The sequence below is a fragment of the Cricetulus griseus genome (assembly GCF_003668045.3).
Source record: "Cricetulus griseus strain 17A/GY chromosome 1 unlocalized genomic scaffold, alternate assembly CriGri-PICRH-1.0 chr1_1, whole genome shotgun sequence".
Classification (NCBI taxonomy): Eukaryota; Metazoa; Chordata; class Mammalia; order Rodentia; family Cricetidae; genus Cricetulus; species Cricetulus griseus.
In genome coordinates, this window is record NW_023276807.1 from 203,408,239 (window position 1) to 203,469,186 (window position 60,948).

The 60,948-nt window shown below is 42.7% G+C and overlaps 2 protein-coding genes and 1 long non-coding RNA gene across 3 annotated transcripts; 2 read left to right on the forward strand and 1 right to left on the reverse strand.

Moving 5' to 3' along the window:
• The first annotated feature begins 8,394 nt into the window (after positions 1-8,394).
• Positions 8,395-19,939, forward strand: Lgals3 (galectin 3). Its single transcript, XM_027386548.2, has 6 exons — positions 8,395-8,480; positions 15,951-15,972; positions 16,501-16,857; positions 17,985-18,073; positions 18,768-18,933; positions 19,644-19,939. The coding sequence occupies exons 2-6, from the start codon at positions 15,955-15,957 to the stop codon at positions 19,797-19,799; spliced, it is 786 nt and encodes a 261-aa protein (XP_027242349.1). The 5' UTR covers positions 8,395-8,480; positions 15,951-15,954; the 3' UTR covers positions 19,800-19,939.
• A 1,811-nt stretch (positions 19,940-21,750) lies between these two features.
• Dlgap5 (DLG associated protein 5) lies at positions 21,751-55,046 on the reverse strand. The gene is made up of 19 exons (XM_027386546.2): positions 54,925-55,046; positions 52,084-52,319; positions 49,339-49,532; positions 49,099-49,161; positions 47,712-47,796; positions 47,500-47,619; positions 46,069-46,139; positions 43,519-43,793; positions 41,580-41,707; positions 40,788-40,914; positions 37,668-37,753; positions 36,588-36,748; positions 34,241-34,333; positions 31,980-32,199; positions 29,728-29,914; positions 27,513-27,573; positions 26,189-26,423; positions 25,114-25,160; positions 21,751-22,331 (listed from the first exon to the last, which is right to left on the reverse strand). The coding sequence occupies exons 2-19, from the start codon at positions 52,316-52,318 to the stop codon at positions 22,191-22,193; spliced, it is 2,529 nt and encodes an 842-aa protein (XP_027242347.1). The 5' UTR covers position 52,319; positions 54,925-55,046; the 3' UTR covers positions 21,751-22,190.
• A 50-nt stretch (positions 55,047-55,096) lies between these two features.
• LOC113832199 lies at positions 55,097-60,543 on the forward strand. The gene is made up of 3 exons (XR_003479393.2): positions 55,097-55,179; positions 56,931-57,090; positions 60,406-60,543. It is a non-coding gene; the product is annotated as an uncharacterized LOC113832199 (long non-coding RNA).
• The last annotated feature ends 405 nt before the right edge of the window (positions 60,544-60,948 follow it).

A 60,948-nucleotide genomic window follows, 5' to 3' on the forward strand; every position in this document is an offset into this window, starting at 1 on the left:
CCACCCTTCAAACATGGCAGGAAGGTCATCCAGAGAGAGATGAGAAGTCATCTAACCTGTGTCTTCTGTCTTGTCTTTATGCTCAGCTCAGTGTTTTTGCTGCTCACCTCCTCCAGTCTTTCCAGGTGCCCTTCTCAGTGTTTACATCTCAGAATGAAGGAACCAGCTTCCTTTTGGCAGCCATAACAGCCGAACACGTGCTTGCTATAAACCTGCCTTGGTCACGTAGAGGTCAGATGCCTGTCTCGTGACAAGGAACCAATCAGAAGTTAGCTGGTGGTGCTATGCTTTACGACCCTGGGTGTGCTTTACAGACTAGCGCACAGCAATGACATAGAGAGCATAGCAACCACCCTGGGAGGGCCTATGGGCCATAACAACCAGTTGACCAATCAACACAGGGCAAGCCCTCCAAGCCTGGAGGCACACCAATCGTGAGCCTGTGCGTACCCCTAGACACTCCCCTTATGCTGCCCTATAAAGATCTATGCGCAGCAGCTTCAAGCCGTCTTTCTGGCCATCCACCATGGCGGGTGGGTGAAAGACCAGAGCTAACATGGGGTTAGCTCATTAAATTACAATAAAGCCTCATGCAGTTTGCATCAAGCTTTCGCCTCCATTCTATGTTTGGGGTGGCCGCCGTCCTGGGCTAAGATTCTGGAAGCCTCAGCTTTCTGAGGGTCTTACAAGATAACATCCTCTAAACTGCCAGTGACCATTTTAGCCAACAAGACAGTTACCCCCCTCCCCCGACACACACCGCCCCAGACCTTCCACAGTCCCATTTTATAGGCTAAACTCTATCCCTCCCTCATGCTGAAGACCTAACCCTCAGTACCTTTGGGGGTGACTTTATTTGGAAACCGGGCCTTTAAGGAGCTGAGGAAGTAGAAGTGGGGTCACTAGGGTGGGACCTCATCTGTTTGTATGACTGGTGTCCCCATATGAAGAGAAGGCTGGGACATGGAGATGTACAGGGAAGACCATTTGAAAACTCAGAAACAGCAGTCATTTCTAAGGCTAGGAGACTGGCCTCAGAAGAAACTTACTTTCATGTGTATGAAATTATCAAAGAATAAATAAAGGATATTCCATCACAAAAGGCTGTGGTGGTGCATGCCTTCAATCCCAGCACTTAGGAGGCAGAGGCAGGTGTATCTCTGTGAGTTCGAGACCAGCCTGGTCTACAAGAGCTAGTTCCAGGACAGCCTCCAAAGCCACAGAGAAAGCCTGTCTCGAAAAACAAAACAAAACTACAACAAAAACCAAAACAACAACAAAAGAGTCAGGCATGGTGGGCACTTGGGAGGCATTGGCAGGTGGCTCTCTCTGAGTTTAAGGACAGCCTGGTCTACATAACGTAAGAAGTTCCAGGACAGTCAGGGATACACAGGGAGAAGCTGTCTTAAAAAGAAGGAGGAAGAGGAGGAGAGGGAAACTAACTTGCTGTTCTTGGATTCCTGGCCCCTATATTTGCAAATAAGTAAATGTCTGTCATTGAAGCCACCCAGTCTGTAGTACTTCACCATAGTACCCATAGCTGTGGGGGACCGAATATCTGTTATGGAATATTTTGGGTCCCAGTCTCTAGCTGCTGTAAACAGGAAGCTCCGGGTCACCATTGCCACTAGGGCTGCTACTGTTTACCATGGCCTCAGGGTGATATGCCTCCTAATTTGCATCTCTGTAACTTAAGCCTTGAGTAGGCCCATAACTGGACTGAAGACTCTGCCTATGTGACCAAGAGTAGTTTAGGTAACAGAATCACTTAATGTTAGCAATATACATTATAATAGATGCTTCCTGAGGTTGTCCCTGCCCTTGGAGGACTATTTAAATGGACTTCTCAATAAACTGTGGCTGCTCAGCATCAGCTGGGAGCCCCCCTGAGAAGGTATGGTGTTTCCTGTGTCATCATTAGCGTTGTTGGGTAATTAAACTTCCCTATTCCACACACCTCCACTCAGAATCGGACCTGGGACTGTACAGCTGGCTCCGTCCACAGTCCTGAAGACAGCGGTCCGTAACAATTGGCGCCCGTGGGCTCCAGCCATACAGTCCCGGGTCAGATTCTGAGGAGAGGTGTGTGAGTAACTTGTGAGGACAGGAGGTGAGGAGTTAGGGGTAAGCGACCAGGAGACAGAGAGGGAACAAAGAGAGGAATGGTTTCCTCATGGTATTGGCAGGATGGTTAAGAAACACCAGAAAAGATGGCTAATAAAGAAATGACTCTAGTTCTACAACATGGAACTGAGAGCTCTCTAAAGATGACAAGATGCCTATGTTTGATCTTTATCGACGTTGGATTGCTAGGAGCTTCCAGGTCCACACCCCCCCACTCAAGCCGAACCTCATGGCTGTCGTGGGTTAAAGCTGAGACAAGCTGGGTCACGACACATAGCAAACTCTTTTATTCCATTCCTTTGCCTTGTTTTCTGTCTCTTCACAGGGGCAGCGGACGGAAGTATCAAGTACTTAGTCCTGGTGTTAGACCCCCGGAAAACTCAGGTATCCGGGGTCCCAGGCCACGACCGAGGTCACCCCAATCACCAGGCAGATTTGAGAGCTTGATGCAAACTGCATGAGGCTTTATTGTAATTTAACGAGCTAACCCCATGTTAGCTCGGGTCTTTCACCCACCCGCCATGGCGGATGGCTAGAAAAGACAGCTCCTAGGGCCTCCCAAGAGATCTTATAGGACAGCGTAAGGGGAGTGTCTAGGGGTACGCACAGGTTCGGGAATGGTGTGCCTCCAGGCTTGGAGGGCTTGCCCTGTGTTGATTGGTCAACTGGTTGTTATGGTCCATAGGCCCTCCCAGGGTGGTTGCTATGCTTTGTGCGTCATTGCTGTGCACTTGTCCGTAAAGCACACCCAGAGTCATAAAGCATAGCACCACCAGCTAACTTCTGATTGGTTCCTTGTCACGAGGCAGGCATCTGACTTTCTAGTGTCTAGGACAAGGTCATAGAAGCACGTGTTCTGTCGTTATGGCTGCCAAAAGGGAAGCTTGTCCCTTCGCTGGAAGCATGCTCTGTCAGGTGCAGCTACAAGGTGGCAGGTGAGCTAGCTGATGGGCATGCTGAAGCCCCAGCTCTCAGGAGAGGTTCTGGCAGGAGTGTCTGGTTTGTGACAGCTAGAGCTAGCAGCCAGCTTGGGATAGGCTTGTGGCAGAAAAAGGACAGATGTTGGCTAGAGCTGAGGCAGCCAGGGAAAGAGCTTTCCAATCTGACAGTGGATATCTCTAATTCCCTCCTTCTGCTTGATTTTCTCTACCCTGGTTCATTAGGGTTGCCAATGCATTCTTAAGAGGGCTTGGGCTGCAGCCTGGGCAGAGAGCTTGTGTAAACCAGCAAGTGGTACATCACTGCCACTGACCCCATTTTATGTGTTGGTGAAAGGCCAGGATAAAGAAGACCCTCTCAGCAGACAAAACAAGGCCTAGGATATAGGGTGGCTAGCTGGTTCAGCAACTCTGTTCCAGGAAAAGGCTAGCCATAAAAAGTTAGATTAGAATCTTACAATCTTAAGGAATAGGGAGTTTCCCCTTGTGATTTCCCTCGGGACCCTTCACTGGTATTCTTGGTATTTTGGGTTGGGGTTTCTTCCCTTCACTGGTATTCTTGGTATTTTGGGTTGGGGTTTCTTCCCTCACTGGTATTCTTGGTTGTGGTTTCTTTCTTTAAAAACCCCTATTCCCAGCCATTCGGGGTCGAAACTCCTCTACCCCTACATGGGATATGAGTCTCGGCCCCAGTGCGCTGGCTCCTGTCAATAAAACTTGTGCGATTGCAGCAAGGACAGTCTCTCGTGAGTTCTTGGGGGGATTGCGTCATCCCGAGACTTGAGTGAGGATCTTCCCTTTGGGGGGGGGCTTACATTGGCTAGCTTTTTATGAACTTGTATATTGAGTGAGTTGGAAGTAATGGGTTTGCAAACTGTCTGAGGTATACATTAGGTACCTGTTAAGCACACTGGAAAGAAGGACCAACTGCAGACACCTGAGATGTTAGCAGCAGAGAGACACAATCTTTTGGCTCCAGAACTGGAAAGCCTTCTGTATTCAAGGCATCCGTTTTGTCTCCATGACACACTAAGCCTCACCTTCTGTCCCAGAGTTCTGGGTTCCCAACTCTGAAGCCACATGCAAGCATCAGAGACACCACGTGTCCTCGGGTGAGCTCCACTTCTCACTTGTCACCTAGACGTACTGACAAGGTTCAGACACAGGCACAAGTGGCAAACTTGCTGTGGACCAAATGTGACAAGTGGGAAGATCTGTTTGCTTTTCTTTGTCCTGGTTGATCAACTCTCTGTTCTCTATGAGAGTTACCATCCATGTGTTTCTGTTTATATTTCCCTAGGGCTTCAAGTTTTGTGGGGCATCTTTCCTTATTTGGCACACCATAGCTAGTTTCTCGGAAATTTCTTTCTGGCTTTAGTTCATATTTCTTCATGCTTTAATTTTTATTACATTTAGTCATTTGTGTGTGAGAGAGGACATGTGCATGGCATGGCACATGGATGGAGGACAGAGGACAACTTGAAGGAGTCAGTTTCCCCTTCCACCATGTGAGCCCAGGGGCTTGAACCCAGGCCATGAGGGTAGGTGGCAGACAGCTTTACCTGCTGAGCCATCTTTATGCTCCCCGCCACACACATGTTTTTTATGTGTCCATAATTTTCCTATTCTTCTAGCCTTCTTCCCCAATTCTGATTTTCCTATTTAAAAAGTGACTAATTAGCCGGGCAGTGGTGGCGCATGCCTTTATAATAGCAGCACTCGGGAGGCAGAGGTGAGTTTGAGACCAGCCTGGTCTACAAGAGCTAGTTCCAGGACAGCCTCCAAAGCCACAGAGAAACCCTGTCTCAAAAAACCAAAAAAAAAAAAAAAAAAAAAAAAAAAAGTGACCAATTGGTCCTCCCTCCCCCCTTACTCAATCGCTCTTTGTTTTTTTTTTTCTCTAGCCTCTTTCATTCTCTCCTCTTTCTCTACCTGAAGTTCCTTCCTTCAGACTTGATCTGGACCTTCCAGCAGCTTCCTCCAAGTTCCTCATTGAACTGTGGGAATGGAGTTGCCCTGAGGGCCTTTGCTTGACTTTTTATCCTTTGTTCATTAAATCAGAGTCCTACCATCTCTGTATCAGGAGAAACCAAATGGACTGTGGCTGAGGGTCAAGGATAGGCTTGTCCCTTCTTTCAAACAGCACAGTCATCAGAATCTAGCAGTCATTCGGTGATACTTTATGAGACTGCCTCGTACATTTATTCTGAATGAGTTTATATAGGCATTGGGTTGGGTTCTAAAGAGTCATTCACCGCACATTTACAGTTTATAAACTGCAAGCACTTCCTGATATAGCAAGACCCTGTTGCTAGTTTTATTTGACATGAAATGGGCAGAGAAGTGTTCTCTAGAATGGGGCAGTGAAAAAGAAGTCTGAGCTTATGGTTCAGTTTAGCATAGTGAGCCATCTAAGTATCAAAGATTTAAGCTTTATCTACCCCCTGAAAAAAAAGATAAAAGATTACCAGAGGTCAAGAGTGTGACTCATCTCTTATCTCCATAGCAACCTGTTTGACTGTCCACTTCGGGCTAGCCCTCAGAGAGAGTGTCCCGGTGACTCAACATCTTAAGGCTTGAAGTGTTTTCTTAAGGGACAAAAGACAGCCCTGTGGCCCATCCTGTTCAATCCTCACATGCTAATCATCTCCAGATGACTCATTCAAACACTTGGTTGCCAAGATACCTGTACAGAGGAGAGTTCACGGTGTCAGAATTCATCTGTAGCCACACAGTGACTTCCATGTGTAAGCTTGGAGGGGGCAGCAATGCTTTGACAGTGGCAGGCCCTATAGACCTTGTAGATCTAGCCTAGAGAACAGTAGGCTTCCTCAGTGCCGCCAATGAGTGTGTGCACATTTCCCAGGCCATTTATTAATACACTAATATTATTTTAGAGACTTTAGAGATTTAGGAATTCTGGGGTCAGGTGACATCTGGACTGCTTCATGGTTTACGTAAGGCAGTATCTACAATGATTGTTTGGGATTTTTGTTTTTGAGACAGGGTCTTACTATGTGTCCCTGCTGGCCTCAATTCCTATACAGACTAGGCTGGCCATAGACTGAAAGGGATCTGCCTGTCTCTGCATCCCAAGTGCTGGGATTAAAGGTGGGAGCTACCACACCTACCTACATTTCTTTTCTTTATTCTTTGTGTGTGTGTGTGTGTGTGTGTGTGTGTGTGTGTGTGTGTGTTTGAGACAGGGTTTCTCTGTGGCTTTGAAGCCCGGCCTGGAACTCCTCTGTAGACCAGGCTGGTCTTGAACTCACAGAGATCTGCCTGCCTCTGCCTCCCCAGTGCTGGGATTAAAGGTGTGCGCCAAAGCCCAGCAGTGATTTCTATTTTTAATGCTTACATTCATTTATTTCTAAAATATTATTTACCTATTTTAATATTTTAAAATACATTTCTTTTTGCATGTATGCATGTGAGCATGTGGGGGGGGTGGTTGGAGGACAACATTCAAGAGTTGGTTCTCTCCTTTCCTCGTGAGTTACAGGGATCAAACTTAGACTGTTGGGCTTTGTAGCAAGCTCCCTTACCTGATCACCTACAGTGATTCTCTTCACCAGGGGTTTGTTGTTGTTTTACAGTCAATATAAAAGTTAGTACTTCTGGATTCTGCTCTTCCAGTGGAAGGACCTTGGAGAATCAAATTGCTTGCCCAGTGTCTGAGCGCATTTCGTCTTCTATACAAAAAGAATCAGTGACCAGGTGGCTTGTAAACAGCAGGTGCTTACCTTTTATCATTCTGGAGGCTGGGTCCCAGCACCAAGGCAGCCTCTGTGTTTGCTTTAGAGGGTGACTTTCCACTGTGTTCTCACAAGATGAACAATGGTTCATTCCTCTTGGACCTCACTGGACAGTGGAGGAGCAGAGCTGCCCCTCCAGACGGTTGCAGCACAGGACCAGAGCTTCCTGTCTGACTCAGGTTCTTCAGGGGCCACCTCCCTTAGAGCTGTCTGACAGCTAGCTGACTTTGGGGTTTTAGTTAGAGCAGGAAGACATGTAGTGCCAGAGGGACAATTTCTCAAACTCTTGGACTCTAACATACTTTCACCTTTATCATGATTATGTTTAATTCTTTATACCTACATTTTCTCATGTCTAGAATGGCATTTGTAAGCAAGGGCACAGAAAAACTACCAAACTGGACTGACTGCTCCATGGGTAGAAAGGAAGGTTTATTGGGGCTCAAACTGCCAAGGTAACACTCCATCCCAGGTGGGGGGAGAAATGCTAATGGATTTTATATGACAGTCAGCAGAACTGGGGAGGGGGGCTTTGAACTGATACATCCTGTTGGAATTGACCAGGAACTAGATGCCTTTGTCCTAGGTAGTTGACATTTAGGGGCAGATTAAGAGAGATTCCTGGTCAACAGAAACTACCTTTAAGTTTCTGGTTACCCAGCCAGAGTCCTTCTGTTTAGTAAATTGTCACCAGCCATTGTGTGTGTGTGTGTGTGTGTGTGTGTGTGTGTGTGTGTGTGTGTGTGTGTGTGTTTGTGTGTGGTGCTTTAGAACTAACAGGATTAAAACAATACCAACTCCATAAATGCATGTAAAGTCTTAGACACAGTACAGGGTGCATACTCGTTTGGTGGATATTACCTGATGTTATCATCTGAAGCCGGAAAAGAAAAACCATCTTGAATATCCTTAACCACTAATCACTCAGCTTTTATCTAAATAAATGTCTCCAAACTAGTTATCAGCCTTCTTGCAAAGGTGGCTGTTCCTTGTAACAACTTCTCATACAGACAGAGCTTCGCCCTGTTCTTTTGACTTCACTATCCCTTGCCACGCAGTACTCTCCTCTAATCATTAAGCAAACATCTTTCTAGGAAGCAGTTTACTCACTCACTTATTCATTCATCCACTCTCATTCATTCATTCTTTAATCAATAAATTCCCACTGAGGAAAAACCTACTATTCTGAGTAGATCAAAACACCAAAACTTGGGGTATACAGACACAGCAAAATTCAGCAGGAATGAATGCAAACGGGGTTGCCTTTTACAGCTCGGTCACGTCAGGGATACCTGCTCCTACCTCTCCTCACCCGCATAAGTCACTTCCCACTTTTTGGGAAGGCTTTGGGTGAAGGAAATGGAGGCAGGATGAGACCGTGAGAGGCAACTTCAGACTCGGGAACCGGTGAGTCTGAGAGTGTCTGGGTGCGAGGATCAGGGCCCACTTTCCGGGCACAGGTGAGGGACACAGGTTGGCGGGAGTGTCCCTGTTGCAGCTTGGGGAAGCTCTGGGGTCCGCGGGGCGCGGTCCAGGCAGGCGCCTGCTGGCCTGGAGATGCTGCCCCGCCCCGGGAGGGCGGGCCGGGCTGGGGAGAAGTGTACAAAAAGCGCCCAGCCGCCGCCCAGCAGCTAGCGGAGCAGCGGGCGGAGCACTGACCAAGGTGAGCTGCGCGGAGCAGAGCGAGGGGGACCGGTGCTGCTCTGTGCACCAAGAAAGGGCTTGACTGGCGGGAGGAGACCTTTAGGGTCCCTGGCACGGGTCCACGGCCGTGACTCACCCGCGGGTAACACTCCGAGAAAGTTAGTCGAGACCTATTTACTGAGCATCGTTGGGGCAGCGGGATGCCTGCGGGCCCTGGGCAGGCATCGGAAGCTCTTGGCTCAAGTGAACCCAAGAGCCACCTTGCAGTTGGCTCCAAGCGGTTGCCCCTAGCTTAAAACACAGGAATCAGGTCCCCCTCCCGGTACGCTGGGGGGCTGCTTGGGCACCCTCTTGACAGCTTCTGGGATCCCTGCCTTAGCCAGCAGGCTCCTTTGGTACACCTGCTGAGATTTTCACTAGAGATCTTTGCTGTGTGTTGCCAGTGAGCTCTACCAGCCTTTCACTAGAGATCTTGCCCTGTGGTGCCAGTGAGCTCCACCAGGTCCAGCAGCGACAGGGGTTACAGCCACTCCCTGCGTGCTGACCGCACAGAAGTGTTGCCCAGGCTCTAGTGCGCATGTTCCCAGATGAGGAACGACGGTAATCTCTAAACTTTTGCAAGCCAAGTGACTCATCAGTGCCCAAATGTGATTTGTGCAATAACCTCTAGATCTGGGCTGGGGAAGTCTTGGGTGTGGTGATGTTTTTCCCAGAGTGTAGAGCCTTAGTTGGAGGCTTTTAAAAGTTGGATTTGTTCTGCTGTCTGTTGCTCAAACACGAATGCAGGGAACCAAGATGCATGGATTGAATATTTGGGGAGTTGGGTTTCTAGATAATGAGGACCTCAGGACCTAGTGACCCAGCTTATTTTGAAGAAAACAATTGCAATCACAGTGTTTATATGACTAATTTCTGAAATTCCAAGTTGTTTGCTTCAAGTTTATGTATTTCCATATTTTTATTTATTTGTTTTTTGGGGGAGGGCCAGGCGGGGTCTCACTGCAGCCTAGGCAGGTCTGGAACTCACTATGTAGCCCAGGCTGGCTTTCACTTTTCAATCCTGTCTCAGTATCCCCCAGTGCTAAGATTACAGGTGTGAGCTGCCTCCCCCAACTATTTCCATAAAAATTGAAGTTTCATAACAAAAGCTTGCTTTTCTACCACAATAGTCTTTGGGAGGGGTGATTATGGAATTTGAGATTGGAAGTGTTTTGTTGTTTTTGATTGAGACAAGGTCTTCCTATGTGGTCTAGGGTGGTTTTGAACTTGTGATTTTCCAGGCTAGAACAAACACACTTAGCAATTGTCTCCTTCTTGGTCACTGGTATTTTTTGCTTTGCTTTGCTTTTGTTTCTTGAGATAGGGTCTTACAATATAGCCTTGGCCGGCCTCATACTTATTACATATCCCAGGCTGACCTTGAACTCATGGCACTCCTTCTACCATAGTCTCCTGGGTGCTAGGATTACAGTGTATTGACTATCATGCTAGACTGTGCACATTGATTCTGAATACTTTTCAAATAGGTCCCTTTTCCCTATGGTAGTCATATTTATCCTTGATGGGGGTTAGCTTCCTAAATTCACAATGTTTAAGAGTTTAAAATCTGTACTTATTTCCCATTCTGGGGAAGACTTTCATGGGGGTCTTTCAGGTTTAAGCTTAGAAGTGTTTAAGGGATAGCTCACTAAATTGTAAACAAGGCAGAAGGAATGGAGAACTGCTTGATGCATTGACCAAAAGAATTGATCACGTTTATGTAAAATGACTAACTCTCTTCAGGGCTTCTTAATCAATGATATATTTCACTGGATCAAAAATAAGTACAGTGGCTTTATTGGTTTATTTGTTATTTTTCAAGTTGGGGGTCTCATGCGTAGCACTGGCTGGAACTCGGTACATAGAAACAGATGCTTTCCAAAGAACTGTTCCTTAGGTGGGTGTGGGAGTCAGTGCCTGTAATTCTAACACCCAGGAGGCAGAGCCTCCTGAGAATCTCAAGTTTAAGACCAGCACAGGCTACATGGAGAATTCTAAGCCAACCTGGGCCACAGAGTGAGACCGGTCTCAAAGTAAATATATTAAAAATATAAGCTTTTTACTTCCTGCCAGTAAGCTCAAGTGGCCTAGAATTGGTCTTATTTATGATTTAGGTGCTGTGTGCCTAGCACCCTTGGTAGCCAGAGTCTAAATCTCCATTGCAACAGACACAGCTTGGTGTTAACAAGGGGTCATGCATTCTTCCTTGACTGATACTCGGCTTTTCCAAAGGGGAAAAGTCAGTGACTGAGACAGAAGCACAGAGTAATTTTATCTTCCTTGATGTGAGGAACTGGGAAGAGAGAGAAACCCTAGGAGATGGCCAGTGTCCTTTCACTGATTGCTGCTTTGGAATGTGGACTTCCTCAAGCCCTGCTCTGTGTTTCCATGAAGGCAGGGAATGGAGAGGCAGGAAATGGAGAGGCATTGCCTGGGCTCCTGGGAAGGGAGCGTGGGAGGGCCCAGGATCACCACTTAGTGTTTTACAGTTTTGTTCTTTATGAACACAAATTCCAGAAGAGTTCTTGAGAACCCAGACCACTGGGTGGTTGGCACGTAGGCCCAGCAGAACATGGTGCAGTGGGCCACTCCTATTAAAGGAAAAGCTCTCAATTAACAGCTGGTTACATTGACTCATATTTAAGCTCATCATTCAGAATGACTTTGAACTGTTTCTGCCTGCTGCTTTCAAACGAAATATTTCCAAATACAGAGACTAAGACCCATAACTCTGCTTTAAAAAAAAATACCTTTGATGAATTTTTCTTTCTTTTTTTTTTTTTCTCTGTGGCTCTTCAAAAATTTCCTGGTTCTAGAAGTGATAGAATGGAGTTTATACATTTACATTATCTGTAGGGTGGAAAGAATGTCCTACATTTGAGAGTTTGAAAAGAGCAAGTTATAATCCTTTTCAAAAAAGAGATCTGAATCAGGTGGTGGTGGCATACACATTTAATCCCAGCACTCAGGAGGCAGAGGCAGGCAGATCCCTGAGTTTGAGGCCAGCCTGGTCTACAGAGTGAGTTCTAGGACAGCCAGAGTTACACAGAGAAACCCTGTCTTGAAAATCTAAACCAACCAAACAAACAGATCTGGACCCAGTAAGATAGTTCATGGGTATGACACTTGTCTCCAAGACTGAGTTTAATCACTGGGGCCCACATGGTAGAAGGAGAGAACCAACTCCTAAAATCTGTCCCTTGACCCCTTTATACACACACTCCTACAGACACAAAATAAATAACTATATGTGAAAAAACTACATCTGGGAGCTGGAGAGATGTCTCAATGCAGCATAATCAGAAAATCTGAGTTCAGATCTCCATCACACTCACAAGGCTGGGAATGGCCACAGGATGTCATCCTGAATTATGGGTGTGGAGACAGGTGGATTCTGGCCAGTAGATGCATCTCCGATTCAAATAGAAATGGTCTCAGAAAATAAGGTGAAGAGTGACTGTGGAAGACATCTGGCACTGACCCCTGGCTTCCCCCACACAGGCATGCACACCTTCACACACAGGTGCATAAGCATACATCACACACACACACACACACACACACACACACACACACACACACCTCAGCAAAAAAAAAAAAAAAATCTATGGTTGAGAGGTGACACAAACAAAACAGTAATTCTGGTTTTGGAGAAATAAAACTTATTGGTTAAAATGTGGTTCTTAGCCATGTGACTGTACACGATGGTATTGTGTGTTCAGTATCCTGTGTGGTGAATGAATCACTAAGTTAGTGTTCTGGACCGAGCTTGACCTTATTTTTAAATGTGTTTACTATTTCAGCATGCTAGGTGGTTCTGAGTGAACAAGCCAGAGAACTTGTCATAAAGTATCTAACAATTTCAAAGGAGTCTATTTTTTTTTAATTTTATTAGTTCAAATTAGGAACAAGCTTGCTTCACACGTCAATCCCTTCTCCCTCTCCCTCCCTGCCTCCCCAACATCCCACCTGCCCCTAGCCATCCCCCCCTCCACTCCCCAGGCAGGGTAAGGCCCTCAAAAGGGGCTCCCCAAAGTCTACCACATCACCAAAGGAGTCTATTTTAAAACATCAAAAAGTAGGGTCTAAAATAATATAGAACAAACTTGAATTAGGCTGAGCATTAGTGGCGCACACCTTTAATCCCAGCACTCGGGAGGCAGAGGCAGGCGGATCTCTGTGGGTTCGAGGCCAGCCTGGTGGTGGGAGTGCCAGGATAGGCTCCAAAGCTACACAGAGAAACCCTGTCTGGAAAATCCAAAAAAAAAAAAAAAAAAAAAACAACAAAAAAACAACAACAACAACAACAACAACAACTTGAATTAGTCAGGAAACTTGGGCCCTGGTCCCCAAACTGCCATTGAGATGGATGGCTCTGGGCCACTGACTTAGCACTCTAACTTCTCACTCTACAGTGGGAATAATTTCTCCAGTGGGTCTCCTCAGACTGCTAGCAGAATGAGAGCAGATCTGTGAAAGTTCTCTGGGCACTGAAAATCCCCCCACAAATGAAGGAAGGCGGTTGTCATTATCCTGGCATCCCGTGGAATGTGTCACAGTGCATCCAAACTGTCATCCACGGCCCCACGTGGATCACAATGAAATCTGCTGTTTCTAAAACTTCATTTGATGAGATTGGAAACTGGACTAAACCAGTCCTAATCAGAGGCTTTGTGAAGAACAAAGCTCAATGCGGAAGTAACACTTACAGTTTCTAGTTGTGTCATTCTGTTTTTGTTTTTGTTTTTGTTTTTCGAGACAGGGTTTCTCTGTGGCTTTGGAGGCTGTCCTGGAACTAGCTCTTGTAGACCAGGCTGGTCTCGAACTCACAGAGATCTGCCTGCCTCTGCCTCCCAAGTGCCGGGACGAAAGGTGTGTGCCACCAACGCCCGGCTAGTTGTGTCATTCTTAAACATAATTTAATTGGTATTCTGTTAACAAGGGCAATTTTTGAAGAAACTGGTAAAGTTATTTTTGTTTTTTGTTTTTTTTCTCACACATAATTTTCACGTGAAACATTTAACATCGGAGATTCAGTCTTCAGACCAAAGAGTTACAGTAAGTCTTCAGCCTCTTAAAAACAGTAACGCACTAAAGGGAAGGGGAACAAAAAAGGTTTTCTTTAGGGGGAAGTGTTTCCTTTTTGGGGTTTGGAGACAACCTTGCTATGTGGCTTAGGTTGGTTAACCTTAAACTCAATCTTCCTGCCTCAGCTTTCTGAGTGCTGGGATGACTGGTGTGTTGCACCACACCCAGCAATAGACTGCCCTGTTTTTGAAACAGGGGCTGCTTGGACCTGCAGCTTGGAAGGGCTTTACACTTTTGACCCTCTTGTCTCAGCTTCCCTGAGGCAAGGGTGGCTACCACCCTTCCTTGTAAACTTGGCTAGTTTTAAAACCTGAAACTCTTGTTAGTTTTTATTGCCTTGCTTCTGCACCTTTACGTAGGGTAGACGGTAACAGCCTAGATTGGTTGGTTTTCAACCATACCTGGTTTTGGCCCTAGGGGATATCTGGCAATGTTTGAAAGCATTTTGGGCTGTCATAAGTTATAGATTAGTAGCGTGCTACTGGCCTCTAAGGGCTTGAAGCCAGACACTGCCGAAGGGGCGGGGAAAGAGTAATCAAAAGTGCTAAGCTCCCTGCCCATTTTGAACTTGAAAACTGTCCTCTAACAGGCTCCAAAATGGACACAGGACTATGTAGCCTTGGCTGGCAGGGAATTGCTACATAGACCAGGCCTGGCCTCAAACTCACAAAAGATCTATCTGCCTCTGTCTTCTGAATGCTATGTGCCACCACGCCCAAGCCAGGTTTTATTTTCTTGTGAAAATTATGAAGCCAGGCACTGTGGCTCATGCCTTCTGAGAGGCTGAGGGAGGAGGATTGCCATAGTGTTCAAAGCCAGAATGAGCCACTGGAACGTGGTATGTAGTCCAAGCCGGCCTCAAACTCATGGTAGTCCTCATGCTAGAGAATGCTGGGATTACAGGCAGGAGCCACCACATTCACCTAATAATGTGAGTTCTTGGGATAATTGAGTAAAATACCACAGGTGGACAAATGAAGTCAGAAATTACTGATTATTTCCAGGTCCAGGTCATTCTGGTGGTCACAAAATGACTGCAGTGATTCAGAGCTCAGCTAGAACTGACCCTGGTCCAAAGCAGCTCTCTTGTGTTGCTTGGCACTAGATTGTTTGCCAAATATGCCAAGGCAAGAAATTTAATCCCCAGCACTGGAAGGAAGGAAGGAAGGAAGGAAGGAAGGAAGGAAGGAAGGGAAGGAAAGAAAGAAAGAAAGAAAGAAAGAAAGAAAGAAAGTAGTTCCCAAACCAAAGCTGCCCTCCTGTCTTCACTCTGAGGGAGCTGTTGCAACAGGGGTAGGTGGTGCTTTTATGGGCATGGCCCTGGGGCAGGAGCAGGAGCAGGAGCAGGAGCAGGAGGAAGCAGGGTATGTCTGCAAACCAACCCTGAGGCAGCTTTGTGCAAGACAAACCTGTCTGACAGCATCTGTGCCCCACATGCGTCTGTTCCCATGGCTTCCTGGCTGCCCTTTGTTGGGCTGCTACACTGCTGAACATTTTATTTGGGATAACAAGTACCTTTAAAATAAGTGAGGCACAGTGGCTCACAGCACAGCCGGCACTTGAAAGACTGAGGCAGGAGGACCCTAAGTTCAAGGTCAGGATGGGCTATATAGAAAGACAGACTTTCTAAAACATAAAAGAAAACACCTCCAAATCCAATGAACCAAAGGCTCCCAGATGTCACCTGTCCATCAAATCTTTGTTCCAACGCCATCTCCCTTCCCAACTCACAAGTAAACTCTCAGATTTGAATGTCCCAACAGAGTCCCGCAGCATTGATCACACCCTTGTATGAATGCATCTCATGTCCCCTGCTGGTCTGTGGGCCCTGGGACTGCATGGAAAGTGGGGGCTCAGAGCCGGCGTCAATGTGTGCCAATGCAGGATAAATAACCAGGCGGCAGCCATGTCAAGCTGTCTTGGAGATCTCAATAGGAGCTGACACACAGCTTCCCTCCAGTGTCCAGAAGGTCTGGGAAGAGAAGAGGGGTGACCTGTGCTGCTTGGGAATCCTTTGAAGGGTAAAGACAGCCAAGAGAAGCCACACCTTGTACCGTATTTCATCGAGAGAAGGGGCAGAAATTCTCACCCTGCTCCTTGCCTCTCAAGGCTTTACTCTCAGAATTCAGAACATGAGATCCCAGTACCAAGGTTTAACTCCACAACTTAAGTAGGTTTGGAATTTAGGATGAAAGTATCCTGCCCCTCCACAAGATGTTTTTCGGTCCTACACCATTGACTTGGGCAAAATCATTGTAGACTGGAATTGTCCGCCACTGTTTGGGATGCTAAATCTCATGAAGGTTTGTAAAGTCCTTTAGGCTCAAATAATAACAACTCCCTTTGGCTTTTTTTCTCTTAGGAAAATGGCAGACGGTTTTTCGGTAAGTATTCCATGTTGGCTTTCTTAGCCCCACATATCCATACAGTTAATGGCTTCATTTCTACCACTAAGCTTTCCCTTTGGCCCTCCTAACATGACATTCCATCTGGCTCAGTTGTCTGCTCCGGGCCTATTAGCTGGAGGTTTGCTTTTCCAGCAACAGATTCCAAGGAGAGACATGGCCTCTGTAGCAGAGCAGTGATGTCCCTGCTGGAAGCAGCCAACAGATGTAGCTGTTTCTCATGTTGATTAAAAAGTGTGGGCTTGTAAAAGATCAGTTCCTGGTGTGAATTAGAAGAATTTAGTCCTCCCTGACCTGTGATGATAAGAGACCAGAATAAAACAAAATAAACAGCAAAAGCACAATCTTAAAGTCTGAGTCCTTGGGACTCTAAACAGTAGCATAGGGGAGGGCAGAGTGTGACCCTTCTCTTATTTCTCAGCTTCCTAGCTCACAAATGCCTGTAGTACTGTGAATTTTATTTTGTGAATGAGTCCTATCCTCTAATTGTTTGTTTTTTATTTACAGCTTAATGATGCCTTAGCTGGTTCTGGAAACCCAAACCCTCAAGGATGGCCTGGTGCATACCAACCTGGGGCAGGGGGCTACCCAGGGGCTTCCTATCCTGGGGCCTACCCTGGGCAGGCTCCTCCAGGGGCTTATCCTGGGCAGGCTCCTCCTAGTGCCTACCCAGGCCCAACTGCCCCTGGAGCTTACCCTGGCTCAACTGCCCCTGGAGCTTACCCTGGCCCAACTGCACCCGGAGCTTACCCTGGATCTGCACCTGGAGCCTTCCCAGGGCAACCTGGAGCACCTGGGGCCTACCCCAGTGCTCCTGGGGCCTATCCTGCTGCTGGCCCCTATGGCGCCCCCACTGGAGCATTGGTAAGAAGGAAGAGTTGTTTCATGGGCTTTATAGACAGGGGAGACGATGTTAGGGGGTTATCTTTAAGGATGCTGCTTGAGCCCTGTCTTAAGGGCCAACCACAGGGCTGTATTAATGTGTTAAAAGGAAGGTTCATATTGAGTTTATGCTGTGACTTGTTAGTATAGGTTGTGGTAATGAGCTAGGCATAGTGGTACATGTCTTCAATCCCAGCACTCGGAGGCAGAGAGAGGCAGGTGGATCTCTGCAGGTTTGAGGCCAACCTGGCCTAAATAGAGAGACTCTGTCTCAAAACCTAATTATATTTTATTATGGTATTATTATATTATTTTTATACTATGAGAAGTTTATCATTAATAAACAATAGCCTGAGTGGGGTGGCTCATACCTATAACCCCACTGAGTGCTTTTCAAAGCTGCAAAGACTTGCCTCAAACTGGGAATGCAGGAAAGGGAACTGATGGGCAAGGGGCAGGGGAGACACCTCCAGCATATACCTGTGTCAGGAGCTTCCAGTCCACAGAGCAGCTCCAGGAAGCACATATAGGACTAGTGCAAACCAGGGCCAGAAACGAAAATTTGGGGGACAGCTGAACCTGGGAGGCAATGTCATAAAGGAGACTAGAGGCAGGGGCAGAGTTCTGGGGGTATCCATGCTACCTGAAACACTTAGCTCAAACTTGTGAAATGAACTAAAATGTTCATTCAACATATACTCAGATTTTCATATGCAAAGCACTCTGCTGGTGACCTGTGAGCACAGAAGCCCCAGGTGACACAAACCTTTTCTCAGGAAGCAGAATTACAGTGCTGTATGTCATGTGACAAGGGACTGTTGGTCAAGTCTACCTTAAAATGTTAGACAAAGGATGAATAATGGGTTGAAACAATTCCAGTGATGATCCCAGAACATCTTCTTCTTATTTGTTAATTTCCCAGTTAACATTTGTGCACACAGGAAACTTCATCACTTTAAGCTCTGAGCAAGGTGACCTCAGAATGTAGATGGGTGGCCTAGGGTTCTGTGTTAGTCACATGCATTGTAACAACGTTAGCAATGTAGTTTTCCTTTCCCCAAGCAAACCCAATACCTTACTGATACACACATGTTCTTGTCTGTTCCCAGACAGTGCCCTATAAGCTGCCCTTGGCTGGAGGAGTCATGCCTCGAATGCTGATTACAATCATGGGCACAGTGAAGCCCAATGCAAACAGGTACACGGGGTGATACCAACAACCCAACAAAGCTGTTGATTGGTTTGGGAATAAAGATTATCTTTTTTTTTTTGCAGGGGGTGGGGGGGTGGGGGAGGGGGATAGGGGGACTCGAGACAGTGTTTCTTCTCTGTGTAGCTTTGGAGCCTGTCCTGGAACTCACTCTATAGACCAGGCTGGCCTTGAATTCACAGAGATCCACCGGCCTCTGCCTCCCGAGTGCTGGGATTAAAGGCGTGCGCCACCAATGCCTGGCTCGAAACCCTGTCTTGAAAGAAAAACAAAAACACCAACAAAAAAAGTGTATCTGTGAAGGATCAGGAATGATGGCACCAAAGTCAATGAATACCACCACCACTACCCCCCCAAAAAATAAACAAATGAAAAACAAAACAGCTGGTGGCACACACTTGGAATCCCAGCCCTTAGGAGGTCAAGGTAGGAGGCCAGCCTGGGCTACATAGTGAGTCCCTGTCTCAATGAGCAGACAACACGTATTGCCCTGCTAGAGTTTTGAGTTGATCACCATAATGTGGATGGGCCCGCTCTTCTTTTGAGTAGGAACTCATACTCTGGCTTATTTCCTTCCTGTACAGAAATCCCTACATATTATAAAAAGGCTTGCTTTTTAGAAACGGAGATGCTCTTGACTTGATACATACTTTAATATCTTTAATTTTCTGGTTTAAAACAGGATTATTCTAAATTTCATGAGAGGGAATGACATTGCCTTCCACTTTAACCCTCGCTTCAATGAAAACAACAGGAAAGTCATTGTGTGCAACACCAAACAGGATAACAACTGGGGAAGGGAAGAAAGACAGTCAGCTTTCCCATTTGAAAGTGGCAGACCATTCAAAGTAAGTTACTGCTTCGGTATGCAGGCCATGCTCTCTCATGGAGGGTTATACTCGAAAACCACACGCCTATCTGGGCACCTACCCAATCTTCCTCCCCAAGAGACCAAGCTTAGCAGGCTGGGGATGTGTCCAGGAGAGGCATGTTCTCAGTTCCTTCAGGAACTTCATGATTGTCATTGGACAACTCCAAACTTATACTCTTCTAAAGGGTTTAAGGATGAATGTCCACTCACTATGGGGAGTGTGTGTTTCCTGGCCTTTCCCAAACTGGCTATAAACTAACCAGTCCTATAAATTAATATGTCATTAAGAAGTTCCTCCCCATGTTGCTGTTTTTAACTTTTAGGTATTTTAGGATCCACTGAAACTAAACTTGTGTGTAGGCAAATTATGCTTTTATGGTTTCCATTATCTATCCTTCTGATAATTTTGATGCTTTTATTGTGATTTAAATCTGACAATCCAGATTTGTTTTGCTCAGCAGTTACTGTCTCTTGATCTTCATCATTCCGCAAATAAAATGTTGGATTTCCTGAACTCAGATTACACTGGTTTAAAAATCTCTAATATTTCTTCCTTCCCTATTTATATAGAAATTGACAAATGAAAACTATGGACAATATGTCCTGAAAATCATACACATGGTGGAATGCCTAAATTGCACAAGTCAACACATGCTTTGCCTGACGGTTTTCATATTTGGTTTCTAGATACAAGTCCTGGTTGAACCTGACCATTTCAAGGTTGCAGTCAACGATGTTCACTTGCTGCAGTACAACCATCGGATGAAGAACCTCAGGGAAATCAACCAGATGGAAATTTCTGGTGACATAACCCTCACCAGTGCTGCACCCACCATGATCTAATCCAGAAGGGCAGTGCTTGAAACTGAAGTTAAACGTTACTCATTTAAAGGCTGTGCTCATTCTGAGCGGAAAACTACATTTTTTTCCTTCTTATCCTTCTTGTAAGGCATCCATTTAATAAATATTCCTGTGCTGATGGATACCTGTTTTTTGTTTGTTTTCTGATATTAGATATCAAATCTTAGGACCTGTGAATGCTAGCCAAGTGTCCTCTCTGACTGAGTCACATATGCCCTGCCCTTTAAACTGTGTGTTTGTGTGTGCAGATGCCTGCTCACAGGTGAGAGGTCCTCTGCAAAAGTAGTTCACGCTCTTTGCTGCTGAGTCATCTCTCTAGCACCCCCCATACCCATTTTTTTCCAGAAAGGATGGTTGAGTTGCACATTCAGGCCCCGGACTTGCATCTCACTTAAACCACGGCATGCTCTAGCTGCTTGTCTTTATATGCACTTTGAGCTGGAACAATGTAAGTAGTGTAAAGAAAACTATATATTAGTAAGTCATCCTGATTTTTAAATTTTTATGTACATTGGTGTTTTGCCTTCATATATGTCTGTGTGAGGGTGCTGGATCCCCTGGAAGTGAAGTTACAGACAGTTGTGAGCCACCATGTGGTTGCTGGGAATTGAACTCAGGACCTCTGGAAGAGCAGTCAGTGCTCTTAACCTCTGAGCCATCTCTCCAGCCCAGGTTTTCATATTCTTTTTCTCCTACCAAAAGTGCCTATCTTTCCTATCATCAACAAGCTGAAAGATTAGGGAAATGTCAGAATTGTCTGTTCTACAATGCTATCTTCTCAAATAATTTAAACTGGCAATTGTCACAAGCTGATGTCCCAGGAAGAACAGAAATCAAAAGGTTTGTAAAGGTAAGCACCGGAGAAATGGCTCAGTGGTTAAGAGCACCAGCTGCTCTTCCAGAGGTTGAGTTCAATTCCTAGCACCCACATGGTGGCTCACCACCATCTGTAATGGAATCTGATTCCCTCTTCTGGTGTTCATGAAGGCAGGTCATTTAAAAAAAAAAAAAAAAAAAAAGGCAAGCACTTAAAATCAACATCTGAAGGAACAAGAACACGAAGAGAGCTGGGTCTCTCCTTCTACCATGAAGGTTCCATGCATCAACCTCAGGTAAGGGCTTGGCACCCTTACCCATCAAGCAATCTCAATTGCCCTGAGGCAAGATGGGCAGTATAGAGATGAGGTAATACCACATGGCAGAACATAGGTTAAGTTATAAGAGCTAGTTTGATCAGGCATGCTAATGGCCAAACTTCCATAATTAAAAAGTCTCTGTGTCATTATTTGGGAGCTGATGGCTGACAACAAAGTTTACACTACACATTAGTGGGCTGTTAAATTAATCTTCATCTTTTGGTAAAGGGGGCATTCTATGAACATTCTTTTATGCAAACACTTTATGTAACCTTCCACTAAATTGCTTGGGCTTCATAACAAACACCATCTTCCCAAATGCCAAACACATCTACTTCTGATATCAAAAGTAGATTGAGCTTTCTCTTGTAAATGTCTAGTCTTAAGAGACAATCCACAAGGTTCCTATTACTTAATGTCTTCTTGCAATCCTCGGCTCACACTCACACCAAAATAACAATGCAACCCTGGCTATTAGCATTTGTTAGTGCTGTCGTTTGGAACACTGTGTTTTGTATTTATTTTCTATTGTATGTATGTATGTATGTATGTATGTATGTATGTATGTATGTATGTATGTATGCATGCATGCATGCATGCATGCATGCAGAAGAGGTAGCATATGCCACAACATGAAGTGCCTTTATCTGCTGAGCTGTCTCCCTCCTGAGTTAGCACTGTGTTTATAATCACAAAGCTAAGAGTTTATAAAAGAATAGGGTTGGACTGATGACTTAGTTAAGAGTGCACACTGCTCTTTCCAGAGGACTCAGATTCCAGCATCAACATGAGGCAGCTCACGGCATTCTGTAAAAGTTTATTTAAGGTTCATGCCCCCTCCAACCTTGTCAATGGTAACTGGTTCTGTTAAAGAGACAAATACTAGAGGCAGCAAGGATTGATCTGTAACAATAGACTTCATGATCCAGAAAACATCATCTAAAGGAACAAAGGAAATCAAAGCTATTTGCTGTCAACAGACACAGGGGCTCAAATGAATAGGTATAAATGAGCATGCCACAGATGCAAATATTTGTTTCTCATTTAATATTTTACAAACCCTGCAGTTTTTACAGTATCTCAAAAGTGTCTTAATAAACACTATTAAAAATTATGTAATACAATATAAATAGACCAAACAGAAGTGAATACTAACATATATTTTCAAAATTTCCAACAATTAAATAATGTATCAGAGAATGACATGAAGAAAAAAATGTTTGGAATTACTTTTAAGTTAAAAACTCTCCTGGTGCTCTTTACTTCCGGGTCTCAGAGGTGAGAAGACGATGAGGTCACCACCAAAGGACATGTATCTGGCACGATTTTGCTGTCTGGTCTCCAACTGTGTGCAGGGATTGGTGCTGCTTAGGGCTGGCTAAAGAACAAATTCAGAGATGTCATTGAATCCACCATCAAGAGTTGTCCCAAATAAACTTTCTGTACTGCCAGTTAACTGAGTGCTGAAGAATAAGTTTCCCTATGTAACAATGAAATTATTAAAAACATAAGACCTAATGTAAAGCAATCTTAAAAAAAAAAATTTGTTTTATTTTTTGACACAAGGTTTCTCTGTGTAGCCCTGGCTGTCCTGGAACTTGCTCTGTAGACCAGGCTGTCCTTGAATTCTGAGACCTGCCTGCCCCGGCCGCCTGTGTGCTGGGATTAAAGGGGTGTGCCACAAATCCTAAACCACGAAACAGCACTTATGGGTCTTCTACCATGTGTGATCCTACTGGGATCTTTTTAATTGCCCCAGTCAAGCCCTACTTCAGCTTCAAATGATGCTATTTGGCAAGCACTAATTTGGGCAACAGACAGACTCAAAGCACCTCTAATCATATTACATATGTCAAAAACAGAATGACTTTCAGTTTTACTAATATATTGAGACCTAATCAGAGACCCAAGAATAGGATTAAATCAGGTCTGCTATACAAATTAGCCTTACATTGCTGAATTTGATCTAAGCTTCAGTTTATGAGTTAGGAAGGCTGAGGTCAAGCTCTGCTCCTGAGACACAGGGCAACACAGGGCTGGACCAAAGACAGTATATTTACAAGATTAACAAAGTTGAGACAAAGATGCCTTAATAATTATTGGTTTAGGGAATAAATGTATCTGCTGCTACTTAAGTCTACATTTCCTTTAGTGGATTTCTTGTTTATTTTTAACATTTATTTCATGAGTGCATGCAAGAGCATACACACAAGAGCAAGGAGGTCACAGAACGACTTGCAGGAATTGGTTTACTCCTTCCACCATGTGAATTCTGAGCACTGAATCTGGGTGGTTACGCTGGGCACATCTTGCCAGAATGGTGAATTTCTTATAGTCTGATATTCAAGATTAGCAAACGGAAGCCATTTCCTGATTCACTGTAGCAGCTGGTGCTACAATCTTTCATGGAAAGTCAGTAGGCCAATGGTGTTATGTGGGGATATCTTGCTTGTACAAATAAAGCTTGTCTGAAGATCAGAGGATGGAGCTCGCCACTAGCTAACCATGGAGGTCAGGAGGTCTGCACAGACACACAGGAAGTGAGACGGCTGGGCAGAGAGCACATAAGTGGGAAGAAGCAGGAACTTGCTCTCTTTCCACTGGGAAGATAATGAGATAAAGGAGGTAAAGGTGGCTTTGGCTTGTTCCTTCTCTCTGATCTCTCAGCATTTTCCTCTACATCTGACTCCAAGTTTTTATTATTTATACCAATTAAGAACTCCATTTACAGTGTTACCCCCAGCTACATTAGACTCACTGGATGAAGGACAGGTGACAAAGTCTTGTTCCAGATCAATGACAATGTCTAGAGATAGGCTAAAGGTCACTGTCCTCTCAGTAGAAAGAGAACTATGATGTTCATGTCAATACCATCAATACCAGTGTCAGTCAGAGAATGAATGAGTTTATGGTTACCGAATCAATTTATGAAATGATGGTGTATTTTAGAAGTAAAAAGTTCATATTGTGCTCTTAGTGAGAAACTAAATATATACATTATGGTATGACTAGAAGCCCATGTCTACATTAAATTAATATGGGAGAGAAGAGAACTGTTACAGGAAGACTTCAGAAGGGCTAACTAATGTTTGAACTAAACTTATAAGAGATTACTAAAGGTAAAGTCTGGCAGCTTAAAAATAACATAGCAGAGCATAAATCCAAAGGATTAGGGTGAAAATAACCAAGGAGGGCTGAGATGGGACAGCTAATGCCCAACTGTGCTTTTCAGAGAAGCAGCAGTCTCATGCTTATTTTCTCTTTTTTCTTGTAGTCCTGGCTGTCCTGGAACTTGATCTCTAGACCAGGCAGGCCTCAAACTCAAGAAATCCATTTGCCTCTCCCTCCTGAGTGCTGGGATTACAGGCGTTCTTTTTTTCATACTTTATTATAAAAACTTGCATTACTTAGAAACATCTGGCAGAATTCAAGCCAACCACTAGATAAGTTTTCAGCCAATTTGTCCTATCAGATTTGAATAGCAAAATGCATGTCAGGGTTTAAGACAGAGTATATAAGTATGGAAGCACTTTCTCAATTAAAAATTTAAAAATATATGTATTTTATGTGAGTGGGTGCTCTGCCAATAAAGGCCAGAAGAGGGTGTTGGATACTCTGAAACTGTAGTTACAGATGGTTGTGTGCTGCCATGTGGGTGCTGGGACCTGAGCCCAGGTGCTCAGGGAGAGCAGCCATTACAGCTGTGCCTTCCAGCCCTTTCCCAGTTTAGAACAATAGATAATGTATACAGTTCAACATACACACAGATAATGGCAAGACATACATTTTAAATCTTGCACACAAGTTGAAAAGTAAGCAATTTTCATTTCATACAAGAAACTGTAATCTCAGTATCAGAGAGGGAGAGTTAAGAGGCTAGCTTGGTCTTCATAACAAGACCCTATTTTGAAACCAAACAAAATCAGGATGGGTGACAGGTCTCAGCATGTAAAAGGCTGGCTGACAACTCGAGTTCCACTCCTGGAAACCCATCAGAAGGAGAGAACTAACTTCTGAAAGTTGTTCTCTGACCTCCATACACAAGCTGTGACATGCTTGTCCCCACACAGTAACCATAAATAAAGATAAAACCACAAAGACTTTACAATCTCACAAATCTAGATTATATAGAAACTTGCCAAATTAAGATGAAAACTTACTGGATCAAGAAGGTAATGTTCAGAAGTGAGCCGTCTATGTAATGGTACTGGAAAACAAGGGAAAATACTTTTTAAACAATATTTTGTTGTTTAAACAAGGGTTGTTACAAATGGGCAAAGCTTTAAAAGATAGGAAAAACTACAATCAAATGCTAAAACAAAACTATGCCTGTCTATGTGACGTTTTAATGCACTCCTTTAATCCCAGCACTCAGGAGGCAGAGGCAGGCAGATCTCTGTGAGTTTGAGGCCAGCCTGGTCTACAAAGTGAGTTCCGGGACAACCAGGGCTACACAGAGAAATCCCTTCTTGAAAAACAAAGCAAAAAGAGTATAGGGTCCTGTATAAGAAAGCACCACATTTTGTACCCCAAAGATGCTGATGAAGAACAGAGGCCAGTGTGGAGGCATACAGCTCCAACCCCAGTACTTAGGAGACTGGGGGAGGCAGAGGCAGATCTACATGAGGTCCTGGACAGTTTCAGGCCAGCCGGGACTACATAGCGAGATCATGTCTCACACAAAAGTCCAAGAGAAGACATGAAATGTCTGCACAGCTGCAACACTTTACCTGAGTCTCCGGCAGACTGAGGACAGCAAGGGAGACTACTCCCTCATTATTCTACTGTAACACAAATGTGAGTGATGTCCAGGCCCATTTACAGAACAATCACAACACAGAAGATAGAAGACAGCTTTGGGGATAATGGGCTGAAGAAGAGAACTGTTGGCATTTTTCTGACTGTGAGGACCCCAAACAGGTCTAATACCAAATGCCCCTCATCTCCAGCGTGGATCAGTCTCTCAAGCCTCAGGTTAGAAGCAGGATACTCTTTCTTTGGCTTTTGTTTTGAGACAGGGTCTCACTGTATTGCTCTTGTAGTCTTGGAACACCTTGTAGGACAAGTGGACATGAACTAGGAGTAAGCCTCCTGTCTCTCCTCTTTTGCCAGGATTATGAAGAACAAAGAATTTTGAAACTAGTTTGTATGATATTTACAGTGAGCCTCTAACACCTTAACCTTCATCACGAGACACTGGGTCTCAGAATCCTGTATCATCTGAGAAGACTTTACCTGACTGGGACACTTCGGCTTCTTCCTGTGAGGAGGCACTTGGTGAGGGGGAGTTTTTCTCAGGATTACTCATCAGCACATCTTGGGAGGGGACTTTAGAGAGTAGTTCCATGCCTTCCGCATCGGAAGGCGCTTCCTTCTCCACAGTAGCATCCGTAGCTCCACCAGCAGGAAGAGGCAAATCCATCATTTCTTCAGGGAAACAATCCATCTTGACACTTATCTCATTTACATCCTGGAGGTCAAAATGGACATCATAGATTCCAATTACCCATAATTGGAACAAATTTTAAAAAAAGTCTTACTGCTATGAAACATACGAAAAGCAGAAGACTGACATATTAAAAGGATTAAAGAATGCTGGGCGGTGGTGGCACAAGCCTAATATAAGAACTTCAGGAGAGGGAGGCCGAGGTAGGCAGGCAGCTCTCTCTGAGTTCGAGGCCAGTCCGGTCTACATAGAGTTCCAAGGCAGCCAGGGTTACACAGAGAAACCACATCTCAAAACAATAACATCAAAAACAACAAACCACACAAAAAGTCTAAAGAACACCATGAATCCTACTGTCTTGTGTCACATCTCAAAGAACTAATAATAGGAACGAAGGCAAGCTTCTTAGCACACACCTACATTCAGCTTAAAGATTGGCAAATGTTTTTGTGAAAGGAAAGTAAATTACAAGAGCAAACTGGGCCTGGTGGCACAAGACTACAGTGTTAGTTAGGACGCTGGGGCAAGATGGGTCCAGTTCAAGCCTGTTAGGTCTACACAGTAAAAGAAGGCAGACCTAACACATAGATGTGTATAGCTACGTTACCATCAAGTTCAGTTCAAAAAACAGAGGACAGAGCAAGAGATGGCTCAAAGGTTAAGAGCACTGGATGCTCTTCCAGAGGATCCGAGTATGACTCCTAGGACCCACATGGCAGCTCAGAATCTTCTGTAATTCCACGCCCAGGAGGTTTGACACCGATTTCTTATCCTACAGGTACTACAAGCACACAGTGTATAGATATACATATGCAGGCAAAATATTCATACATAAAATAATTTAAAAATATTTAAAAGAGGCCAAAGATTGTGACCCTTGCTCCAGTTCACTGGTTCTATATTCATGTTGCTGTGGCCTGAAGAATACAAAGAGACTATGTTTCAAGGAACCCAACGGTCATTCAAATGAGAATGATGACTTTGCACAATTCACTTAGCCTTCCAAAAGAAGTTTTGTTACTTTTTCTTCCTTTCTTTGAGTGACTTCCTGTCTGACATAAACAGATGACACCCTTGGCTAGCTACCTATTGCCATCCCAGAATAGGACTTACATGGTCTCTGGCACTTGAATCCTGTTCTCCAGGATACGAAGTGTCTTCCACTAGACTGGACCTGAAACAAACAGTGGTCACACACTAATAGTCTTATTACAGTCATTTAGCCCATGCTTTGAGTCTGTCCTTCATGCAGGGTGCTAGTCTGCATAACGAGGTCAGAGATAGAGCCTGGCCTAGGAGCCTGCTTGATCTGTACAGACTGAATTACAGTTATTGTATAATGGCCATAAACATGATAAGTTCTTCCCCTGAAAGCTCACAGGTCCCTTCCCATGCCAATCACTCAGGCTAATACGGCTTCATCTGTAAGGCTAAATCATAGCCAAATCCAGAGCCACATAACTAAGGAAAGGTCAAGATGAAACTGACTTCTGAAGCAAAGCAACTCAATTACTGTGTAACAGATTCACTTTGTTTTGTGTGAAAGAGTCTTGCTATGTAACCCAGGTTGGCTTCTCAATGTTCCTCCCTCAGCTTCCTATAGACATGTCACGATGCCTGCAAGTCGGCTACATTTACTTGATAGTACAATTCAATATATTCTAATCATAAACTTAAGTTTAGACCAGATCTGGGTATGTATGTGGCCACATTCAAAACCAACATATATAAATAAAAATGTAATTTAAAAGAACAAAGTATAGGCCTGGCAGAGTACTTGCCTAGCATGTATGAGGCTCTGTGTTAATCCCAGTGTGCACACACACATCACAAAAAGCTGAGACTGCCATAACAAAACTCATTCTTTTGTACGTTATAAAAAAAACAAATTAAGAAAATTTATCTGTCGTCATAATCTCTTTGGAGACCCACAAGATGGTTCCCTGACATCAAGCCTGATGACCTGAGTTCAACCCCTGGAACATGTTGGGAGGAGAGAAGTGATTGCTGAAAAGTTGTTCTCTGACCTCCACACACCATGGCATGCATGTATGAATCTATACATTCAAAGTGAATAAACAGAATGTTAATTTCAATACCTTGAACGTTTGTTTTAAAAATATTCTCATAGGGCTGTGGTGGCTCAGGCCTTTAATCCCAGCATTTGGGAGGCAGAAGCAGGCAGATCTCTGTGAGTTCGAGGATAGTCTGGTCTACATAGAGTTCAAGGACAGCCAGGGCTACACAGAGAAACCCTGTCTCAAAAAAATCTTTAAAATAAATTCTCCTGTAGAGAGATGGCATTTGCTATTCTTACAGAATATGGGAGTTTGGCTCCCATGTTGGTCAGCTTACAGTTGCTTATAACCCAGGCTCCAGGAAACCTAAAATCATCTTCTGGTCTGTGGGCACCCACACACATGAACGATAAATAAGGTCAGATGAGGTTCTTCTGATGCATTTGTGGAGAGGTGACACTGTATAAAGAATGGATCCAGTTAAACATTCTTCACGCAGTACCTGACATGGCTGTGGTAAGGGAGGACACTAGTTAACCTAAAGTGATGTCTACAAAGACTGGTATGGAAGCATGTGCCTCTCAAGCACCACAGAAGCAGCAGGGTGTCATCAGCGCTCCTGCTCTGGGGACGAGGAGAGTGAAGCTCAGTTAACTAACTTGTCCCAAGTTTTCACAGCTAGCCAGTCATGTGGTTGGTTTTGAGCTCGGCTCTGCTAAGCAGCAGAGGACACCACAAGGCTTTTCTCTCTGGTGTCCTGCACCACACACTCTGCCAATCTAAATGTGACCACTTATCAACTCAGATCTTTCTCCTTTCTTTTGTTTAAGACTGACTGTGTCGCTAAGGCTGGTCTCAAACCCCTGGTTAAATCATTCTTCCACCTCAGTCTCCTGAGTGGTCAGGATTGTCACCACTACACTTGCTTCCAAACTGAAATCTTAAGTCTGTTTCCTTAGTTAAAGAAGAGTAAGTCTTGCCTGCATGTTACAGGTCATATGAGGGATTTTTAAATAAAGATTTTATTTATTTATTATGTATACAACATTCTGCTTCCATGTATATCTGCACACCAGAAGAAGGCACCAGATCTCATAACGGATGGTTGTGAGCCACCATGTGGTTGCTGGGAATTGAACTCAGGACCCCTGGAAGAGCAGTCGGTGCTCTTTACCTCTGAGTCATCTCTCCAGCCACCATATGTGGAATGTAATTGAAAACAGAAGTCTGCCATGTCTTACCAGCTTAAACATGTGAAATGACAGTTAATATCAATACTATTATACTTGTAATACACATTAAAGAAATACCTGCTTTGGAGAATATCTGAAAACAATGTCTTATTGACACGTTCACTTTGGCTGTTCTGAGGTTCAGGATTCTCTAGTGATGATATCCTTTGTCTTTGAAGGTCCCCTCCAGCCCTGTTCTCAGGCATGACTCGGCTGGCAGACGTAGGTGCTCCAAATCTCTGAGAACGACGTTCAGATGAAAGTGCTAGAAAAAGAAAAAATAACCTCCATAGCAAAAGTCTTTCACTTTTCATTCAGAAAGGCAATGCAGCCGGGCATTGGTGGTGCACGCCTTTAATCCCAGCACTTGGGAGGTAGAGGCAGGTGGAGCTCTGTGAGTTCGAGGCCAGCTTGGTCTCCAGAGCGAGTGCCAGAATAGGCTCCAAAGCTACACAGAGAAACCCTGTCTCGAAAAATCAAAAACAAAAAAAAAAAAAAAAAAAAAAAAAAAAAAAGAAAGGCAACACAAATCCTACAATCCTACTAACTAGGCCTTCTCTTGTCAAAGTGTCAGGGACTACTCTTTGAAAAAGAGAATTATCACACTAGATCATGTGTCCCCCTTAGATATCCCATGCCTATAATGTTATAGACCTGGTCTGAAAAGGTTCAACTTCAGGGCTGGAGAGATGATTCAGTAGTTAAGAACACTAGCTGCTCTTCTAAAGGGACCAGGTTTGATTCCCAGCACCTCATGATATTTCACAACAGCTGTAACTCCAGGTCCTGGGGATCTGATGCCCTCTTTCTGCTCTTTCTGGCTTCTGCAGGCACCAGGCACACATATGATGCAGACAAATGTGCAGGCAAAGCATCTATATACACAAAACACTAAAACTGAAAAAATAAAAAGAGGTACAACTTTGACAACAAGAGACAATAGTAAGAATATTTGAAAAGGTGCTGGAGAGATGGCTCAGGGGTTACAAGCACTGGCTGCTCTTCCAAAGGTCCTGAGTTCAATTTCTAGCAACCACATGATAACTCACAACCACCTATAATGAGATCTGGTGCTCTCTTCTGGTGTGTGTATATATAAAAAGTAAATCTTAAAAACAAAACAAAAAAAACCCCATACACATAAAAAATATATTTTAGAAGGTATAATGAAATTAGCAAGTGAGCTACTCCTTAGTTAACTCAAACAAATGAATGCTTGGGTCAAGAGTGTCCACCCGGACAGGTATGGCCACGCCTGCCTTTAATCCCAGCATTTGGGAGGCAGAGGCAGGCGGATCTCTGTGAGTTTGAGGCCAGCCTGGTCTACAGAGAGAGTATCACGACAACAAGGCCACACAGAGAAATCCTGTCCTGAAAACACAACAAAATAAAAATAAAACCTCAGTTGGAAGAGTAATTATAACAAGTTCCTTTGATTATTTTGTAAAGCAGAGGATTTCCTGGCAAAGTTGAGACACAGGCTATATCCTGCTGTACAGATAGAGCCGAAAAGAAAAAAAAAAAAGAGGGAGGTAGTACATGGAAACAAGTGACTACTGACAAATTGTTGAGACAACCAGTTTTCCCCTATACAGCACTTGAATGGCTGGTGCCAGAATCACATAGCCCTAGCAGGAGGCAAGAGAATGAGCTCACATGAGTGAGTAAGCAAGTAGCATACAGAAAAGCATTTGAATACAGTGATGTGAAATGGGAGCTGGTGGTACAGCCTGACACCCCAGCCTCCCCAGAGGCTAAGGCAGGAGGATTAGAGCAAGTTCCAGGCCTGCATGAGTTCAAGGATAGCCTGGAAATTTTCAAAAGGGGAGACTATCACTCAATGGACAAGTGCTTGCCTAGCTTATGTAAATTTGAGTTTGATCCCAAGAAGCTCAATAAACAGCAAATGAAGAGCAGTGATGTACAGGTTTCCACCAAAGTTGCTCAGGTCCCTCCCTCCCTGTCTCCAATGTGCAGAGAGGCTGCAGTTAGCAAGACAGCTCAGGGAAGTGGGAAGGGGAGTTCCAATTTCTTATGCATCTTAATTCTAATCTAACTTGTCACAGAACTTTATAGACTGTGGGATTGATTACATGGTATAGCTATGGAAATCACTTGGAAAACACAAACATCATCTTCAAAGATAAATCACGTACAAACCAGTTCTATCACGCAAGCCTCTCAAAATGGGATTTGCATGTGGGCTTGCTAGCACACTGTTTTCTAAAAAATCAGTGCACCTTCATCTTTTCACATGAAAATTGTCACCTTTTTATACAAGCCCTCATTTGGCTCAAATATTTCTCTTAAGTCTCTGCAAAAACACAAACCTGAAAACGATTTAACAGGACTCTCAATTCGGAAAAAGCCAGCATCAAACACTATTTTCTCAACTTCCTTTGGCATTTCCATAGCTGCCACTTGGGCACACTCTTCCTGCTTCAGTCTCTCTTTCATTGCATTTTTTATGGCAGCTAGACGGTTTCTAGCTGCCATTCTTCCATCATCATCCTGTTTTGCTTTATTTGTTCGACCAGGCACAGTTTTTTTCTGCAAAGAGAAATAGTAGTAATTAAAGGTGACATTACCATCCTCTTCCTATTCCTGATCCTTTAGGTACTGAGGACTGAACCCAGAGCCCTGTACACGGCAGGACATCTTTCCACCAGTGAAGTCCATCATTAGCCCTTATAATTACAACTTATTTTGAGACAAAGTTGTCCCAGCTTGAATGCACACCTGCTTCAACCTAAGGACCAGCTGAGATTAAAGGCATCACCACACCAACTAAGTGTCATCTTGTGTGGTATGGTGGTTTGAATGAAAATGACCACTAGAAAAAGCCGGGCTGGCATCTGTAATCTGAGCATTTAGGAGGCTAAAGGAAGAGGACTACCTAGTGTGGACTAGAGACCTGGTCTCAACAAAACCCACACAACTATAGGGCATACACCTGATGACATAGCAATGTCATCCTTCTGAGACAGGAAAAGTTCACGGAAATGGTTTTACTAAAGATACTCCGGGACAATAATGTGCAGAATTTGAGCTTTTGCTTTTCAGGATTTGTGACTGAGAAGAGCTAAAGGGGTGGGACATACCATAAGACAGTGTGAACAGGCAAGCTGGTTGGTCTCAGTGTAATCAAGGTTAGCTACTGAACACATTTAAAAAGGGATTAACAGAGAAAATATGACTGACAGAAATGTGTAAGAGTTTTAAACCTGTGTTCTCAAAATATAGGTAAAAGATTAGTTTTATTTGATTAACAGTAGCCTTGAGGGCTTGGTGTAAAGCTCAGTCATAAAGCACTTGCCTAGGGTACACACTGCCCTGGGATAATCCCAGGATTATAAAAGTCTCCCCAACCAACCAAATTATAGCCTAAAACAAAGTAGAAGGAGAGAGACATCTGGTGATCACAGGCAGAATTACAACTCTTATATGATACCCTGTGTGTGTACAAGAGCAACAAGTGCTCTTATTAGATTAATAAAGCTTTAATTAATTTATTTTTATTAATTATAATGATTTATTAATTAATAAATGTTTAACAGGAAAATAGAAAACCTTACAACACGTAAAACCTTATCATTCTACAGCATCCTCAGAAAGCATGTAAACAGTGAGTCGATGTGGCCTGCCTAGTAAGAGCATGAATTGTGGAATATGAAAGCCTGGAATGAAATCTAGCACTAACCTTGGGCAAATGATTTAGTCTTTTGGAGTCTTGGATTTTTCAACCATAAATTGTGGATACAGCACCCCTCTAAAGAGGCTGCTATAAAGCTTAACATGGGGCTACTTGGAATTTAGCATAAACAAAACAAATTATCTACTGCTATTGCAATTACAAAGAAACCTATAAATATAAGGGTTTTGTTCTGATTTTTTTTTGTAAGACACAGTCATGCTACATAGCCCTGGCTATCTTGAAACTTGCTACATAGATCATGTTTGGCCTTGGACTCATGGAAATCATTCTGCTGCAGCCCAAGAGCTGTTATTATAAGTGTGCCACACCACACATGTTGATGTAGGTGTAGCCATCAGAACAAATCCATGCCCATCTACTCACTATCTAGGAACATAAAAGTCACCGAGGCACCCCAATTCAATCACACATCTCTTATTTTCTTCTCTTTAACATCTTATACTTCCTGTTGATTATATCCTTGCCTTTTCCCCAGAAGGCAATCAGAATGTATTTTCAAAACTTGTATGGTGGAAGAACGAATGTTGTCAGGCACTGGTATAGCACGCCTCTAATCCCAGCACTCGGGAGGCAGAGGCAGGAGGATCTCTGTGAGTTCCAGACCAACCTGGTCTACAGAGTGAGTGCCAGGACAGCCAGGACTGTTTCACAGAGAAACCCTGTTTTGATGAAAAAGGAGGAGGAAAAAAGAAAAAAAGAAAAAAAAAAAACAAACAATGCAATGCCTCCAAGTGGTCCTCTGACTTCCCTCCACATGTACTCCATGGCACAACTGGACCACCCCCCACCCACCCACATAAATAAAAGTATTTTTAAAAAACAAAAATCAGAGAAGAATCTGTGCTAGAAATTTGGGTAGAAAGTGCACAAACCTACCCGGAGGACTTTTTTGCTTGGATTATTAATGCTTTTCCATTCAGCTTCCTCAAGTTTGATCAGGTTGTTGAATTTTTGGTTTACATCATCTACCTGTGAATAAAAACACAAGCTCATCCCATTAAGGCTATGTTAAAACTGCTATTTTGTGACTATAAAATGATTGTTAAATAAACTGAAAATGGCGATTCAGAACTGGTTAGTTCTTAAACTTAAAATTCTGTGTGTGGGGCTAGAGAAATGACTCAGTGGTTAAGAACACTGGCTGTTCTTCCAGAGGACCTGGGTTCAATTCCCAGCACCCACATGACAGCTCACAACTGCCTGTAACTCCAGCTCCAGGGGATCTGACACCTTCATACCAACAGACATAAAATAATTGAAAAAATCCTGTGTGTGTGTTGTGGGGGGCAGGGTCTTATGCTAATCCAGGATGACCCACATCTTGCTGTAGAGTCCAGGACATACTTGAACTCCAGATGCTCCTGCCTCTACCTCCCAAACGCTGGGGTTATCCAGCTGAAATCACCATGTTCAAATCAAGAAACTTTCAAAGCCTACAGAAAAGATGTTACATGTGAACAACTCTCCCAGACTGTTTTGATCACTGTGGTGGTAGAAAAGATAGCCTCGCTACCACTGTTTCCTCAGTACATAATACAAACAGAATCCTTTTAAAAACAGTCAATTACCCCACTAAGACATCTTGTTTTTCTCCCGGTGTTGGCAAATACAAATAGTGTTGCTCTCCGCACTGCACACAAATCATAGGTGAACACGAGCTCAGGACAGTGACTTTGGGACCACAGAGTCAGGGTGTGTTTAGTTTTGCCAGGAACCATCGAACTGTCTCCTAGCCTGGACTCATCATTGGCATTGTTACCAGCAATGACAGAGTTCCTGTTGCTTGATCACCAGCATTCACTGTCAGTGTTTTGGAGTGTCTGGTTAGCTGTTACCTTATTACTTTAATTGCTAATTGTCTGATGGCATATGATGCTGATATCATGGTATAAGCTCACCATTTCATTAATCACCATCTTTTTATTCTGTGCTAAGGCATCTGTTCAGATCTTTTCCAACTTCCTAAATTCTGTTGTTCATTTCATGCTTTCTTTCTCATTTTTTTTTTTTTTTTTTATGGGGAAGAAGGCAGGGGAGTAAACGCTACAAATCCAAATCCAGAGATGAGGAAGAAGGTTTACCTTAAAGACCAAATGCTTGCCTGGCATGGGGAAGGCCCCAGTTTAGGTCCTTAGCACCACATATACCAGAGAGGTAAAATTCCTTACATAAAATGTCGTGGTATTTGCACATAACCTATGTATTTCCTTCTGCACAGTTTAAATCTTCTGTATATTGTTTATAAGTCTGAATGTAAATTCTTTAGAAATAGTTCCCAGAGTGATGAGATTAAAGGTGTATGCCACCACACCCAGCTAGCTGATCTGCTTGCTTCTTTTTCCTTATTTTAGTTGGGCAGTCGTGGCGCATGCTTTTAATCCCAGCACTCAGGACACAGAGGCAGGCAGATTCTATGAGTTCCAGGCCAGCCTGGACAGCCAAAGCTACACAGAGAAATCCCATCTCAAACAAAACAAAATAAACAAAAAAGACTGACTTTATTACATGTCTATGTTATATGTGTGTGCTTAGGTATACATTGGGTGGCCATCAGAGGGAGTCAGATCCCTTGAAACCAGAGCTACAGGCAGTTAGTTGTGAGCTGCCTGTAGTTGATGCAGATGCCGGGAACAGAATCCTAGGCCTATGCAAGAGGAGCAGAAGCTCTTTACCTGCTGGTCCATCTCTTCAGCTACTCACAGGCTCACTTCTGAAATCAACTAAGCAGGGCAGAAAATGTTCTTCCCCCAAGCGCAGCCTCCTCACCATTGCCTCCATCCACACACAGCTTACTTTACATTGTCACACTGTACTTATGAGCTGCTAAGGAAACCATTCATTTCCCCATGCCTGGTTTGTCCTGAAGGCAGGGTTTCTCTATGTAGCCCAGGCTGTCCTGGAACTGTAGACTAGGCTGGCCTCAAACTCAGATCCACCTGCCTCTGCCTGGGATTAAAGGTATGTGCCACCATGGCCAACTCTTTTTGTGCCTTTTTTTTTTTTTTTTTATCATTTCTAAAAGGAATGCCTGGCACACAACTCAATTCAGTAACTGCACTGGTTCAATCCTCACATGTAGAATTATCACAGACCATTAACAACATGGTGGAGAAGACAGTGCAGCCTACATGGTATCTCCTGATAGTTCACTTATTATATCACAAGCAGGTAACAGCTACTATTATCCCATTTCACTGTTGTTAGAAGCAAACCTGACACGTACCTGAAAACTAACCATATCCCAAAATCCATCCAGATCTGAGCAGGTAGTCTCTTTTTCACCTCGTTTGTATTCACAGTTGTCCACCAGTCCTTCAAACTGTTTGAATCGTTCCTTAATAAGGAGTCTTGTTTGACCAACTGCTGTGCGAATAAGATCTTTGGCTAAAGAACAAGAAATGAAAACGGGCCTTTATAGCCGGCCAGCCAACTGAGACTTAACCCCTAATCTTGACAGCTTGTAGAATTAAATTCTTATAGAAAAACAAGAAATAACCATCCAAAACACTTTGCCACGAATACCAGCTCCTTGCTTCAGGTACCAGTAACAAATATCAGTGCTCATCCTTAATCACACATGGCTTTACAATGAATACCATTCCCTTTCTCCTGTATTTTATGAGAATTCAACCCCAAACAAGTCTAGGTATACAAATGTCCCAGGACCTCACACTGGTAACTTTTTGAATAGCTTCTCCAAATAAGTAGGACTAAGAACCTTTGTTAAAATTTGTTTTCATACTGACTGAATTATAATTATAATTATAATCTGAATTATAATTCAGAACATGTATTTGTATAATTAAATACCAGATTAATACCACTATATATAAGGTCACATTAAAAAAGCAAAATACACAAAAGCTGTACACTTCTTTAGCATAGAGATATTAAAGGACATATGTTGAATAACTCCTAGTACTTTGAGTAACCCTGAAACTACAAAGTTGAACACTAGAGTTTTAGTTTTGATAGGAATGCAACATTAAAAGAAATAAGGGCTATGGATGTAGCTCACTGGTCAAGCACTTGCTTAGCACAAAAAAGATCCTGGGTTCAAGCTCTACTACTACAAAAAAGAAAAACTTAATACACAACATGGTCATTTTCATTATCAGGTGTGTTTGGACACACCTGTAAGCCCAGCCCTTGAGAGGTGGGACAAGATGACCAGGGTACAAGTTCACCTTCACCTATAGGGTGAGCTCTAGGCCAGCCTGTGCTAGGAGAACCTCTCTCTAAAACACAAAAGATAAAATGCCAGCAACAAAAGAGAAATAAAAAGAGAATGTTTTTTTCTTACCATCATCAGGAATGTCCAGTTCCAGTTTCCTCTCCCACTCCAGGCAGTGTGAAGTTAATTTGTCAGTTTCTGACTGGAGGATTTTTCTAAAATTGTGACATCCATTTTAGTTATACAAGTGTGGCACCTTTAGTTCCGTCTTACCATTATGACATTTTAATACACAAGACTAGGACAGTTAAAACAAAGGTACAAAATATTAAATAAAATAAGCAGAGTAGTCATTTTGAAGATTTTATGTGTAAGGATTTAATGAACTATAATATACTAAAGTTTACAAAAGACTAATTTCCTATCATCATATACCTTGTGAATATCCATTCTTCTGTACCTAAAATATATATTGGATGGATGACGCCAAGACTCATTTTTTAAGCTACCATTTCTTTTTTTCTCTCTCTTTTTTTTTTTTTCCGAGACAGGGTTTCTCTGTAGCTTTGGAGCCTATCCTGACACATGCTCTGGAGACCAGGCTGGCCTCAAACTCAAAGAGATCCGCCTGCCTCTGCCTCCTGAGTGCTGGGATTAAAGGCATGCGCCACCAACACCCGGTTTAAGCTACCATTTCTGATTTGTTAAACCCTCTCTCTGTTCAGTGGCTGAGTCCAACATCCCTTGGTGTGTAGCACATACTCAGATACTCTTCACAGAACTAAGGACTGCCAAAAACAAGCTGAAGATAAATAAAACCTGCAGAATCTACTATTAAAGTTATGGGGACTTCACTTTGGTGCAGCAATGCACAGCTGCTACTAAGGAGGCAGAGGCAGGAAGAAGCAGAGGCCAGCATGGTCCACACAGTGAGTTCCAGCCAGCCAAGGCTACAAAGCAAGATACTGCCTGAGAAAACAAGAACAGAAACAAAAAACAAACCCACTCCACAAGGAGATAGGGCCTTACATAATCTATTAGTCTTTCTTTTTTTTCTTTCTTTTTTTTTTTTTAAAGATTTATTTATTATGTATACAGTGTTTTGCCTACAGGCCAGAAGAGAGCACCAGATCTCATTATAGATAATTATGAACTACCATGTGGTTGCTGGGAATTGAATTCAGGACCTCTGAAGGGCAGCCAGTGCTCTTGACTTAACCTCTGAGCCATCTCTCCAGCCCTAGATAGCACTTCTTATTTGGGTCCATTTTGCTCCTCAGAGAACATCTGATGATGCCCAGAGACTTTTAAGACAAGGTGTCACTATAGAGCCCTGGCTAGCCTTGAACTCAGATCCTCCTCCTCAGATGCTCCCAACACCTGACAATGTACCAAACAGACCCCAAACAAGAAGTGTACAATCTAAAATGTGAATAATACTAAGGCTGAGAGATTTATGTCTAGGAGGAGTTCAATTTGTGTTAATACAGGCATCCCAGAGTGCAGAGAAATCAACACTTATAATATGATCTTCTGGCCACTGTAAGCACCAGGCACATAACAGTACACTAGTAGCATGCATGTAAGTATGACACCCATACATATTACAAACCACCACCAACAAAAACATGCTGGGCAGTGGTGGTGCATGCCTTTCAATCCCAGCACTTGGGAGGCAGAGACAGGTGGTCTATAGAGTGAGTTCCAGGACAGTCTCCAACCTACAGAGAAACCCTGTCTTGAAAAACCAAAACCAACCAACCAACCAAACAAACAAACAAAAACCAAAAAAAGCATCACAGGGAGATGACATGTGATCTAGTTCACGGCCAAAGTAAACATTATACTTGAAAAATAAGAATCTCCAGAAAACAAAGAAGGAAAGAAAGAAAAATAAGACTCTTTGGATGCTGCTGGAGGGAATATAATTTGAAATCAGTATTTGTTTTGTATTTTTGAACACAGATTTGGTCCTACCCCAACTGACATTTCATGGCTTCTAAGGGATAGACAGTCAGTTTTCTTTAAAAGTGTGGCTCCTGGTAGGTCAACCATGCTCCAGTGGATGGACCCATACCCAGGAGTTTATGGAAAGCACAAAGAGACGTTCATGGGTTATTGATAGAGAAAAAAAAAAAAAGAGAGAGAAAAAAATATAGAAAAAGAAAAAAAGAATTGATCATGGTTTGGAGGCCCTGTGTACCAGGAAAGAGTTAAAGAAGGATGTTGGAGGTGAATTTGATAAAAAGACAGTGTATGGAATTCTCAAAGGATTAAGGGAAAACAAAAACAAAAACAAGCTTTTCTCTATCCCAGGCTGGTCTTTAATTTCTTTCTTTCTTTCTTTCTTTTTTAAATATTTATTCATTATTATGTATACAGTGTTCTGCCTCCATGTTTGCCTGCAGGCCAGAAGAGGGCACCAGATCTCACTATAGATGGTTGTGAGCCACCATGTGGTTGCTGGGAATTGAACTCAGGACCTCAGGAAGAGCAACCAGTACTCTTAACCTCTGAGCCATCTCTCCAGCCCTGGTCTTTAATTTCTTATGTAGCCAAAGAATACCTTGAACTTCAGATCCTCCTGGCTCTACCTCCTGAGGGCTGGGACGACAGGGCCTGACCAGTTTATTCAGTTTTGAGATCAAAAGTAGGGCTTCATTGGGTGCTAGGAAGTGCATACCAACTGACACTGTCAGCCCATATATAAGATACTTTCTTTTTCCAGCTTTGGCTTCCAGAGTGAACAGCTGAATGAACCCTGTTTATATCCACCAACTGAGTCTGACTAAACAAACCGTGGTAGAGCAGGACAATTGAGTATTCATGACCCACATATAAGAGAGTTCTTCAGGTGCTAGAATAGAATGTCACCAACATTTACCACTAAATGAAACCAAAAACAATGTGGTGTACAAGATTTTTATATTTTCAAAAGACATAAGGCCTGTATTTGTCCTCAAATCCACTATTTACCTCTCAAACTATTCACAAAAAAATTAATACCTGCATGGAAGGGCCAGACTACAGGGCAGGGAAGGCCACTTTTCCCTAAACCCACCTATCCGTGGGACAGAAACCTTACTATATCCTGGCTATTGCAAGAGTTAAAACTGCAAAATGAAAATCACCCAAAGCCAGCTCCTCCCCATTTACCATATTAAATATTTATGCATTAAACATTAACACCTTAACTTGGGGTTTAATATCTAGACACAATGCAAATTCTCACGGCACTAACAGACAAACCTGAAATACGGCACATCGTGCTGTGGCTGAGACACCTGGCCTTCACCTACTTCAAGCGATGTGACTCCTTCCACGGAAAGGCAATTGGAATTTGTAGTAGACGCTTCCTTTTGATTTAAGCCATGTTCTATGATAAGAAAAAAAAAAAAAAACATAACTCATTAATTTAAAGAACAATTCCTAAAATTAAAGTCCTCATAAGTTTTTTGTTATGTTTCGGCTTTTTGAGACAGGGATTCTCTTTGTAGCTTTAGAGCCTGCCCTGCCACTCGCTCTGTAAACTAGGCTAGTGTCAAATCATTGAGATCCACCTGCCTCTGCCTCCCAAGTGCTGGAATGAAAGGTGTGCGCCACCACTACCTGGCAAGGTATTTTTTAAAATCCTTCATTCAATTTTGAATTTTAAACTTATTTTTGGCCTTAGTCATTTCATTCACATCTCTTCTATTATGGTTGCCAGTATTTGTGTGTCAGTGCCTGTGGAGGTCAGGGGTCATTCTCAAGTGTCATTTTTCAAGCACTTTCTGAAATGGTCTCTCCAGGGCCTAGAACGGGCCAATTGCATTACCCCCACTTCCCCAGAGCCAGTCTCCAGCTCCTGCCTGACCCACATGGAGCTCCATCCTTAGGCTCCAGAGCTTAGTGACTGAGTGATCTCCCAGCTCCTTTTTCACACTTCCACTTTATCCAGGCCCTGGTCTCATCTCTGACATACATGGTGAAAATGAGCTCTACAGGAAGTTCTTCAAGATCGTAAGCCAGAGAAGTGACATCTTAATTAAAACACGGTACCTTCACTACAGATTGCTGGAGAATACAAGTCGTTCCGTAATTTATTTGATTCTTGCTGCGCTGTGTTGGTAGAACAAGTTATATATTTCTGTACCAAGATTTCATTTGCTGCATCTTGAGTTGTAGTGCTAAAAATAACAGCAAAAAATATATTTCACAAAAGTGAATATATATATATATATCTGTATATATATATACATACATACATACATATATACATATATATATATATATATTTATAAAATCAGAAGGATCTAAAAGAAGTTGTATTGCTTTAAAAGAAAAAAAATAAAGTGGACATGCCTCTTGTTTGAGAGTAGGCCTCCTTACACAACTCAGAGTTGCTTTTATTTAATAAATTTCTATCCAGGCATGGGGATACTTGCCCTGAATCCCAGCATTGGGAAGGGGATTGGGCTACTGAAGATGTCTGGTATCATGGAAGCTGGGATCAAAAGCCACTATTGGGACTTTTGTTTGGCTTTGACACGATATCTTGCTATGAAATAGAGGCTGGCCTCAAACTCTCAATCTCCCTCTTTAGGTTTACCAATTGGATGGTTGTAGGCATGTCTCAGCCAGCCTTCACTTATATCCTTAAAAATGCTTAATTCTTGGCAGGAAAATTTTAAACCAACAGTGAGAACAGGCATCTTTATTAAACTAATTATAGTAGGATTCAAAGATGTTGAAACTCTTAGTGGAAGATTTAAAAAAAAAAAAAAAATCAACAGCCATGGATGCTGCTGAATGATTTCTAATAATGTGAGGCCATCTAGTGTTTAAAAGGTGACTTTTACAATCCCGCCTTTTCTTCTGAAGATTCCAAGTGACCCTCTGCTTCCATTTACAAATGATTTTCTGTTACTTGAGGTAGGCTTTTTTTTGAGAGGGAAGATAAGAAGGCAAGGGCTACACAAATGGCTCATGGGTTAGCTCTTGCAGAGGAACCAACACTGATGTAAATACATAAATACATACATACATACATACACACACACACACACACACACACACACACACACACACACCACAGAAGGAGGGGGAGGAGAAATACACATAATTAAAAATCATAAAATAATTTCAAAAAAAAAAAAAAAAAGCAGGCAGGACTGATCTAAAGATGGCAATTTTCCTTTTGTAAAAGAAATAATTACGCTAGGCATTGGTGGTGCTCGCCTTTAATCCCAGCACTCGGGAGGCAGAGGCAGGCGGATCTCTGTATCTCTGAGTTGGAGGCCAGCCTGGTCTCCAGAGCGAGTGCCAGGATAGGCTCCAAAGCTACACAGAGAAATCCTGTCTTGAAAAACCAAAAAAGAAAAAAAAAAGATTTCAAGCCAGGTGTGGTGGGTGATACATGCTTATAATCCCAGCACTTAGGAGGTCAAGGCTACTGGGGCTACAAAGAGCTGCTATCCCAAAAACTTAAGGGGCTGGAGAAAGGGCTCAGGCTACAAGCACTTGCAGCTCTAGAAGAGAATATGAGTTCAGTTCCTAGAATCCACACGGCTGATCACAATACCTGTAACTCCAATGTCAGGGGATTCAGGCCCTCTACAGCACTGCATACATAAATGCAAAACACTCATGTACATAAAAATAAATCTTTACAAAAGTAAAGAAATTATTTAAGGGTTAGAATTAAGTCACCTACTTAAAAACAAAAATCAACATGTTTATGGTGAAGACAATTCATAAAAAATATATCAAAACTATCAAAGACATTATCGTAGGCTTCTGAAGAACTTTTCTCAAAAGAAAAGTTATTTTATGTGAATCATAGTTAGCATACTTTACAAACTAAAAATAGTACAGAAAAAAGACAAGGAAAAAAAGATAGAAATGTAAGATAGGCATTTGTTGCTCCTTTTAGTAAAGTGCTTATTATTAAGATTATTTGTGTATTAGTATTTGTGAATGCTTAAAGATTATATCTTACACTTCTGGTTTTAAAAGGTCCCGGTCACAACTGGGTGTCAAGAAAGTGCTGTCACTTCCATGTCTCATGGGTGCTACTTGATAGGTCTTCAGACCACTTGGTGGCTGAAACACACAATGCGAAGGTGCAAAAGACTTCCTTTCTTTCACTTTCGAAGGAACTGTCATAGGTAAGCTCTCCATCTCTGGGAAGATGCCATCCAGATCCATTCCACTTGTTACATGGGTCTGTGGATCCACACTATTCTCTTCACTATCAGCTTTAGAGGGAATGACCTAGGTATAAGCAGAATAGATTTGGAATTTCTCTTCCAGGAATGCACCCAATCATTAACAAAGAAACACACAAATAGCAGCAGCAGCAACAAACAAGCTTGACAATGTGATGGCTTGAATCTTGTTGAATTCCAATCAGCACAACTTCTGGCCACACCGGTGAGCAACATTTGATAAATAAGGTAGGAAGACTCAGCCTAACTGTGGGCAGCACCATTCTAGCCAACTTAATCTAAAGGAGAAGGCGAGGTGAGCACAGACATTCATTGCTGTTTCCTGACTGCTGCTGACATGGGACCAACTATCTCACAATTCCACAACTATGAATGACTATATCCTTGAACTATGAGCCAAAATGAACCTTTTCCTCCTTAGGTTGCTTTGGTCAGGTATTTTATCATAGCAAGAGACAAAAATAAATACACTCAATTAAAATATATTAAAACTAAAATGTAAAAACCCAACTAACAAAATACACTTTTTAAAAAAGATTTTTTTATTATATATACAATCTTCTGCCTCCATGTATGCCTGCAGGCCAGAAGAGGGCACTAGATCTTGTTATAGGTGGTTGTAAGCTGCCATGTGGTTGCTGGGAATTGAACTCAGGACCTCTGGAAGAGCAGCCAGTGCTCTTAACCTCTGAGCCATCTCTTCAACCCCAAAATACAGTTTTATCAAAATTATAAGTATTATTGCAAGGCTTTTAGAATGAGAAATCTAGTATTTATTGAATGACCTTTGCAAAAAAAAAAAAAGATATATATATGGGGTTGGAGCAATGGTTCTGTTTAGTTGTTACTTGCTATTTAGATATTTTAAAAAAGTTTGATTTATTGAGAGCTGAATTCAAACTCAACCTGGATAAGAATCTCAAAGGCCAGAGTGTCAGGGAAACTAAAAACTAATGATAACATTCAGAGGACTAATAATTTAAAAAAAAATACACTTATTTTACTGTATGTGTACTTGTTTGGGGGTGTTCACACCATAGCATGGGTGGGGTTAGGACACAACTTCCAGGTGTTGGTTCTCTTCTTCATGGGATCCGGGAATCAAACCCAAGTCATCAGATTTGACAAGTACCTTTTACCCACTGAGCCCCACAAAAATCAATTTTAGTAACTCTTCCTTTAAGCCCCAGCTGGCTTTAAAAGATTCACTCTCCATTCCCTATGGTGATATCTTGCTTGTACAAATAAAACCTGTCTGAAGGTCAGAGAATAGAGCTTGCCACTAGCTAATTATAAAGGTCTGTACAGACAAGAAGTAAGGTAGCTGGGTGGAAACAGGAACTCTCTCTCTCTCTCTCTCTCTCTCTCTCTCTCTCTCTCTCTCTCCTCTTCTTCTAACGTAAGGTGTGGTGTGTGGTGGTGGTTTGCTCCTTCTTTCTGATCTCTCAGCATTTTCCTTTACATCTGACTCAGGGTTTTTACTATTTAGACCAATTAAGAACTCCATTTACATTTTGGCACCCAACGTGTGGTGGACATTAATGACATTTAGACTAAGGGACATACCTCCAGACATCTATGGAGGATTTATATTTGACATCAGTAAGGCTCTAGGCAGGTTTCTTACTCTTCAGCATGAGTTTTTGTTTGCTGTTGTTTTTAAAGGTTAAGGTTGCATTGTAGGTCAAGAGACTAGGAACTCAAAATAGTTCCTTAAAAATTTTGTTTTTACTTTTTAATTTCTATGTGTGGAGGTCAGAGGACAACTTGCAGGAGTCAGTTCTCTCCTCCCACCATGTGGGCTCTGGAGATTAAGTTACGGTCATCAGGCTTGGCAGCAAGCACCTTTACCTGCTGAGCCACCTTGAAGGCCCAGTTCCTGTTTTTGGGGGACTTAATTGCTAGACGCTGTTAGGAACTCTAGCTTATTGGTTCTCTACAATTCTGTATAGGAAATTCTGTTAGAACTGGAAAAATAAACTTTAATTATGCAGCTAATTGGAAGCATAAACAAAACCTGCTCTAGCTGAACCCCAAATCAAAACATCTCACCCTATAACTAGTTCTTGTGAAACAGTCCCAGCTGTGATTTTCTATTCTCCATTTTCTCTGTTAATCATTTAATTTTAAATTTACTTATAAAGCTCAGGGTTAGATTAAGACACCAGTATCAGTAAATCCTTGTGCTGCATTATTGTGTCCAGGTTTTAGCATGTGTTCAGGCTCGCCCTCAGAAGTCTGCATGCTTCACTTCAGCTGTGAAAGGACCAAAGAGATGTCAAGGCATTTAGAGATAAGCAGACCAGACCCTGGTACTCTACCTTGTCAGGATTGGCTTCCACCTTTCTGGCAGGTCTTCCTCTACTTGGCCCCACCCTTTCCAATTCAGTCTCTAAAATAAAAAATGAAGTGAGATATCATCTTAAAACAGATAAGCAATGCTACATTAAAGTACTAGATCACTGGGCACTGGTGGCGCATGCCTTTAATCCCAGCGCTCGGGAGGCAGAAGCAGGCGGATCTCGGTGAGTTAGAGACCAGCCTGGTCTACAAGAGCTAGTTCCAGGACAGCCTCCAAAGCCACAGAGAAACCCTGTCTCCAAAAACCAAATAAATAAATAAATAAATAAATAAATAAAGTACTAGATCATTTGGTAAAGTATGAAGAAGGAGAAATAGGAATATACAACTTTGATGATCACCAAGACACTTTATAAAAGGGGACAAAAACAAGTGAAATTTCCTGTCAAATACAAACCATCTGCTTTTCAAAACAAAGATATGTCTCCTTTCTTTTTTCCTGATTACCAAATACATACATGATTATAATGAAGAAAACAGAACCAACAAATCTTTTCACCAACACTAAACCAACCAACTAACCAGAACAGCTGGGCAGCCTGTAACTTCACAGGATCACCAGTACAGGCTAGCCTCAGCTAATTAGTAACTTCACAGGATCACAGTACAGGCTAGCCTCAGCTAATTAGTAACTTCACAGGATCACAGTACAGGCTAGCCTCAGCTAATTAGTAACTTCACAGGATCACAGTACAGGCTAGCCTCAGCTAATTAGTAACTTCACAGGATCACAGTACAGGCTAGCCTCAGCTAACTGGTGAGACTCTGCTCAAAAAAACCAGACTGGCAGCTGGAGAGAGGGTTGAGCAATTGAGAACATTGCCACCTCTCAGCACCCACATGGAAGATAACCATTATCTTAACTCCAATTCCAGGAGGGAAGATGACCTCTTCTGGCCTCTGGGGGCACAAGTCACACATGTGATACACAGACATATACACAGGTAAGACCCACACACATAACATAGAAATAAATCTCAAAAACAAAAGAAAAATGAACCAAAAACAATAAACAGTCTGGAGCAGTAGTTCACTTGACAAAGCCCTGAGTCTGGCTCCCAGGACTCCTGTATGTTGCAGCACCCATCTGCAGTCAGTGCTGGGTCCCCGGAGCTTACCAACCAGCCAGTCTTGCTGAATGGGCAAGCTCCAGGGTCAGAGACTGTACCCCAGAAAGCAAGGTGAAGAGTAACTGAGGAAGCTACCCAGTGTGGACCTACAGTCTACACACAGCCCTCACCCACGACTCCATAACCAATCTGATACTTCAGCATCAGTTTATACTATTTTTTGTTTATTAACACACTGTATTTCAGAGTCATTGTCCTTTTTGAGCTGTTCTTGTTCTTTATAAAGTGTCTTACTATGTGTGTATTTGGTCAGTCTCTTACCATTGACAACTCTTGTGACTGGCTTTCTCGTGGCAGACGAGACTGTTCCAGCCACCGGCTTTGTCCTCTGGGTAGCAACTGATCCAGTCACTTTCCCTGATGACACCATGGGCTGCACAACTAGGAAAAACAATCAGACAGTTTTTTTTTTTGTCCTTGATAAATTATTCCTTTGTCGGCACCAAGTTCATCATCACTGCTAATGTTCCTACCTTTTTTCTCTTTGTCCAATATTTTCTTTTCAGAAGTTTGTCTTTGGCCAGATCGTGTTGCTTGAAGAACATTCTTACTGTCACTCTTTGAAGAGAATTAGGTACTTTGTTATTTAACTGCATAATAAATCAAAACACACTTTTAACTTGTAAGTTGATCTCAAAAGAATCAGCAGTTCAAGACCAGCCTCAAACAATAGGGAGATTCATGAGACTGGGTTACATGAAACCCTATCTCAAAAACAAACAAAAAAACCCCACAAACAAACAAAGAAAACCCACAAAAACAAAGCCAGAAAGGCATGCTGTCACATGCCTTTAATCCCAGCACTCAGGAAACAGAGGCAGGTAGAGCTCTCTGTGTTCAAGGCCATATGCTCACTTGAGAATTCTGAAAACTCTAACAGTAGCTGTGGTTTTCTTTCTCTGAGATGAGTCCTTCTTGTGCTGCCTAGACTGGCAAGCTAACCCCCTGCCTCAGCCTCATGAGGAGCCATGAATGGTGAGTGGCTCATGCACCATAGTCTAGTTAGTTGCTTGGTGGTATGGAGTGTGCCTAACCTGCACTGATGGATCCTTGGCCTCTCTGATTCCCCCAACACTGCTGGGGGCAGAAAAAAAACAAATTACAACAGCAAAAAAATCTCTGAATTTTACATTTCCATTTCTCCTAGGCAGAAAGCTTTTTCTTGGGGTTCCCTCACTTCCTTTAAGACTTCACCCCACTTGTAAGCATCTCAGCAAAGCTTTCCTGAACTACTCCAACTAAAATGTCACTCAATGTCTTCGCTTCCTGCCATCTCCCATCTCCCATACCGATTTTATTTCTAGGCCTACAGTAGCACCAAACCCCCCCAGAATTTTATTCAGTACTGTAAGTATCCCAGAGGCTAGAGAAGTTAAAGGAACATGACAATGTCTCCAATATTAAAAACATGAAACTTAGCTTCTTTACTTGACAAAAAGTCATGCCCAATTCCCACCTAACATACTTAATCCTCTCCCAAAGCCTTCCTTCATTGCTGTATTTAGAGGACCCAGAAATGTATTGAAGTCCACTCTGTGCTTTTCTCACTCTGATCTGCATTTCATGCAGTTAGTTTGCAATGCATACTAGCAGCACAGTAAACAAACAGCAGCATAAAGATGAAGTCTGGGATGGATTACATTAAGAGATGCTTATGCAAAGGATATTGTGAGTGCAAACTTTCTTGGCATCTAGCCAGAAACTGTTCTAAGTCACCACTGATTTTCATACTTTCAATTCAGACAAATAAATCACTATGTCTGCAACTGATTTTTGGTTGAATATGGAATTACAAATTTTTGAAGGGGGAAAACGGTACAATATGTTATTTTCGTAGCAATTATCTTTACACAATGATACCTTAGTGTGTTCCATATGGTCTCTGGCCTTTGATCTTGTAATACGCCCATTGTATGGACAAACCTTTAAAAAGTTAAAAAAAAAAAAAAGATCAATTTAAAAAACAAACAAACAAACAGGCAAAATTTATTCCATGTCTCAGTTTAAAATTGAAACTTTCCCCTAAATTAAGTAGTTATTTGTTTTGTTGCAAAATTAAAGGAATTGACTGTCTGTTTTAAGTTAAAACCATAAACACACCTTTTCTGGCTCAGCTTTCACACTCCTCTGGTCTGCGATGAGAAAGCCAGGTGCAGCAGGTCTGTAGAGCCCCACTTTAAACACGCCTCGCTTAGCTTTCTCTCGTTGCTCTTTCAGTTTTTGAAGTTGCTTTTCTTCTTTGTATTTCTGAAGGAGCTGTTTCCTTTGGTCACTCAGGACCATTTTCTCTGACTCTTAAGGGGAGAAGGGTGTCAAACAACAGTCCATAAAACATTTTAAACAAACTATTACCAAAACATTTTTGGTTGTTTTGGGTCTTCTTTTTTTTTTTCCTTATTTTTCCAGACAGGATTTCTCTCCGTGTAGCCTTTGTTGCTCTGTAAACCAGGCTGGCCTTAAACTCAGAGATCCGATTGCCTCTGCCTCCCAAGTGCTAGGATTAAAGGAGTGTGCAACCACTGCCTGGCTTACATCAAATTTCTAAAAGGACATTTTGTCTAATTTCATTTGCTAAGAAATGCTTTTAATCCTGTCCTGTTAACTCCTTAACACTGTAAAACGAGTTATTTCAAGCTCTAATCAGTTTGAAAACTGTAGTCATTGTGTATGCCTTCATTTGCAAAATTAGAAAAAATATTGGTGCATTGATTATGTCAGGCTGAATCACTCAAAGAACTTTAGAACAGGTCACTTGGTCTGCCTTTTCCTATATTCAACAAGCTTGAAAAATGTTGTTGGTATCTTTTGACATATACCTACAATCTATCACTTGAGAGACAGAAGCAAGAGGAACGAAGGGTCTTGGCTAGCCTGGCCTTAGCAATGCCAGGCCAGACAGGGCTATCTATTGAGACCTGGTCTCCAAAAACAAAAGGTTCTTTTGGGAGTCTACAGTTCAGCGGAAAGCACTTGCTTGTCTGCCTAGCCTGGGTGAGGCCCTAAGTTCAATCCCTAACACTTTGCAAACAAAACAAGTCTTTGGGAGTGATGCCATTCACACACAAAGTCCAAGAGGACAGCCTTCCTCACTGGGGCTCCAACTTTGGAATATACCAGCTCTTCCATTATTAGCCTTGCCTCCTTAGCCTCAATTTGTCTCTTAGCAACAATCCTGGGACTTACTACCTTGTTCTGTCCCTCCTTCACAAGTTTGCTGACCTCTGGTCTAAGAAGCATCATACCTTGGCCATTTCTTTGAATTTCATTTTCTCTATGAAGAACTCCCCCCATGTAAATTTTATAAGCTTTTCTGTGAACTGTCTCACACATTAATTAGGTTCTTAGACCCAGTTCAAGCCCACAAAAGATGTGGGCCCTTGATGGGATTTTTTTTTGTTTTTGCTTATTTCAAGTTTTTCACTTATTCCTAACCCCCACGTTTTGCTAGAGTAGAAATTACATCTAAGGGTTTTATTAGACTCAAGTTCAATCTTTGAAGCAAGAATATTATCCTAGGTGATATTTCCATTCTCTTTTGAACCCATTCCTATCTGGCTTTCCTTCACTCTTCCCAGCTTTCAGTCAGGGTCTCACTATATGTCTTTAATATGCTTCTGCCTCCCGAGTACTGGGATTAAAGGCATGAGCCACCACAGCAGGCCCCCAATTATTTTCTTAAAATCATCTCTCCTTACATGCCTAATAGGCATAACTTCAACATGTCCAACAGCAGGCAGTATTTATATATTTGTGCATACATACATATAAATGCATATGTATTTAATAATAATATAAGGCTATCAACTGGGGGGGGGGTTCAGGAGGGTTTGGAAGGATGATACCTAAGAACTGGAGGGAGGAAAGGGAAGGGAAAATGAGGTAATTCTATTTTAATTTAAAATTATTTTTTGTTTTTGTTTTTTTGAGACAGGGTTTTTCTGTGAAACCGTCCTGGCTATCCTGAAACTCATTCTGGAGACTAGGGTGGCCTTGAATTCAGAGAACCACCTGCCTCTGCCTCCCAAATGCTGGGATTAAAGGCATGTGCCACCACCACCTGGCCAAAAAGGAAAAACATGTCCAAAATTGAACTCTTAATTTTAAAATACCCTTTCCTAAAACTATTGTCTGCTACAATATTCACTCTGTATTTCAGTTGTGTTCAGACCACAAAAAAAGTCTCTAGGCCTTTTCTATTTCCTGAAAACTCTGTAGATAGGTAATTCTCTCTCTCCAAACAGGCCCAGTTCCTTTTTTCTTCTTCAAATATGTACTATTCACCTCAGATGAGAAGAAACAAAAACCGGCAACTATTTTGTTCAGCTTTTGCCCCTCACATTTCTTCAGAATCACAAAAACGACAAATTTGGAAGAGAGCTGGACATGGAGGCAGACTTTAATCTTCTAGCCCCAATACCACCTTTTATAAAACCAGGTTCAAATGCACTGGGTACACAGGCCACACTGATCCTGAAAAATTATAAAATAAAACTTCTAGGGGCCAGGAAGACAGCTCAACGACTGAAATGTTTGCTGAGCAATACTAACAACATTGACTGTGATCTCTGGAACCAATATAATGGTGGAAGGAGAGCTAAACTCCACAACACTATCCTCTGATCTCCACACACACAAGCCCGAGTATGTGAACCACAAGCATGCCGGAGCCTGTGGAGATCAGATGCCCTGGAGCTGGAGTTGCAGAGGGTTGTGAGCCTCCATGCCAGGAACTGAACCCAAGTCCTCTACAAGAACAGTAAGCACTCTTAGCTGTTGAGACATCTCTCCAGACCCACTTCAACTTACTTGGAAAAGTACTTACAATAATGAAAGGTCTTTACTTACTTGTTTTGGTACTGGCCTTTTCTGAAGCGAGGTCTTGCGACACCTCATGTATATTAACAAGCTCTTTCCCTTCCAGTGGAATGTTGGCATCTCTCAAGCCCAAGTACCTGTTTCGTTCATACACCTTGTATCTGTTTTCCTTCTGAGATATTGACTTCCTGTGAGCAATGCTAGTTCGAATCATTTCAGTGCTTAAATCTTTCCGAAGCCGACTGGCAAATTGGGATAAAGGCATCCTGTTAAAAAAGAAAAATAAACACCAACTTAAATGGATTTTCATTTTATTATTTAAAAAATTAAAATCTGCCGGGCGGTGGTGGCGCACCCCTTTAATCCCAGCACTCGGGAGTCGGAGACAGACAGATCTCTTTGAGTTCGAGGCCAGCCTGGTCTACAAAGTTACCTGTCTCAAAAAAAAAAAAAAAAAAAAAAAAAATATATATATATATATATATATGTATATATGTATATATACATATATACATATATATATATATGAATTAATTAAAATCTGAGACTAGGCTGTGGTGGCTGGCTCACCCTTGGAATTCTATCACTTGGGAGGCTCAAGCAAGCATATCATTGTGAGTTTGTGAACAGTCTAGGCTAAAGAGTAGGAGCCTGTCCCAAAGACCAAAATAAATAAAAAACAATTAAGATTTCAGTCCATCTCTTATATCACTGTGCGCTCCCTTGAAATGAAAATATTAAAACACACAACCAAATAAAAATGAGTAAATATAGAAGTAGAAAGTATTCAAAAACAAGATACCAGGACCTATTTGGGGTTTCCCAGGAGGAAGCTACTCAACAGATAAAAATGAAGCCGAGAACAACTGTAATCTAGCATAGAGACAAGAGGTACCATGTAAAGTAGCAACAGAAAAAGTAAGGAACTATGTTGCAGAACAACTTTCTTAACCTTCCTCTGTGATGAATAAAAGAACCTCTGCCTTTCTTCTCAATTCAAAAAGCAAAAATAGTCTGAGGAGAGGGCTCAGTCCATTAAGTACCTGTCACTCAACCACAAACACCTTAGCTCCTCTCTAAACACAAGGGGTGGGCACAGTGGCACACGTCTGTAATTCCAGTCCTTATCTGAGCAGAGACAGGCACTTAACCGAAGCTCTTATGCCAGTCAGCCTAACTGAATTAATGAGCTCCAGCTTTGATGAGAAACTCTGTCTCAAGAAACATGGAAAGAGAGCTTTTAGTTAGGATTTCTATTGTTGCAACAAAACGCCCAGACCAAAAAGCAAGTTGGGGAGGAAAGGGTTTATTCAGCTTACACTTCCAGATCATAGTGCTTGACTGGAGGAAGTCAGAACTCAAGCAGGACAGAAAGCTGAAGGTAGGAGCTGATGCAGAGACCATGGAGGGGTGCTGCTTAATAGCTTGCTCCCAATAGCTTGCTCCCTATAGCTTGCTCAGCCTTTCTTATAAAACCCAGGACCAACAGCCCAGGGACAGCTCCACCCAAAATGGCTGGGCCCTCACCAATCACAAATTAAGAAAATATCCTACAGCTGGATCTTATGGAGGCATTTTCTCAATTGAGGTTCCCTCTCAGATAACTCTAGTTTGTGTGTCAAATTGACATAAGACCAGCCATACCCCAAAACAGCCGGTGGTGGTGGTGCATGCCTTTAATCCCAGCACTTGGGAGACAGAGGCAGATGGATCTCTGTGAGTTCAAGGCCAGCCTAGTCTACAAAAGCTAGTTCCAGGATAGCCTCCAAAGCCACAGAGAAACCCTGTCTCAAAAAACAAAAAAGACTAGCAGGACAACTGACTCCTTGTCAGTTTGACAAGCATATCACTATTAAATCATAACCTTTCCTTTCTTATTCATCTCCAATATCTCACATTAAAAACATAAATAACTTTAAGAGGCCAGAGTCTTGCCAGGTGGTGGTGGCTCATGCCTTTAATCCCAGCACACAGTAGGCAGAGGCAGGTGTAAATTCAAGCTACACAGAGAAACCCTGTCTCAAAAACCCAAACCTAACCAAAACAAGAACAAAAAGTCCATAGTCTTTACAAATCCAAACACATTCAAATTTCAGTCTCTTTAAAATATGCAATCTCTTTACAAATCCAAAATCTCTTTTAAAAGTTCAAAGAATTGAAATGTAAAAAGTAAATTAATAAAAAATATTGAAAAAATGTTCAAAGAATTTCAGCTGTGGACTCTTGTAAAAATAAAAATTAAATGCTTTCTTACTTCAAGAGGGAAGAACCTGTCACAATCACAGTCACAATCAAACCAAAGCAAAACCAAACTCCAAGTGTAAACAACACAATGTCCAACGTCTGGGATTCACTCGCGATCTTCTAGGCTCTTCCAAGGGTCTTGGCTGACTTCTTAAGCTCTGTCTTCTGCAGCATACAAAGCTTGTCTTCCAAGCTCTGGCTAGCTCCACTCTACTGCTGCTGCTGTTCTTCGTGGTCCTATGGTACTGGCATCTCTAAAGTTCTGGGGTCTTGTGCTGCAACTGGGCTTCACCGTCACCAATAACCTCTCATAGGCTCTCTTAAGTTTTCCTCATGACTCCTTCGATCCTGGGTTTTCAACAGATGTTGAGGCTGCACCTTCACCTATGGACCGATGGCCTCTCCTGGCCTGTCACAGTGCCAAACCTCAGCGGCTCTCCACGACCCCTACAAGCCTTCAAAACCAGAGGCCTAAAGTGGGGTGCTGGGAAGTGAACCTCTGCAAGATCAGCAAGTGCTCCAACGCTGAGCCATCTCTCTAGATCATCTAAAGTTCTTTTTGTAGCCCAGGCCATTCTCAAACTGGCATGCATCCAAGGCGGACCCTGAACTCTCGGTCCTACTTACCTGAAGCAGCTTCTGGCCACGTTCCCGCACGCTCCCGCCACAGAGAAACCTCCGCTGATCCGCAGAAGGAACCCCTAAAGCCGCCCTGAACTGAAACTTCCCGCGGCCGACCACTGATTGGAGGGACATTTGCCAACACTTCCGGAAGTCCCGCCCCTTCCCCTCGGACTAGGCTTACGATAGGTTGGTTCTGTGCGACTTTTGAATTGTTTGGAAGGAGTGCGATGAGGGCTGCTGTAAACAGGCTGACCGCCGGTGAGCATCAGGCTGGGTGGAGCGGACGGGAGGGGTGAGGACGGCGGGAGGAATTTTCTTCTCGCCTCTCCAGGTTGTTTTTTTTTTTCCTCATTTCCTTTCATTTTAAGAGATTTTTTTTTCTTTCTTTTTTGGTGTTTTTCTATTTTTTGAGACAGGATCTCACCATGTCGTTCTGGCCGTCCTGGAACTCATTATATAGACCAGGCTGGCCTCAAACTCACAGAGATCTATCTGCCCGCCTGTCTCTGAATGCTGCGATTAAAGGCGTGAGCAACCACGCTTCAGAAAGAAAAGTTTTAATAAGGTTAACTGAGATAATTTATTCTATTTCTGCTTCCAGCTGACGTAAAATTAAGGAGCTGCCATTGAGGTCAACTTAGAAACAACAACACACATATAAACCAACATGGGCTAAACTCTTAAGATAACAAGGAAACAAAAATCCTGGGCCGGTGCAGCTATGCTGACCTTGTGTTTATAGGGTGGCCTATAGACACTGGATGATACATTAGGAAAGCATCTATGAGAGTTCGGCTTTTGCTTTTCTCTGCCAACCACTTGGTACAGATTATGTCTGTTCCTGTAGCTGCAATGAGTCCTCTAGGACACACGAAGAGAAAAATGAAAATAGATAATTGACATAATATTTCTTATTTAAAAATGCTGAGACTGGGGTCTGGAGAGTTGGATTCGCAGTTGGAAATGCTTTCATGCTCTTACAGTGGACCCAGGTTCATCCCCAGCAGCCACATGGTGGCTAACAACCAACTGTAACTCCAATTCCAGAGTATCTGTCACCTTTTTCTGACCTCTGGGGGCATATATGGGATGCATATATATATGCAGGCAAAACACTCATGCAGAAAATCAAATCTTAAAACATTTAATAAATCAATTTTGTTTTGTTTTTAGAGGAAAATGCTGAGCCCAGACTTGCTATGGTGGTACAGAATTTTAATCCTGTATTCTGGAGGTCTGGGAGTTCCAGGCCAGCCTGGTCTTCATAGTGAGTTCCAGGCAAGTCAAGGCTACATAGTAAGATCCTATCTCAATTAGAACACAACTATTGGCCAGGTGGTGGTGGTGCACGTCCTTAATCCCAGCACTCGGGAGGCAGAGGCAGGTGGATCTCAGTGAGTTGGAGGCCAGCCTGGTCTATAGAATGAGTTCCCGACAGACAGGGAGGGCTGTTACACAGAAAAACCCTGTCTCAAAAAATCAAAACAAAAACCTAACTGTTAGGAACATAAGTGAAACTATTTTGTGTGATTTGGAATAATGTTAATACCTATTAGACATGAGCTTGCCAGCAGGTAGCTCTGATCAGAGCTGGACCTCAGAACCTAATGTATGTTAGTAAACCCAGCCACTTTGTAACTCAGGTAGGAGCCAAACCCAAGGCAGGCCTAGGTATGCTAATAGGCCTAGATATGCTAATGACCTAACCACAAGGTGGCCTTGATGTGTTAGTGAACCATCTCCAATATTTGAGCCCCAAAGCCCAAAGTTACAGCTCAATGAAGTGATACAAAAACTGGATCTCCGGAAATGGTCTCTAGGATCTCACCGCCATACTCCTGAGACAGGGCTTCTCAATCCTCTGCATTGATACCCCTGGGTGAGATGACTAGAGATTAGAACCTGAATGTGGCCCTGGTGTCAGTGGCTGTTGAACTTCCACTTCGGGCACAGTCCCTGGGCTCACACTTGCCTGCCTGTCAATGCTATCCATGGGCCTCTACTCTCAGTGGTCTGCTGGACCTCCACTGGTACCATCCTCCCAGCCTGTCAATGCTGAAAGACTTCACAGCTGACATGGGTCAAGCCAGCAAACCTCCCAAAGCATCCTCAGCAGAGAAGATTCCCCAGAGGAAGCCTGCAGCACTTCCTGCCCATGTTCTCCACTTGGTGAGGTGTCTGCTTAACTTTTATATTAGGATGGTATTATAAGGAATGTTTGTGTGAACAAAATGAGCCTATTTGAAAGACAAATTTCGTGTGGACATACTTATTGCCAACCGCCTCACAGCCCACAGGCAGTGCTCTCTGCAGAAACAAAACAGATTTTGTCTTTAGAATGTTGACATGGGGAGTAGCTGGAGAGATGGCTCAGTGGACAGGAGCACTTGCTGCTACTGCAGAGGACTGGAGTTTAGCCAGAACCCATGTCAGACAGCCTGTGTAACACCAGTACAGGGGATGCAATACCTTCTTCTGGCCTCCATAGACACCCAGACAAATGTGTACATATCTACACAGACATACACACATACACATAATTAATAATGAAGTAAGAATTTCAAAATGGATAGTGACCTTACTCCTCTCAGGTTACTATTAGTTATTGGAAAGTGTCAGAGGAGGGAGAGAGTCACTGTCTTTCTTTGGTACCCACTGGTGAGTACACCATGGATGACCCTGGTTATACTTAAGAAAGGGGATGTCACAAAACAAAACAGAAAGACCCAAACACATGAAAGAGATTTGTAGGGACAATATCAAGGGAGAACATTCATTCGTTAAAACCTTTAATCAGTATCTCTTGACAGTGAAATACAGGTGAGGAAGAAAATAAAACAAGGTGTAAGAGGATAGACCAAAACTCCTGCTTACAGGTGTCTTAGTTATGGTTCTATTGCTATGACCAAGGTAACTCATAAATGAAAGCATTTAATTGGAACTGGCTTACAGTTCCAGAGGTTAGTCCATTATCATCATGGCAGGGAAGAGAAGCATGGTGGCACACATGGTGCTGGAGCACTGGCTGAAAGCTTTACAGGCAAAAAGAGAGAGACTCTGCTTACTACTGGCTTGCTCCTTCTGGCTCACTTTGTTCACTTCCTTACACATCCCAGGACTGCCTGCCCATGAATGGCACTGACCACAGGAGTTAGACTCTCCCACACTAAGGAAATGTCCTTCAGACTTGCCTATAGGCAATCTGATGGAGGATTTTTCTCAACTGAAGTTTCCCTTTTCAGATAATTCTTACTTCTGAGAAGTTGATAAAAACAAATAAATAATAACAAAACAACAACCAGGACAGAAACTTTACATATATCTATTTTTTTATGTCATTGCAAACATAGCTGGAGATATAGCTCATTTGGTATAGCTTTTTCCTGGTGTGTATAAGACCACAGATTTAATTCTTAGCAAACCCAAAGAAAAAAAAGTGTAGAAAAAGTTGGACCCACTAAAATTTCAAACTAAGTGTTTATTTATTTAATGTGTATGGGTATTTTGCCTGCATGTGCATGCTAAGTACTCTCAGAGGCCAGAAGACGGTGTCAGATCCCCTTGAACTGGAGTTACAGATAAATGACTCATCATTTGGGTCCTGGGAATTGAATCCAGGTTCCTCTGCAAAATCAGTGAGTGGTCCTAATTGCTGGGTCATCTCTCTAGTCCTTGAAATTACCAATTAAGAGGATAGAAACCATTTCAAATATATAAATAAATAAAGACAGTAACTATAAATGCTAGTAAACTAGCAATTTGATGGTAGATTTTGTTTAAATATCTAGAATTTGCCGTTTACAAGATATAGTCTCAAAACCCAAGGATGTAAAGAGTCTGTAAAACGATAGTATATATAACTGCAGACAAATAACAAAAGGAACCTGGGAAGGAGTGCACAGAGGTCTTGGCTGTCATCATAGCTAAAAGAGGAGGCTAAGGCAGGGAGGTCTTGAATTTGAGGCCAACCTGAGCTAGGAAACATTATCTCAAATGAAACAGACAAACAAAATCTTTGTTAGAGATTAAAGGGGTCTTGGTACAATGATAAAAGTTCTAGTTTGTCCACCATAAAAAAAGTTCATGCTGGTGAGATGGTTCAGTGAACAAAGATGCCTGTTGCCAAGCCTAACGGTAGGAGTTTGATCCCTGAGTCCTGCATGGTAGGGAAGAACTGACTCTGAAGTTGTCTTCTGCTGGGGTCTCTGCAACCTTCAAGGCAGCAGAGAGATGAATGTTTAGAGGCAAAAATGCAATTCAGAGCAAAATGACTCAATAGCCAATGTTGGTTCAAACTTTGGGCATTGTTTATTTTAGGTTTATTTAAATACAACACAATCTGGTAAAAAAAATTATTCTTGTGATGATTAATTCAATCCCATGGGCACACCAAAGCATACCCAAATATTGTTAAGGAACAAAGTAAGCTGTATACTGATCACACGTGACTACATCAAAACTTCGTAAAGGGTATGTGACACCTTCCATAAAGATAGACATAAGGATAGATTATACAGAAGCAAGTTTACCAGGTGGGTCTGGAGGATGGTTCCACTGGAGAAAGTCTTCAGCCACACCTATTTCACAACAGTCACCAGGCTATAAAGTACATCAGCTCCAGCCTTCCAAGCAGAAGACAGATTTTTGAGTCCGTCCTTTGAAGGAAAAACCCTGTGTGCTTAACATTGCAAATTCCCCCGTGCATGTCTGTGAGCATGAAGACCTCCAAGCTCCCTACAGTTAGTTCTCAGACTTCCATATATGTACCAGTGTTAGTATTCAGGAATGTACACTGGCCTGCCCTTGGGGCCCCGACAGGATACACCCTCAGCTGCAGCCACTAAGAGCACCACCTGTGCATATTCAGAGTTCCCTTTTAAAAAGGGCCCTGCTCATCTCCAATCTTCCCTCCCACCCCACCCCTGCTTCTTTGTCTCTCTGTATCTCCTTCTCTCTCCCTTTCTGTCACTCCTGTTCCCAGAGGTCTCCCCTTTCCACTCCCTGCTTTTCCCATTCACTTTCCCCCAGTAAAAAAAAAACCCATCCAAGCTCTGTCCCATGGAGTCTTTCTCTCTTGTGCCAATTTTTAAAATTACAACAATCATGGCATGCATGCACCTGGCATGCATGCACCTGGCATGCATGCACCCACAGTTCTACACCACATAACACACACAGATGAAATGAATAAAAATGTGTTGTGGGGTGTCCACCTGAGAAGAATACATAGGTTTAAACCAATAGACAGTCTTTATTAGCCAGCTGGTGACTACACTATGTATTCAGGGTCCCAGTGTAGTCCTGAGACTTTCTCAGGTTGAGTTTTTAAGCACAAAAAACATATCCTAGGTTGACATACTTCAGTGAAAAAGAGCGGTTAGCCAAAAGAACTACAGAGGCCAAAAAATAAGGTTATACATTTAGAGACTTTCCCAGAACTATGGACTTGGATAGATTACATCTTTCTTTACGTTTTTTTGGCAGGTGGTACTGTCTACATGCTGAGTATTATGGCCTGAATGGCGCTTCCATCATGGAGTCAGTTGTGCTAAAATCTGGGAGCCCATGAAAGTCTGGGGCCTGTTACAAATGTAATAAAAATGGTACAATTGGATCAAATAACATGATTGCCTTTGACTAAATGATTTTCTTTTCCAAAAGACTGCAATCTCACTGATGCTGTTTTGTTACTCTTGTTAATTTTTGTTACATTATAAGCAAGTTATACTTATAACTTGTTTTGGAGGAAATGGCTCACACCTTTAATCCCAGCACTCGGGAGGCAGAGGCAGGCAGATCTCTGTGACTTTGAGGCCAGCCTGGTCTACAGAGCGAGTTCCAGGACAACCTCCAAAGCAATACAGAGAAACCCTGTCTCAAAACCGCCCCCCTCAAAAAAAAAGGCAAGGAATTTTTCAACCCTGTATATTTATTTGCTTATCCTTTGTGTGCTTGTCGGCAAATACACCATGATGCACATGTTTAGTGCAAAGGACAGCTTATAGGAATCCGTTTTCTTTCACTCTG

What these genes read in the sequence shown, in the direction of transcription:
- Lgals3 (XM_027386548.2), top strand. An exon ending in GCGCCCCCACTGGAGCATTG is followed by an intron (nt 16,858 to 17,984) that starts GTAAGAAGGAAG and finishes GTCTGTTCCCAG; the next exon opens with ACAGTGCCCTATAAGCTGCC. An exon ending in GTGAAGCCCAATGCAAACAG is followed by an intron (nt 18,074 to 18,767) that starts GTACACGGGGTG and finishes GGTTTAAAACAG; the next exon opens with GATTATTCTAAATTTCATGA.
- Dlgap5 (XM_027386546.2), bottom strand. Translation starts at nt 52,318, where the DNA reads ATGCCTTTATCCCAATTTGCCAGTCGGCTTCGGAAAGATTTAAGCACT. An exon ending in TCCAGCAATCTGTAGTGAAG is followed by an intron (nt 40,915 to 41,579) that starts GTACCGTGTTTT and finishes TTCTTATCATAG; the next exon opens with AACATGGCTTAAATCAAAAG. An exon ending in ACTGGACATTCCTGATGATG is followed by an intron (nt 36,749 to 37,667) that starts GTAAGAAAAAAA and finishes CTTGTTCTTTAG; the next exon opens with CCAAAGATCTTATTCGCACA.